The sequence below is a fragment of the Manis pentadactyla genome, chromosome 4 (assembly GCF_030020395.1).
Source record: "Manis pentadactyla isolate mManPen7 chromosome 4, mManPen7.hap1, whole genome shotgun sequence".
Lineage (NCBI taxonomy): Eukaryota > Metazoa > Chordata > Mammalia > Pholidota > Manidae > Manis > Manis pentadactyla.
The window spans coordinates 110,325,382-110,395,214 of NC_080022.1; the positions used below are offsets into that span (position 1 = coordinate 110,325,382).

The following is a 69,833-nucleotide window of genomic DNA, read 5'->3' on the forward strand; positions in this document are numbered from 1 at the left end:
GGTTGTTCCTCCCTTGAGGAATCTTACACGTCTCTGGCTAACCAGTCATCTTCTGGAGCCATACAGGGAAATGCAAACTTGGTAAGTGAGAGAGAAGCTATATTGTTTGAAAAGGTTAGCTTTTTATTTCTTTGCAGATTTATGCCCTGTGGGTTTTATGCCCAGCATTTGTCTTGAGGTATCTTTACTACTTGGAAGAATTATGATACTCAGTAAATTCAATATGGGGCACGAATTCTATTTAAGGGTTGTAATTAGGAAGGAAGAAGAGAAGCTATAGAAGTAGCAGATGGAAGAAAACATGGGAAGATTGGTTATTTCTTTGACATATCTCCTTGTAGAGTAAGTTAAGCATGTATAGGTTTTAAACTACTAATTAAATTGTGCACACACATTAACATAAGAGGAATACAGTTACATAACCAAAGCAGACCTACAATTACCAGCCATCTCCAGTGAAACCAAGAAAACCAGTTAGGCACCCTAAGCATTTGTGAAAACTTATCTATGATATGATGGATATTGTCTAACTGAATTTGAATAGTTTGAGAAAAATCAGACAATTTAAAACAACACATTCCTGGGAACTGTTCACATCCCATATGTTCTCTTAACTATCTACTGATAGTTCTGTAGTCTCAAGATTTTGGAGTGCTGCAACTTGCACTTCTCCTAATTCTTGGTTGAGTTCCGACAGTATAGATCCAGTCAAATTTGTTGTTTTACTGTATGCACAGGCCAGCTTAGATATCTCCCCCTTCATTCCAATGGCAATTCTAGGAACCAATGGGATGAATGCAGCTACAACTGCAACAGCGTCAGGATCTTTGTTGACATTTTTTGATGATCATCTTCTGGAATGACTCTTCCAGAGTATGTTGATGTTGGAACTTCTTCATATCGTATCTTATTTCATTTACTGGGTAGACAAATTGGGCTTTGATCCTCTGTATAAACACAAACAGACCCTTTGCCCACACTTTGATATGCCCTTTCTACCACTGTGAAGAACTTATTGGAGGTCACCACACAGGAAGTGCTGTTAGTCCATTCTTGGGATCCGTGATTCTGCTGCTGTTTTCTTCTTTCAGTTTTTCCTTGGTTCTTATACTGCACAGATGAGTGAAATCATTTGGTATTTCTCTTTCTCCGCTTGGCTTACTTCACTGAGCATAATACCCTCTAGCTCCAACCATGTTGCTGCAAATGGTAGGACTTGTTTCCTTCTTATGGCTGAGTAATATTCCATTGTGTGTACATACCACATCTTCTTTATCCATTCATCTACTGATGGACACTTAGGTTGCTTCCAATTCTTGGCTATTGTAAATAGTGCTGCAATAAACATAGGGGTGCATCTGTCATTTTCAAACTTGAGTGCTGCGTTCTTAGGGTAAATTCCTAGGAGTGGAATTCCTTGGTCAAATGGTAAGTTTATTTTGAGCATTTTGAGGAACCTCCATACTGCTTTCCACAATGGTTGAACTAACTTACATTCCCACCAGCAGTGTAGGAGGGTTCCCCTTTCTCCACAGCCTCGCCAACATTTGTTGTTGTTTGTCTTTTGGATGGCAGCCATCCTTACTGGTGTGAGGTGATAACTCATTGTAGTTTTAATTTGCATTTCTCTGATATTTAGTGATGTGGAACATCTTTTCATGTGTCTGTTGGCCATCTGTATTTCTTTTTTGGAGAACTGTCTGTTCAGTTCCTCTGCCCATTTTTTAAGTGGATTGTTTGTTTTTTGTTTGTTGAGGTGGGTGAGCTCTTTATATATTTTGGACATCAAGCCTTTATTGGATCTGTCATTTTCAAATATATTCTCCCATACTGTAGGGTTCCTTTTTGTTCTATTGATGGTGTCTTTTGCTGTACAGAAGCTTTTCAGCTTAATATAGTCCCACTTGTTCATTTTTGCTGTTGTTTTCCTTGCCCAGGGAGATATGTTCAAGAAGAGGTCACTCATGTTTATGTCTAAGAGATTTTTGCCTATGTGTTTTTCTAAGAGTTTTATAGTTTCATGACTTACATTCAGGTCTTTGATCCATTTCAAATTTACTTTTTTGTATGGAGTTAGACAATGGTCCAGTTTCATTCTCCTACATGTAGCTGTCCAGTTCTGCCAGCACCATCTGTTGAAGAGACTGTCATTTTGCCATTGTATGTCCATGGCTATTTTATCAAATATTAATTGACCATATATGTTTGGGTTAATGTCTGGGGTCTCTAGTCTGTTCCACTGGTCTGTGGCTCTGTTCTTGTGCCAATACCAAATTGTCTTGATTACCATGGCTTTGTAGTAGAGCTTGAAGTTGGGGAGTATGATCCCCCCTACTTTATTCTTCTTTCTCAGGATTGCTTTGGCTATTCGGGGTCTTAGGTGTTTCCATATGAATTTTTGAATTATTTGTTCCAGTTCGTTGAAGAATGTTGCTGGTAATTTGATAGGGATTGCATCAAATCTGTATATTGCTTTGGGCAGGATGGCCATTTTGGCGATATTAATTCTTCCTAGCCATGAGCATGGGATGAGTTTCCATTTGTTAGTGTCCCCTTTAATTTCTCTTAAGAGTGACTTGTAGTTTTCGGGGGTATAGGTCTTTCACTTTTTTGGTTAGATTTATTCCTAGGTATTTTATTCTTTTTGATGCAATTGTGAATGGAATTCTTTTCCTGATTTCTCTTTCTATTGGTTCATTGTTAGTGTATAGGAAAGCTGCAGATTTCTGTGTGTTAATTTTGTATCCTTCAACTTTGCTGTATTCCGATATCAGTTCTAGTAGTTTTGGAGTGGAGTCTTTAGGGTTTTTTATGTACAGTATCATGTCATCTGCAAATAGTGACAGTTTAACTTCTTCTTTACCAATCTGGATGCCTTTTATTTCTTTGCTTTGTCTGATTGCCGTGGCTAGGACCTCCAGTACTATGTTAAATAACAGTGGGGAGAGTGGGCATCCCTGTCTATTTCCCGATCTCAGAGGAAAAGCTTTCAGCTTCTCGCTGTTCAGTATAATGTTGGCTGTGGGTTTATCATATATGGCCTTTATTATGTTGAGGTACTTGCCCTCTATTCCCATTTTGTTGAGCGTTTTTATCATGAATGGATGTTGAATTTTATCAAATGCTTTTTCAGCATCTATGGAGATGATCATGTGGTTTTTATCTTTCTTTTTGTTGATGTGGTGGATGATGTTGATGGATTTTCGAATGTTGTACCATCCTTGCATCCCTGGGATGAATCCCACTTGGTCATGGTGTATGATCCTTTTGATGTACTGTTGAATTCGATTTGCTAATTTTTTTTGAGTGTTTTTGCATCTACTTTCATCAAGGATATTGGTCTGTAATTTTCTTTTTTGGTGGGGTCTTTGCCTGGTTTTGGTATTAGGGTGATGTTGCCTTCATAGAATAAGTTTGGGGGTATTCCCTCCTCTTCTATTTTTTGGAAACCTTTAAGGAGAATGGGTTTTATGTCTTCTCTGTGTGTCTGATAAAATTCCGAGGTAAATCCGTCCGGCCTGGGGGTTTTGTTCTTGGGTTGTTTTTTGATTACCGTTTTAATTTCTTTGCTCATAATTGGTTTGTTTAACTTTTGTGTTTCTTCCTTGGTCAGTCTTGGAAGGTTGTATTTTTCTAGGAAGTTGTCCATTTCTTCTAGGTTTTCCAGCTTGTTGGCATATAGGTTTTCATAGTAGTCTTTAATAATTCTTTGTATTTCTGTGGAGTCTGTCGTGATTTTTCTGTTCTCATTTCTGATTCTGTTGATTTGTGTTGATTCTCTTTTTCTCTTAATAAGTTTGGCTAGAGGCTTATCTATTTTGTTTATTTTCTCAAAGAACCAGCTCTTGGTTTCGTTGACTTTTGCTATTGTTTTATTCTTCACAATTTTGTTTATTTCTTCTCTGATCTTTATTATGTCCCTCCTTCTGCTGACTTTAGGCCTCATTTGTTCTTTTTCCAGTTTCAATCATTGTGATGTTAGACTATTCATTTGGGATTGTTCTTCCTTCTTCAAGTGTGCCTGGATCACTATATACTTTCCTCTTAAGACTGCTTTTGCTGCGTCCCACAGAAGTTGGGGCTTTGTGTTGTTGTTGTCATTTGTTTCCATATATTCCTTGATCTCTATTTTAATTTGTTCATTGATGCATTGATTATTTAGAAGCATGTTGTTAAGCCTCCATGTGTTTGTGAGCCTTTTTGATTTCTTTGTAGAATTTATTTCTAGTTTTTTTGTGGTCTGAAAAATTGGTTGGTAGAATTTCAATATTTTGGAATTTACTGAGGCTCTTTTTGTGGCCTAGTATGTGGTCTATTCTGGAGAATGTTCCATGTGCACTTGAGAAGAATGTATATCCTGTTGCTTTTCGATGTAGAGTTCTATATATGTCTATTAAGTTCAACTGTTCTACTGTGTTGTTCAGTGCCTCTGTGTCCTTACTTATTTTCTGCCCGGTGGATCTATCCTTTGGGGTGAGTGGCATGTTGAAGTCTTCTAAAATGAATGCATTGCAGTCTATTTCCCCCTTTAGTTCTGTTAGTATTTGTTTCACATATGCTGGTGCTCCTGTGTTGGGTGCATATATATTTAGAAAGGTTATATGCTCTTGTTGGACTGAGCCCTTTATCATTATGTAGTGTCCTTCTTTATCTCTTGTTACTTTCTTTGTTTTGAAGTCTATTTTGTCTGATATTAGTACGGCAACCCCTGCTTTCTTCTCGCTGTTGTTTGCCTGAAATATGTTTTTCCATCCCTTGACTTTTAGTCTGTGCATGTCTTTAGGTTTGAGGTGAGTTTCTTGCAGCAGCATATAGATGGGTCTTGCTTTTTTATCCATTCTATTACTCTGTGTGTTTTGATTGGTGCATTAAGTCCATTTACATTTAGGGTGACTATTGAGAGATATGTACTTACTGCCATTGCAGACTTTAAATTCGTGGTTACCAAAGGTTCAAGGTTAGCCTATTTCGTATCTTACTGCCTAACTTAGCTCACTTATTGCTGTTATATACACTGTCTGGAGATTCTTTTCTTCTCTCCCTTCTTATTCCTCCTCCTCCTTTCTTCATATTTTGGGTGTTTTGTTCTGTGCTCTTTTTATGAGTGCTCCCATCTAGAGCAGTCCCTGTAAGATGCCCTGTAGAGGTGGTTTGTGGGAAGCAAATTCCCTCTGCCTTTGCTTCTCTGGGAATTGTTTAATCCCGCCATCATATTTAAATGATAGTCCTGCTGGATACAGTATCCTTGGTTCAAGGCCCTTCTGTTTCATTGTATTAAATATATTATGCCATTCTCTTCTGGCCTGTAGGGTTTCTGTCGAGAAGTCTGATGATAGCCTGAATTGTTTTCCTTTATAGGTGACCTTTTTCTCTCTAGCTGTCTTTAAAACTCTTTCCTTGTCCTTGATTCTTGCCATTTTAATTATTATGTGTCTTTTTGTTGTCCTCCTTGGATATTTTCTGTTGGGGGTTCTGTGTAGTTCCATGGTCTGTTCGATTATTTCTTCCCCAGTTTGGGGACGTTTTCAGCAATTATTTCTTCAAAGACACTTTCTATTCCTTTTCCTCTCTCTTCTTCTTCTGGTACCCCTATAATACAGATATTGTTCCTTTTGGATTGGTCACACAGTTCTCTTAGTATTGTTTCATTCCTGGAGATCCTTTTATCTCTCTGTATGTCAGCTTCTTTGCGTTCCTGTTCTCTGGTATCTATTCCTTCAGTGGCCTCTTGCATCTTATCCATTCTGCTTATAAATCCTTCTATGGTTTGTTTCACTTCTGTAATCTCTTTCCTGGCATCTGTGATCTCCCTCCAGACTTCATCCCATTGCTCTTGCATTTTTCTCTGCATCTCCATCAGCATGTTCATGATTTTTGTTTTGAATTCTTTTTCAGGGAGACTGGTTAGATCTGTTTCCTTCTCAGGTGTTGACTCTGTGATCTTTGTCTGCCTGTAGTTTTGCCTTTTCATGGTGATAGAGATAGCTTGCAGAGCTGGTACGAGTGACTGCTGGAAGAGCTTTCCTTCTTGTTGGTTTGTGGCCTTCCTCTCCTGGGACAACAGTGACTTCTAGGAGCTTGTGCTGGGCAGCTGCAAGCAGACAGGGCTTCTGCTTCCTGCCTGGCTGCTATGGAGTTTATCTCCACTGTTGCTGTGGGCATGGCCTGGCTCAGGCGGCTGCTCCAAAATGGTGGAGCCCTGTTGGAGGGGGAGTGGCTGGGAAGCTATTTATCTCCATAAGGGTCCTCCGTGCTCCTTGCTGCCCAGGGGGTTTAGAGTGCCCAGAGATCCCCAGATTCCCTGCCTCTGGACTGTGTCCCACCCTGCCCCTTTAAGACTTTCAAAAAGCACTCCCCAAACCAAAACAACAACAGCAACAACAACAAAATTTTTAAAAAAATCCACACGATTTTCTTTGTCCTCAGGTGCTGGCCTCAGACACCCGCTCACCGGTCTTGCCGCCCTGTTTCCCTAGTATTGGGGTCCCTTTCCCTTTAAGACCTCCAAAAAGCACTTGCCAAAAAAAAAATGGCCACTCCCATTTCTTTGTTCTCCAGCATTAGCCTCAGTCACCCACTCACCAGTCCTGCTGCCCTATTTCCCTAGTATCCAGGACCCCACGCATGCACTGTGTCTGCGCTCTGGTGCGGATGGCTGGGGCTGGGTGTTCAGCAGTCCTGGGCTCCCTCTCCTTCCCGGCTCCGACTCCTCTCCTCCAGCTGGGAGTTGGGGGAGAGGTGCTCAGGTCCCGCAAGGCTGGGGCTTGTATCTTACCCCCTTTGCGAGGTGCTGGGTTCTCGCAGGTGTGGATGTGGTCTGAATGTTGTCCTGTGTCCTCTGGTCTCTATTTTAGGAAGAGTTGTCTTTGTTATATTTTCATATATCTATGTGGTTTTGGGAGATTTCCACTGCTCTACTCACACCGCCATCTTGGCTCCGCCTCTATTTTTAATATTTTTAATGGTTTCCATTATTATCACATTAATGTCCATCTCCAGCCTCCCTAATCAACTGATACATTCACCATCACACAGTCTCTTTGATTCTTTTGCACCTTTGTTATAGCTTTTCTTCTTTCCTTTCTATTCCTTACAAATCCTCCTTATCCATATCAGTAACTTCCTTTTCCATAATGCTTTCTTGGACCACTTCAGGCCATGCATTATCTATTTCCTTTGAAATCAAACAACCGATTATCCATAATTTATTAAGAATAACTATTTTCATTAATGTATCATATACTTATATTTTGCTCTCCCAACTATACTCTGTACTTAAACATGGGTTAACATGTTCCAAAGTATCTTAAAAAGTGCTGTACACTTAATAAATATATGTTGTATTAATTGATGTGTGTTTTCATTGTAACATACAGATTTATTTAACCTTTGCTTGTGGTCCTATAGCACAGGTTAGATCATAATATACAATGTTGAGGTTAAAGTTTATGACAAAGGTATTCCTACAGTTCCTATAACCTAAAACTGAATTAGAAACATTAAACTCGAGACAGGGATTTTCTGTCAACTGACTTTCAGCTAATGACACTGAAATAGTTGAATTTGGCAAGATTTTGAATTGGATAAAATGCTGCTTTCTGCTCTAATTCCATTACTCTTGTGACTTTTTTCTTCTTTGAGTTAGATTTTATGGGGGTACTAGGTTGCCAGGAGTCAGCATTAATAATAAAAACCACATATTTACTGAGATGAAGAAATATGCATTTAATCAGAAAGAGTGATTAGTATATTATATATAATGTCTCACTTAATACCAAACTAAAAAAGTAGTTATTATTTTCACTTTAAAGATGAGGAAACTGGGGATTTTTTCTTCTACTTTTGTTAATTTTTTATTAAGGTACCATTGACACACAATCTTATGAAGATTTCACATGAGCAACATTGTGGTTACTACATTCACCCATATTATCAAGTCTCCCCCCCCACCTCATTGCAGTCATTGCCCATCAGTGTAGCAAAATGCTGCAGAGTCATTACTTATCTTCTCCATGCAACACTGCCTTTTCCATGATACTCCCCACATTATGTGCATTAATCATAATGTCCTTTAATCCCCTTCTCACTAACTCCCCACCCCCTTCCCTTTGGTACTGCTAGTTTCTTCTTTGAGTCTGTGAGTCTGCTAAATATCCATTTATTGAGTTTATTTTGAAAATATAATCATTTCTTGACTCAAGAACAATCTTTAAAAACATCAAGAAAAAAGAGTGAGTTGGATTTGGCAAATTTGAAATTATAGGACAATAATAAATATCACCTCTTATTCTAGTGTGTTGTTCTTTGTACCTAAACCCTTTTAACACACATTGTTCCAGCTAAATATAGATTATGTGAGTGGATCTGAGCCACACTACTTTTGTTCCCAAGAGTTTCTATTCAAGGATGAAAGGAACAAACTGTGTATTTGCACATCTGTTCAATTTCTTGTGAAAGATCTTTAACGTCTTTTAATATAAACTCTCCATTCTGTTCATTTTTTCTAAGTATTGTTTTTATTAGAGCTTTTAAATGATTCCTCTAAAACCTTATAATTTTCTACAACAGATTATAATGTACATCTGATATATCTAGATTTCTTTCCTTTATATTTAGCCTTTTCACTTTCCTTTCTGCTTCCCACACTCACTCACTCACTCACTCCTCCTCTCACTCTCTTTCTTATTTTCTTTTTGAAGGGACTTGCAAGGACAAACAAAACAGAAGACGAATTGAAATTCAAAGTAGCCCTGAGTAAAGACCCTGAAATTTTTTCTAATCTCTTTCAAATTGGAAAAAGGAGTTTGCTTTGATATACCCGTAAGAGAAAAATGCAAATGTTCTAAAAACATTGGTTTAGTTTTTCTATTCTTTGCAAAAACTGTCTCACTTATCTCTTTATACCACAGAAAACGATTTTAGAGATTTGATTTATTAAACATAAGTATCATTTTGGAATCCTTTATTACATATTGGTCTAGCATCTAGGTGCACATTATTTGGAAGTTCAATAATATCAGTAATGATATTAATAATCATAACATTGAGATTACTTTGGAAAGGCACTGATCTAATATCCCAGTTATTCTCTGTGATCAGTCATATACTATGATGATATTTGTTGGTTCGGTTTGATTTGCTAGTGAAAGTCTCTCATAAATAATGATGATTTTTCAACACAGTTACTTTCCCTACCATGAGAAGAAACATAACTCAGTTCACAGGCAGAATTACTTCTATAAATTAAATGAAATGTCTAAAGGAATAAATTGTTAACAAGTTTTTACATATGAGAAAAATACTAGAAAGCACTAAGAACATAGTATAAGCAATTTCAAATTTATTATATCCAGACCAGTGTGGCATTATTTTCCATTTTAAGAATGCTTGGATGAAGGGTTCTGATTCAAGATGGTGGCCTGAGAGGTGAAACAGAGAACTCCTTGCCAAACCATAGATAGTGCAAAAATATAGTTAATACAACTAACCTTAAAACAGCAACAGGAAAGAAGGCTGCACCAGACTGCATACAGACCTCATGAACAGAGAGCAGACCTCACGAAACAGGGTAGCATACCAAAGCCTTGATCCAGCGGGACCCAAGCCCTCCCCCCACCCCAGCTCACCGGCGGAGGAAGAGAAACAGAGCAGGGAGGAGTTGGAAGCCAGGGACTGCTGAACACCTAGTCCTGGAGATCTGCTTTGTGAGCAGAAACCTACATTGTGAGGTACTCTGGAGGATGGGGAGCTGGGACAGGTGGAGTGCTTGAGAGACTTAGATTCAGGCCATTTGTGGAAGAGGGGATCCACACCCAGCTGCTCTGGGACAAGGGAAAGGCAGGCAGTCTGAGAAGATTCCTTGCAGTGAGAGGGCTACTGGAGGGGCGGGGTTTGCATGGAACTTGCTGTGCAGGAAAAGGGATAGGAGGACAAGGTTGTCTGAGTGTGTGCTGCCCAACAGATTGGGAACTTTGAGGAGCTTCAGCGGCCCCATCCCACTGGATGCTACACAGCTCTGAGGCCCCCCACTGTGATACACAGCCTGCCAAGCCTTCCTCCTGGCCTGATGGCACTGGCTTGCAAGCCGGCAGTCACTGCACTGGCATCAGGCCAGTCAGAGGAAGGCCTCACCTACAACAGCAGAGAAGCAAAGCACAGAGGCTTACAACTGTGTGATTGGCCCACTGGCTCTGATATGGGAGACAGGCATGGCAGATGGGAATCAGGAAACAGTTCTTTCCTTCCCCCAGGCACCAGATCCACTCCCCTATGACCCCCAACCTCACTCTAGGGGCTAAGCAGCTCCAGAGACTGGAGCTTCTGGGCACTAGAGGGCACCATACAGAAATATGAAACATCAAAAGAACATGGTTCAGACCAAAATCTCACAAACCCCAGAGAAAGGGCCAAATGAAACTGAACTCACCAATCTTCTTAAAAGAGAGTTGAAAATAAAAATCACAAACATGCTTATGGAGGTACAGAAAAATATTCAAGAACTCAGGAAAGAATTTAAGTCAGAGATTCAATCATTAAGAAATTCCATATCTGAAATGAAACATACAGGGAGGGACTCAAAAGCAGATTAGATGTAGTAGAAGAAATGGTATATGGAATAGAAATTAGAGAAGAGGAATACAAAGAAGCTGAGGCACAGAGAGAAAAAATAATCTCTAAGAATGAAACAGTATTGAGAGAATTGTGTGACCAATCCAAACCAAACAATATTCACATAATAGGGGTACCAGAAGAAGAAGAGAGAGAAAAAGGGATAGAAAGTGTCATTGAGGAGGTAGTTGCTGAAAACGTCCCCAATCTGGGGAAGGAGATAGTCTCGCAAGCCATGGAGATGCACAGTTCTCCCCACACAAGGGACCCAAGGAAGATAACATCAAGACATATAATAATTAAAATGGCAAAGATCACGGATTAAGACAGACTTTTAAAATCAGCTAGAGAGAGAGAAAAAAGATCACACAGAAAGGAAAACCCATTAGGCTATCATCAGATTTCTCAACAGAAACCTTACAGGCCAGAAGGGAATGGCATCATATTTAATGCAACGAAGTAGAAGGGCCTTGAACCAAGAATACTCTAACCAGGAAGGTTATCATTTAAATTTGAAGGAAGTATTAAACAACTTTCAGATAAGAAAAAGTTGAGAGAATTTGCCTCCCAAAAACTACCTCTATGGTGCATTTTGGAGGGACTCCTATAGATGGAAGTATTCCTACAGCTAAATATATGTCACCCAAGGGATAGACAAAGAGTACAGAATATCATTCATACCATACAGAGAATGGAGAAGGAAGAAAAAGGGGGAAAAAAAGAAGAATCTTTTGGTTGTGTTTGTAATAGCATATGAAGTGAGTTAAATTAGACTCTTAGGTAGTAAGGGAATGATCTTTGAACCTTTAGTAACCTCAAATCTAAAACCTCCAATGGTAATAATACACACCTATGGATAATCACCCCAAATGTAAATGGTCTGAATGCACCAATCAAAAGATGTAGAGTCACTGAATGGATAAAAAAACAAGACCCATCTATATGCTGCCTACAAGAGACTCACTTCAAACACAAAGACATGCACAAACTGAAAGTAAAGGGATGGAAAAAGATTTTTTTGTTTGCTTGTTTGTTTATTTTATTTTGTACAATTGATGAACAATTACTTGAACAACATTATGGTTACTAGACTACCCCTATTATCAAGTCCCCCCTACATACCACATTACAGTCACTGTCCATCAGCATAGTAAGATGCTATAGAATCATTACGTGTCTTCTCTGTATATACTGCCTTTCCCATGTCTCCCTGCTAACCCCACTACATTATGTGTGCTAATCATAATGCTCCTTTTTCCCCCTTTTCCCTCCCTTCCCGCCAATCCTCCCCAGTCCATTTCCCTTTGGTAACTGTTAGTCCACTCTTGGGTTCTGTGAGTCTGCTGCTGTTTTGTTCCTTCAGTTTTTCCTTTGTTCTTATAGTTCACAGATGAGTGAAATCATTTGATACTTGTCTTCCTTCCCTGGATTATTTCACTAAGCATAATACCCTCTAGCTCCATCCATGTTATTGCAAATGGTAGGATTTGTTTTCTTCTTATGGCTGAATAATATTCTATTGTGTATATGTACCACATCTTCTTTATCCATTCATCTACTGATGGAGACTTAGGTTGCTTCCATTTCTTGGCTATTGTAAATAGTGCTGCAACAAACAGAGGGGTGCATATGTCTTTTTCAAACAGGGCTCCTGCATTCTCAGGGTAAATTCCTAGGAGTGTAATTCCTGGATCAAATGGTATCTTTATCTTTAGTTTTCTGAGGAACCTCCATACTGCTTTCCACAATGGTTGAACTAATTTACATTCCCACCAGCAGTGTAGGAGGGTTCCCCTTTCTCCACATCCTCCCCAACATTTGCTGTTATTTCTCTTTTGGATGTTGGCCATCCTAACTGGTATGAGGTGATAGCTCATTGTGGTTTCATTTCGCATTTCTCTGATGATTAGCAATGTGGAGCATCTTTTCATGTGCCTGTAGGCCATCTGAATTTCTTCTTTGGAGAAGTGTCTGTTCAGCTCCTCTGCCCATTTTAATTGGATTATTTGCTTTTTATTTGTTGAGGTGTGTGAGCTCTTTATATAATTTGGATGTCAACCACTTATCGGATATGTGATTTATGAATATATTGTCCCATACTGTAGGATGCCTTTTTGTTCTACTGATGGTTTCCTTTGCTGTCAGAAGCTTTTTAGTTTGACATACTTCTACTTGTTCATTTCTGCTTTTGTTTCCCTTGCCCGGGAAGATATCTTCATGAAGAAGTTGCTCATGTTTATGTCCAAGAAATTTTTGCCAATGTATTTTTGTGTGTGTGTTAGTGTTTTATGTTTTCATAACTTACATTCAGGTCTATGGTCTGTTTTGAGTTTATGGAAAAGATATTTCATGCAACCAATAGAGAGGACAAAGCAGGTGTTGCAGTACTTGTGTCAGACAAAATAAACTTCAAAACAAAGACCATAATAAGAGACAAAGAAGGGCATTACATAATGATAAAAGGGTCAGTCCAACAAGAGGATATAACTCTTATAAATATCTATGCACCCAACACAGGATCACCTATATATGTGAAACAGATACTAACAGAATTAAAGGGGGAAATAGAATGCAATGCATTCATTTTGGGAGACATCAACACACCACTCATTCCAAAGGACAGATCAACCAGACAGAAAATAAATAAAGAGACAGACACTGAACAATGTATTAGAACAGATGGATCTAACAGACATATGTTGAACACTCCATCCAAAAGCAGCAGGATACACATGCTTCTCAAGTGTACATGGAACATTTTCAAGAATAGATCATATACAAGGCCACAAAAAGAACCTCAGTAGATTAAAAAAGATAGAAATTGTATCAACCAGCTTCTCAGATCACAAAGATATGAAACTAGAAACAAATTACTCAAAGAAAAGGAAAAAGCCCACAAACATATGTAGGCTTCATAACATTCTCCTAAATAATCAATGGATCAGTGACCAAATAAAAACAAGGATCAAGCAATATATGGAGACAAATGACAACAATAATTCAATACAGGAAAGTCTGTCAGATGCAGTGAAGACCATGCTAAGAGGGAAATATATTGCAATACTACCTCAGGAATGAAGAACAATCCCAAATGCACAGTCTAAACTCAAAATAAATGAAACTAGAAATGGAATAACAAATGATGCCCAAAGTCAGTAGAAGGACGGACATAATAAAGATTAGAACAGAAATAAATAGAGAAGAATAAAACAATAGAAAGAATCAATGAAAAGAGGAGCTGGTTCTTTGAGAAAATGAACAAAATAGAATAGCCCCTAGCCAGACTTATCAAGAAAAAAAGAGAGTCTACACATAAACAGAATCAGAAATGAGAAAGGAAAAATCACTATGTACACCACAGAAATAAAAAGAATTGTGAGAGAATACTATGAAAATTATATGGTAATAAACTGGATAACCTAGAAGAAATGTACAACTTTCCAAGGCTGACCAAGGAAGAAACAGAAAATCATAATAGACCAATTATCAGCAAGGAAATTGAATTGCTAATCAAAAAACTATCCAAGAACAAAACCCAGATGGTTTCACTGCTGAATTTTATCAAACATTTAGTGAATACCTAATACCCATCCACCTTAAAGTTTTCCAAAAAGTAGAAGAAGAGGGAATACTCCCAAACTCATTCTATGTGGCTAACATCACTCGAATAACAAAACTATGCAAATACACCACAATAAAAAAAGAAAATTACAGACCAATACCCCTGATGAACATAGATGCAAAAGTGCTCAACAAAATATTAGCAAACCGAATTAAAAAATACTTCAAAAAGGTCATCCATCATGATCAAGTGGGACTCATTCCAGGAATGCGAGGATGGTACAACATTTGAAAATCCATCATATCATCCACTATGTCAACAAAAAGGACAAAAACCCATGATCATCTTCATAGATGCTGAAAAATATTTGACAAAATTCAACATCCATTCATGATAAAAACTCTCAACAAAATGGACACAGAAGGAAAATACCTCAACATAAAAAAGGCCATATATGACAAACCCACAGCCAACATTATACTTAACAGCAAGAAGCTGAAAGCTTTTCCTTTATGATTGGGAAAAAGACAAGGATTCCCACTCTCCCCACTTGTATTCAACATAGTTCTAGAGGTTCTAGCCATGGCAATCAGAAAACACAAAGAAATAGAAGGCATCCAGATTGGTAAGGAAGAAGTCAAACTGTCCCTGTTTGCAGATGACATGATATTGTACCTAAAAAATCCCCAAAGAATCCACTCCAAAACCATTAGACTTAATATCTGAATTCAGTAAATTTGTGGGATACAAAATTAGTACAGAGAAATCTGTTGCATTCCTATATACTAACAATGAACTAGCAGAAAGAGAAATCAGGAAAACAATTCCTTTCACAATTGCATCCAAAAAATTAAAATACCTAGGAATAAAACAAACCTAGGAAGTGAAAGACCTATACTCTTAAAACTGCAAGACACTCATGAGAGAAATTAAAAAGATACCAAAAATTGAAACACATCCCACGTTCATAGATAGGAAGAATTAATATGGTCAAAATGGCCATCCTGCCTAAAGCAATGGATGGATGTAATGCAATCCCTATCAAAAACCCAACAGCATTCTTCAATAAACTAGAACAAATAGTTCTAAAATTCATATGGAACCAAAAAAGACCCCAAATAGCCAAAGCAATCCTGAGAAGGAAGAATAAAGCAGGGGTAATTATGCTCCCTGACTTCAAGCTCTACTACAAAGCCACAGTAATCAAGACAATCTGGTACTGGTACAAGAACAGACCCAAAGACCAATGGAACAGAATAGAGAGCCCTGATATAAACCCAAGTACATATGGTCAATTAATAAATGATAAAGGAGCCATGGATATACAATGGGGAAATGACAGCCTCTTCAATAGCTGGTGTTGGCAAAACTGGACAGCTACATGTAAGAGAATGAAACTGGATTATTGTCTAACCCCATTCACGAAAGTAAACTCAAAATGAATCAAAGACATGAATGCAAGTCATGAAACCATAAAACTCTTAGAAAAAAACCTAGGCAAAAATCTCTTGGACATAAACATGAGCAACTTCTTCATAAAGTTATCTCTCTGGGCAAGGAAAACAAAAGCAAAAATGAAAAAGTGGAAGTATGTCAAACTAAAAAGCTTCTGTACAGCAAAGGAAACAATCAGTAGAACAAAAAGACATCCTACAGTATGGGACAATATATTCATAAATCACATATCCGATAAGGGGCTGACATCCAAATTATATAAAGAGCTCACACACCTCAACAAATAAAAGGCAAATAATCCAATTAAAATGGGCAGAGGAGCTGAACAGACACTTCTCCAAAGAAGAAATTCAGATGGCCAACAGGCACATGAAAAGATGCTCCACATTGCTAATCATCAGAGAAATGCAAAATAAAACCACAATGAGATATCACCTCACACCAATTAGTATGACCACTGTCCAAAAGACAAACAACAACAAATGTTGGGGAGGATGTGGAGAAAGGGGAGCCCTCCTACACTGCTGGTGGGAATGTAAATTAGTTCAACCATTGTGGAAAGCAGTATGGAGATTCCTCAAAAAACTAAAAATAAGAATATCATTTGACCCAGGAATTCCACTCCTAGGCATTTACCCTAAGAATGCAGGAGCCCAGCTTGAAAAAGACATAAGTATCCCTCTGTTTATTGCAGCACTATTTACAATAACCAAGAAATGGAAGCAACCTAAGTCTCCATCAGTAGATGAATGGATAAAGAAGATGTGGTACATATACACAATAGAATATTATTCAGCCATAAGAAGAAAACAAATCCTACCATTTGCATCAACATTGATGGAACTAGAGGTTATTATGCTCAGTGAAATAAGCCAGGCAGAGAGAGACAAGAATCAAATGATTTCACTCATCTGTGGACTATAAGAACAAAGGAAAAACTGAAGGAACAAAACAGCAGCAGACTCACAGAATCCAAATTTGGACTAACAGTTACCAATGGGCAAGGGTCTGGGGAAGATGGGTGGGAAGGGAGGGTTATAGGGGAAAAATGGGTATTACGATTAGCACACATAATGTAGCACGGGGGGACACAGGGAAGGCAATATAACACAAAGAAGACAAGTAGTGATTCTAAAGCATCTTAGTACACTGATGGACAGTGACTATAATGGGGTATGTGGTTGAAACTTGATAATAGGAGGAGTCTAGTAACCATAATGTTGCTTATGTAATTGTACATTAATAATACCAAAAAAAATGCTTGATTGGCTCAGTGTCCATCATTTTATGAATGAATAAAGAAGAGGTGGTACATATACACAATGGAATATTATTCAGCCATAAAAAGAAAACAGATCCTACCATTTGCAACAACATGGATGGAACTTGAGGGTATTATGCTCAGTGAAATAAGCCAGGTGGAGAAAGACAACTACCAAATGATTTCACTCATTCATGGAGCATGACAACAAAGCAAAACCGAAGGAACAAAACAGCAGCGGACTCACAGCCTCCAAGAAGGGACTCATGATTACCAAGGGGCAGGGATTGAGGACGGTGGGAGGGGAGAGTGGTGCAAGAGGATTAAAGAGCATTATAATTAGCACACACAATATCGGTAGGTCACAGGGAATGCAGTATAGGTCGGAGAAAAGTAATGACTCTATAACATCTTACTATGCTGATGGACAGTGATTGCAATGGGTTGGGGTGGGGGGAATTGATAATATCGGTGAATGTTGAAACCACAATGTTGCTCATGTGAAACTTTCACAAGATTGTATATCAATGATACCTTAATAATAATAAAAAAAGAATGCTTGGTTGACATATTAGGACCATAGCTTACCCAAAAATTGCCCTTCTGGCTCAGAAAACCACAAAACATGATGGGGTTTTACTCAAGGACTTGACTTTCCCATGATTTTTTTCCAGTTTTATTGTGAAATAATTAACAAAGTTGTACATGTTTAAACCATACAACGTAATGATTTGATATACATATACTTGTGAAATAATTACCAAGATCAACTCAATTAACGTATCCATCACCTCACAGCATTAACTATTTTTTGGTAAAAACTATTAAGATTTACTCTCAGCAAATTTCAAGTGTATAATACTATATTATTAATAATCACCTTGCTGTATATTAGATCCTTGAAACTTATTCATTTTATAACTGAAAGTTTGTATCTTTGGCCTAGAAGTCTCCATTTACCTACTCACCCCCAACCCATGCCCTGACAACAATTTCAACTCTGTGTTTAAGTTCAATTTTTATGTTTTTAGATTCCATGTGTAAGTGTGTATAAAAAACACATTATTTATTTTTGTCTGGCTTGTTTCATTTAGCATAATGCCTTTCAGGTTCATACATGTTCTCATTAATTACAGCATTTCTTTCTTTTCATGGCTGACTAATATTCCATTGCATATACACTTATATATATGCAATGGAATGTATATATATATATATATATATATATATATATATATATATATATATATATATATATATATATCTCATATATCACAATGGAATATATTTATCAAATATTTTTATCCATTTATCTGTTGACATGCATTTAGGTTGCTTCCATATCTTGTCTATTATAACACTTCAATGAACATGAGAGTGCAGATATCAAGCAAAATACTTTTTTCACTTCCTTAAGATGTATACCTAGGAGTGGAATTGCTGGATCACATGGTATTTTGAAATTTTTGAGGAACAACCATGCTGCTTTCCATAATGGCTGCACCAATTCATGTTACCACCAACAGTGTACATGGGTTCCTTTCTCCACATCCTTGCCAACATTTGTGTCTCTTATATTTTAAATAATAGACATCCTAACAGGTATGAAATCATATCTCATTGTGGTTTTGACTCGCATTTCTCTGATGATGTTGGTTTTTATTGATGTTGAGCACAAAGGACCTGTTGGCCATTTGTATGTTTTCTTTGGGAAAATGTCTATTTAGGCCCTTTGCCCATTTTTAAATGGGTTATTTAGGGATTTTTTTTGTTACTGAGTTGTAGAGTTCCTTATGTATTTGGATATTAACTGCTTATCAGACATATGGTTTGTAAATATTTTCTCCATAAGTTGTTTTTTATCAGCTGTTTTCTTGCTATGCAGAAGCTTTTAGTTTGATAAAGTCCCACTTATTTATTTCTGCTGTTTTCCTGTGCTTTTGGTCTCATATCTATGAGATCATTGACAAGACCAATGTCATGAAGCTTTTTCCCTGTATTTTCTTCTAGGAGCTGTATAATTTCAGGTTCTATGTTTCAATTGCTGTTAATCCATTTTGAGTTAATTTTTGTGAATGCTGTAAAACAGGGATCCAGTCTCATTCCTTTGCATGCAAATATCTAGTTTTCACAGCACCATATTTTGAAGAGACTGTCCTTTCCCAGTTGTGTATTCTTGGCATTCTTGTTAAAGATTAATTGACTGTATATGCATAGATTTATTTCTGGGATCTCTATTGTGTTACATTGTTCTATGTGCCTGTTTTTGTTTACTACAGCTTTGTAATATAGTATGAAATCAGGAAGTGAGATGCCTCCAGCTTTTTCTCAAGATTGCTCTGGCTATTTAGGGTCTTTTTTGGTTCTATATGAATTTTAGGACTTTTGTTCTAGTTCTGTAAAAAAATGACATTGGAATTTTGATATTTAATTCAAATGCATTGAATCTGTAGATCATTTTGGGTAGTATGGAGAGTTTAAGAATATTAATTTTTCTAGTCTAAGAACTCAGGCTGTTTCCATTTATTTGTGTCTTCCATGTTTCTTTCATCAATGTCTTATAGATTTCAGAGTAGAGATTTTTCACCTCCTTAGTTAAATTTATTCCTAAGTATTTTATTGTTTTTCATGCTATTGTAAATGGGATTGCATTCTTAATTTCTCTTTGTGACAATTCATTATTAGGGCATAGAAACACAACTGCTTTTTATGTGTTGATTTTGTATCCACCAACTTACTGAATTTATTAGTTCTAAGAGTATTTTGCTGGAGTCCTGAGGAATTTGCATATGTAGGATCATGTCATCTGCAAACAGGAACAATGTTATCACTTCCTTTCTGACCTGGATGGATTTTACTTCTTTTTCTTGCTTAATTGCTCTGGTTAGAGTTTCTAATATTATGTTGAATAAGAGTGGTTAGAATGGGCATCATTGTCTTGTTCTTGATTTTAGAGGAAATGCTTTTGGAGCTTTCCAACTTTGAATCTGAAGCTTTCTGTGAGCTTGTCATATAGGTGGCTTTTATTACATTGAGGTATGTTCCTTCTATATCTCATTTGTTGAATTTTTATCATGAAGAATGTTGAATTTTGTCAAAATTTTTTTCTTCTTATATAGATCCCATAACATTTATGACCAGAGGAATCAGGGATAACCAGGAATTAATTAAATTTGGAAAGAACTGGAGAGGAAATGAGAGGTATATCTCTCTTCCAAGGCTGTATCATTACTAACAACTTTCTCCTCAAAAATTCATACATTTTTTCCTGTCCTCTTTGATTATTGCAATTTATTTTACAAATAATTATTAAGCTGTTATATCATATGTGCCAGACACTGTCCTGAGACCAAGGATTCAATAGAGAACAAAATGGACATTGTCCTATAGTACTATGGTTTGTGATAAGAAGGAAAGTACAGTTATGACATAATAGGTGGACTGGACCTAATCCTGGGTAAATGCCCATGAAGAAGTAGGCTGTGAACTAAGATTTGAATGTTGAATAGGAGTTAATTAGTGGGAGAGTTGAGAAAAGAACTTTTCAAGTAGAAGGAGAAAAATATTTCTTGAGAAAAAAGGAGTTTGCTGAGTTTGAGTCACTAAACAGTTAATATGGCTATAGAAAAAAAGTTAAAGAAGAGTTTGGTGAGGTGAAACCTCACATACAGACAGGTCTCATAGTCCTGTTAAAAAGTTTGGCCTTTTATCCTAAAGTAAGTTGCAGCCCATTGATAGCATTTTAGAAAGTTGGTGGTATGGTGCTAGTGGTGTTTGCTGATGGTGGTTTTCTGATTTGAAAAGACCACTCTGGCTGCATGGTAGAAGGTGCAATGACTGGAGAATGGGTTAAAGTGATGCTGACACTGAAGTGAGCCCCTCCAAAACCAATAGAATATAAAGTTCTGTTACTTTAAAAGTTAAAATTTCAAAAAATTAACATTCCTGGTGTTTTTTATTCTCCCGGGCAAGTTCTTTAACCTCTATATAAATATATTCCCTTGTACAAATACTATTATTCCACTATGAAAGCCCTTTCAAGTAACATTTCTGAAGTTTGCTAACTTATGTCCATAATGTTCATCTCTCCTTTCCCTGCTGGGAGTATGGATGTGTCTTCATCACTACCTGAATATAATGGACACCCTACTCCCCTGCTAACTACAAGGGAAGTCTTAAAGGGATATCCTGGGTACAATCTTATATAAAATAAAGCATGTAATTCTGATATGCTACAAAACTGGTACAAGGCTGTCCCAGCCACTGGCTTGTAATCACTCTCCCTGCTTCCATCCTGCAACACACCTGTTATCAACAATAAAGTCCAACTTCAACTATGAGCCTGTGGTCTGTTTCTCAGAACAATGGAAGTAAAATAAGAGATTTTAGTCATTTAAGGAAAAGATGACTAGATAGTGGCAGTTGAGGGAGATAATAACATAGTCAAGAAACATTTAGAAGGTAAAATAAAAATGTAGTGTTTGATTGGATCTGGAAGATGTAAGAGAAGGAGGTTTCAAAGTTAAGACCCAGATTTCTTGCTGGTAGAACTGAATGGTGATGCCAATCACTGCACTGGGGAACACTTATAAAGCACGGGAGATAGCCATTTGAAAAATTAGGTTGAGAGCATTCAAAAAATTTGGGGGTAAATATCTAATGAAGTCCCAAAGATGAAAAACAACATGGCACATTCAATAAAATGAAGAAAAGCCAGTATGGTTAAGAATATGGGACTGCTAAGGGAAAGAAGAAAACTGAGGTTGGAGAGCTAGCTAGGTTCATGTTAGATAATATGTGGTTTTGTAGGTTATCATGAGTAGTTGCAATTTTATTCTAAACACAATAAAAATTTAAGTGTAAAAGCTTGTCATTTGATTTACATTTTATCAATATTAGTTCGTGGTTTTTAGTAAAATAGATTGAGAGAGTATAACAGTACAATTAGGAGATCACTTGTTTTGGAATACAGGCAAGAGATAATGGTGACCTGGATGAAAGGCAGGGGATACAAAAGAAGTATAAAGAATCAAGAGGTGTTCTGAAGATATAATTAATTGGTCACCATCTTAAGGTTTATGGGAAGTGAGAGGGAAATTAGTTGAAAGAAGGGGAAAAATCAAGTAAGTACTCTAGATTTCTAATTAAATGGTGAGATAGGACAGCAGGGAGTAGCAAAAGTCTTGAAGAAGTTAAAGGTTGCATTTTGGATATGTTAAGGTATGAGATGTCTGTAAAACACTGAAATGGAGATGTCAAGTATCTGCTGGAAATGTGAGGTTGAAATCCAAGACAAGATCTTCATAGGAGATACAGGTTTCCATACAAAATATGTTTTAAATCCATGGAAATTATTGCAACCACTTAAAGGAGGAAGGACAGAGAAAGAAGAGAATTAGATCCAAATGAGTCTTTCAGTCAAACAGAAGATAAGCCAGTAAAAAAGAAATCTCAAAAAAAGCAACCAATGAAAGAAAAGGAAAACTAGAAGGTAAAATCACAGAGGCCAAAGGAAGAGAGGAAGAGCATGCCTCACCACACTGAATACTGTTGTGAAATAAAGGGAGATGAGGACAGAGAAGTATATTGAATTGGTATCATGTTTTTGATGATGTTGACAAGACATTTCAAGGAAGTAATGATGATAAAAACTGGACATTAAAGTGTTTTAAAATGACCAGTGTTGAGGATGTGAAGACTATGATGAAACAGAAGTTTTACTAGGAAGGGGAGCAAAGAATTGGGCTGTACCTAGAAAAATCCGAGAACCTTGGGTTTTTTAGTTGGAAGACTAATGTATGTTATCGGAGGGGACTTACCTAGCAGAAAGGGAAAAATCATTCAATCAGAAGAGAAAGGATGATCTAAGAAATAAAATCCTCAAAAAGATAAAAATGGAATGGACAATAAAGTGTTTTACAAATAAAGTGTTACAAAGTTAGTAATGGATATTACTAACACAAGTGGGGGAAATGGCCTTTGGTAGAATGAAGTACACTCTCTTCCCTATGACAAGAGGAAAGAAGAAAATGATAGGTACAAGTATAAATAGATTGTAGGTCAAAAAAAGAGTTTCCAAGTTATGACTTCTATTTTCTCATTCAAGCATAAGACAAAACAACGGAGAGTTATAAGAAGACCTAGATAAGAGCCTTAAGAAACTCCACATTTACAGTCAAAGTGAAAGGAGACTAGTTAGAGCATAAAGAAGAAAATGCAGACCATATAGTATCATGAAAGCCCTAAATAAACAGCCATCCATATTGGAAGTTAAAAGATGGAATGAAAAGGCATACAATAACATCAAGTTAAGGGCATTAGAAAGAGAAAGAAAGAGAGAAAATAACATAGAGAAAGTAGAAGATTTCTGTGAGCTCCATGTAATTAAGAATTCTAGACTGCATAATTTATTTTAGTTTTGAACTTATTAATTATAAGAGGGCTTTCATATTGTTAAGGTCATCCAAGTATCATAACTTTGTACAAGAATCATCATTAAATCACATCTCCCTGACTAATTGTTAGAAGCACTCTATGGGAGAAATACAGACATAATATTAGAGATACATTTCTGGGCAGATGGTGTTAATGGCAACAAACATATTTGTCAAAATGCCTCTTAGTTCTTAGAAATTCCTTTGACCAAAAAGTTAATGGGTGTCTTCTAAATATAACAAAATTTTGATTTTCAACTATCTTAGAATTATGTAATTATATGTGGTTTTATTGTTTTATTCCGTGCTTTTCAATTTGATTACTTATTGTAGATTTTTCCAAAAATAAATGAGTTATAAGAATGTGAATGAATACACACACACACACATACATACACACATATAAGAAAATAAATTATATATATATATATATATATATATATATATATATATATATGCACACACACATACAAGAAAAGAAATACACTGGGTTATTTCTCTGAATATAGGTATTTAATTCAAATTTTATAATTTAGATTCAGCATGAATTGCAATAAACGGATCTTCAGCAGAGTTACTAATAGAAAAATAAGCATTGCCATCTCTGGAAACATAGATTTTAATTCCAGTACAACTGTCATCAATTTTATCTCCAGAAATAACATCACAATATGTGCCAGCAGGAAGACCAGTTTGCAAAGTTAAAGATAATGGCCTGTAAAATAAAATTTAAGATTTAACTTGAATTCAACACAATTAAAAGAATGCAGACTATCTCTAAAACAAACAGTGAACTTAATGCTGCAGAACTCTAAGCAGTCAAGGTTTAAGTCAGAAGAAAATCCAAACATAAACACTTCTCCAGGTGAATAATTTTATCAGGACCAAAAGTAACCTTACAGAAGACTTGGCAATTCACCAGTCAGTAGTGAGAATAACAAAAAAACAAACAAGCAAAAAAAAGTTAAGGTTGAGGAATATCAGTGATTGAATGAATTGCTATCCATAGATAAAAGTACTTTCTGTGGTAAATTGCAGTATTTTAAATTTATCCTCATCTGAACTTAATACTGATTGCTTTCAAAAAATTTAATTTGATTGTTTTTTCAAAAATCTCTTTTTATCAAGAAATGAAAATGAATTTGGGCTGGAGATAAAAATAATCTAGCATTTCTGTGAAGTACATGGTTTAAAATATCAAACTGTCTCATACATTTATTCTGATTCTCCCATCCATAATAGACAGAAATTAAAGGACTAGCCATGGATTCATTTCGCATGAAAGAGATATATTTGGTTTCTTTTTTGCCAGTAAAATATAATTTAAGCTAGAATGAACTAAGCATGAATGGCAGTTGGATTTGAACTGAGACATTTCAACTGCTTGCAAAGAGGTCTTCTAAGCCATAGTTGTATATATACTAAAGGCAGAAGACATAAGTATCACAAATACAAACTAATAATAAGAAATCTCAGAGCTAAAACTCAAAAATCTTCTGAGAATTCTTGACCATTAGATACATATTCTTTATACACACAGTTTAAAAAACATATTATTTGTCCCAGAGAGACAAATGAAGAAGACCTAAGAAACATAAAAGAGTAGTTTGAGAAAAAAGTATTTCAGTACTGAGGCAGTATTTTTCCATTATTTAAAAAAAAGGGGACCTATAACACATGTTCTTCTAGTGATTTCATAACCTTTATATTAACTACATTTTGTATTTTGTATGAGGTGTATATGTGAGCATATACAGGTGCATAATGTCTGCACATGATATGCAAGGGTGCACAAAAAATAACTACTTAGGACAGAAAGACACTATAAAGAAAAGAGCAAAAGAATTAGCACAGTCATCACTTTTCTTCTGGCCCTTTTCTTATCTCTCTGTTTTCTTAATCCACTGACGAAAGGATTTTTCAGAGATGAAAAAAATAAATGAGCAGGAAGAGAAAATAATAAACCAAGAACATGTTAGTTTAAAATATTATTTCAAATTGATATCTACTTACCAGTCATCATTGTTAAAGACAATGAATCCTCTGTTTCCTCTTCCAAATGCTACTTGGTTGCTTCCATTATCCCACCAGTTTGTAAAAGGTTGGCCATCAACTACATTACGAAACATAACCATGTTCCTAAAAACAAAATATCACGTAAAATGTGGATGACTACTTCAACAGTTTCACATAAAATGTTATGTGAGGATATTGTTAAATAAGCATTCCCACCTTATTTGACGCCATCGATGTTCGCAGACCCAATCATTGCCACAAGTAGTGTCCGGATTAACAGTAACTTGTTTAATTACTCCATTGTTATTTGGTGGCCCAACCCAATCATTAATATCCTTAATTAGCAAAAAATAAAAAATAATTTTAAAAGATTAGATTTTTTAATGTACTCGTATTTGCCTCTTTCTTCTCCAGTATGCAAAACCCAATCTGTCCTTTTTGTCTCTACAGTGTCTTCATTTAGAATCCAACTTCTTCAGTATTTTTATAGCCCTTTCTCAAGTCCTCATCATTCTCCCAGACTTCTCATTCTCTAGTGCCATATTTTGAAGGTAAGATTTTTTTACCCTCTCAATTTCTTTCCAAGGTATTGCAATGGTTTCTTAATATCACTATACGTAGTGCAATGTCTCTGAAATGGCAAGACCTTAAGTGTCAGAAACATCAGGACTAAAACTATGATTCTATTACTACTAGTTAAGAACACTTAATCAATATACCCAACTTCTCTGTGCCTCATCTTCCTCTTCTATAAAATGGGGATATTGCTTCGTTGCTATAAAAATTAAATAACATATGTAAAAAAACCTGAATATGACAACTGCTAAATAAATACTAGTTTCTCTCGTTCTTCCTTTTGGATAAATGTACTCAACACATCACAATATTGTTTACTAAATCGACCAAATTTTTAAAACCGTGTTTTTCTAATTGGTACACTTAAGATAATCATAGAAAAGACCAGTTATGACTAGGAAGATTATCAGTGCCTATCTTAAAATCATGTCATGTGATAAGAGTGGACAAATCTAAGAGTTTTTAGTATGTAGAACTTTTGGAAAAGTGGAAATGTAATGGGAAAAAGGGAAATGAACATGGTCCATGACTCCTAACATCAGAAATAAGAACAATTAATGGAAATTATAAGAAGTTGGTTCAGTATAAAGGAACACCTTCTAAATATTAAGGCTGCCTAACAAATAGAATGAGTTGTTGTACAAAGTAGTGGGTTTCTCAAATAGAAAGTCTAAAAGAAACTAGATAAATATCAGTCTGGCTTTTAGTAAAGAAGATTTTCTATTTTAGTATGAAGTTGCTCTATTGATGCTGCATCTGAAATCTTCAATTTAAAAACATTCCACTAATTTTCTAAATACCTTCATAATTTTATTCTCAGCTCCTTTTAAAAATTGCTGCTCAGATTAATGTCTTTACCATACCTCAAATATTTTTCTCATCCTTATCTTTCCCAGAATAGTTTGCAAAATACACATATTTTCCTTCTCTTTATGTTACTTTCCCTACTTAACTTCAGTTCAACTGGATAATTCTTTTCACTCCACAAAGCTTTTAAGTATTTAACAAATACTTACATTGCCCGTAGTGTTAATCTGTAATCCTCATACCAACCCTATGAAGTAGGTACAGATGAAAAGTACATATTTTACTCACTGTACCTTTATTTTTAAGGCTTTTTTTGCAGTAAAGGGGGAGAATTGTCATATTTCTGAAATAGTTTGCATAGTCTTTGACAATGGAGATCATGAACTTTAATTCTTTAGTATCCACTTTATGGCTAAAATATCAAGTTTACACTTAAGTATTTGATAAGTAAATAGTGAATGTCATAACATCATATGAACTTAAAATTGCCTTTGTTTTCTTGAGAAAAGATATTTTGGGCAACACCAAAACTTACTCTTCCGTTCTCAAAATATCTTGGCCAACGGAAGCTTGACATTATTCGTGTAAATCCATAAGGATGAGCTAGCATAAATCCAACTCCCATTTTGTACAGTCTGAAAGTTACAAAATGATATCATTACAAAAGAAAATAATATTTTAATATCATTAAGAGGTTGGTAAAAAAATGGGTAACTTTGTTTCCTACCTAGGATCCCAGAATGTTAGAATAGATGCCCCTCCAGCTCCGTGTCCTCGCTGATTGTCATGGTTGTCAATGAAGACAAGTGCTCTGTCAGAAGGCATGAAACCCCAGCCTTCTCCCCAGTTCCTATATATAAAAAATATATATATATATACACATATATATACATACACATAAATATATAATTATACATATTTTATATATAATTATATAAACATGTATATGTATGCATGTGTGTTTTATGTATATACACACACACACACATATGTAGTCTTTTACAACAGCTTTAGAGTAACCTAAATGTGTCTTTCTTTCAGTATAGCATCCTCAAATGAAATTTTCTCTCTAATCAAATGTTTATTCTGTAGGGATACATATTTCTTTACATAAGCTATATAGATATAGATACATTATCTACAAATATATTCCATGTATCATATCCACATGAATTACTTGCATTACATTCATGTTACAGGTATAAGATTTTTATTATAGAAAATTTATTTTATAGGTTTTAGTAATATTATAATTTAGATGGACTTCAAAAGGATCAACATCTTTATTATATTATACAGAATGCAAACTGGGTTAAAATAAGTCTTTCATATTATATTGCTATTAATATAAACATTTTGATATTTGAAATTAATCGATATATGTAAATTCCATAGTACTGCCACATTGTGGGTACTTCATAAATGATAGAATCATTTAATAATAATTTGGCCCTCACAGTTTATATGCAAACATTAGTCAAATTAAGTATAGTCGTATAATGTAAAGATTAAAATCTCTAGATTAGATTTTGGGTTTCTACACATACTTCCTTGTGATTGACATTCTAAATAATAAAAATGATCAGTTGGTGTTTGGGGTACTATAACACTATGAGTATTGAATCCTTAAAAACTGTCTAAATAAGAAGTTTCTAAAAAGATACCTCATATTGGGGTAATATGATTAACAAACCTGTGAAACAATTCAAAGGACAAGTCATATTTGACTTACTTTAAGTAAGCCATCTTTTCTCCATCCCATTTGCGCAGAACTGTGCCTAGTTTTGCCCCATACTTGAATTCTGTCACACGGCCATTTCCAAAGTAGTCACAGCTTTTAACTGGTTCACCACCCAGATCAATTACCTCATAGAAATACAGAGGAAAATATCATTTTAAATAAAAACTTTAAAGAATTTTAACCAAGCAAATATTATACACAAAATGGCTTTAAACTATTTATGTCATTTAAAATGCCCCAAATGGTTTTCCTTATACCAGAATTTTTTTGCTAAAGCATATGTTACAATATTAAAAGTAACATGCTGACAGAGTGCCCTGCTGTCCTGGCCCATAAATGATGATAATAATAGCTCACTTGTATAGCACTTAGTATCTGGCTGACAACATTTCTAAGTGCTTGACAAATATAAACTCATTTAATTATTTGACAAAAACAGACATAACATTTATCATAATCCCTTTTCTTCATATGAAAGAAACTGTTGCATAGAAAGGTTAATCCATTATCTAAACAAACACAGCTAACAGTGCTATAGCCAAGATTTAAACTCAGATATGCTGGCCCAAAACAATAACAACTATATTATTAGTTTTCTTCTCTAATGGTCACTAGAGAGATGGTAAATGCCACAGAGATGTTTGCAGCCGAAATAAATTATCTAGCACTTCCATAAAACCTCTTATGATAAAGAGTTAGACATGCTGTCTATGAATAAAAGGAAGTTAACACTGTAAGAGACATATGATTCAGGCACTAACCAACAGAAAATGCACTTTTAACTATTTGGTAATGAATTAAGTGATATTATTTTATATTCCCATATATTTATTGACTTACCTCCTGGTAAATGAAAGGTTTACTTCCTCCAGGGAACCAGTCTGTGTTTAGATTATGCAGTTTATCCAAAATTGCCTTCATGTCTCCAGGCCACATGTGCTTAGAAGCATCAATTCTGAACCCTGCTACACCAATGTCAATGAGATGGTTCATATACTCAGCAATCCTGGAACGCACATAATCTTTCTCCAATGCAAGATCAAGAAGACCAACCAGACGACAATCTCTGACCTTTGAAGTAAAATTTTTTTGAATGATATATAAAACATCATGGTTACCTGAAATCCATTTTGGTAATTCATTCATTTACTATTAATAGATATGTCTATATTGCCTTCTTTGCACTGGGCTGTGGGGATATTGACATTCTATTACAGACATAACTTTGAAATACTTTCTAGTATAAAAAGGGGAATATAGGAATTAAGTGGATGAGCTTCTTAATTGGGAAAAAAGTTTTAAATACTGATTTGAGTTTCTTATTTTTTAAACAGCCAGACTTGGAATCCTGTTTTCCCAAGAACTGAAACAAGTACTTAAAATGGTGATCCATAGCTACATGTGGACAATTAAAGTCATAGATAGCTCTTCATTCAAATCACTGTTTTTTTCTTTAATTACCTGATAAGGATCATTATAGTTCTCAATATCTCCACTTCCAGTTCTACATTTACCATCATTAAAATCCCAACCAGAGAATGGGACTGCAGGAAAATCCCTATTTCCAGGGTTGAAGTAACTTCCACAAGTACTGCTCGTTCCTGCACTCACACCATTACCACACATATGATTAATTACAGCATCCACATAAATATGGACCTGAAAGGCAAAGTTTCTATTTCAGTTTGACTTACAGAGAGATATAAATCTTTATTACTGATAAAATATGTTAATAACACTCCAAAATATTCCCGAATATTGTTATTTAATAACTTACCTTTCTAGAAGACCAAAAGTCAAGTGTGAAAGGAAATCAATGTAAACTGAAGACCTACATGCATTTTAGCCACTTTGTCAGATATTTACGTACATGATAAATTGACAGAACCCAAAACCACCTAACTATGAAAAGATGCAAAGAGCCTTTTTTGTGGGGGGAGGTAAGAATCAGTTGAACCAGGAGAGATTATTAGTTTTTGAAATTTCCATGGACTATCTTAAGAAAGAAGTACCCAGCCTCTACTACCTCCTTTGTACCTGAAGAGAGGCATGTAAATAGTTGTGTCTCATTATGTACCTCATCAAAGAGAATATAACTACTTACCATAAAAAACACCTATGGGAAAGAAGACCAAGGAATTATGGGTGGAGACACAATTCATACAAAAGTGACAGCAAATATTATAACTGGAATCTCCAATTCCTAACTGGAAAATATTTCCCAGAAATGTGTATAGTTTTAAGTTACAAAGTTGATACTTGCTTTATAAATAAGTTTGGCTTTAAACTTTGACTTACACTTCCTTTAGTAGATAAACGGCATATATACAAAGATTTACAGAAGTTGAACATAAGGCAACAATTAAATTGCAGTTATAGCTAAAGTATAAATATAAATAAAAAATATGAAAACATTCTGCTCAAAAGGGGAGCAAGAGACAGGAGAGAAATTTTCCTATTTAATATTTTTAAAGAGAACTTTAATTCACTTACACCAACGTTGTTACATCTAGTCACCATGTCTTTGAATTCATCTTCACTTCCTGATCTTGTACATAACCTGTAACTAACTGGTTGGTATCTTTCCCACCAAGGTCTTGAAGGGTTATTAATTATAACATTTTCATTGGGTGGCGAGATCTACAAATAAAACAATCTTAGTAAATGAGATTACTTATTTACTTATTTTATATCATTGGATACTTTAGAAACTAATCAGTAATCTAATATTATTTCTCCATCTTTGGATAAGAATGTACATTTCTTTAAAACCATTTGAAAATATGAACAGCACATTGGAAATGTCTTGTTAAAGAAAGATTGTATCAGAAACAAAACATGAAGGTGCCATTGATACTAAACTTTTTTCTTCTTCAAAAACACTGTTTTACTTTAAGTACTTTTTGTGAAGTAAAATGTTATCCCAGCTTCAGAGATATAAATCATAGTACCATCTACCATAAGTACAGCAAACCCTGTAATTTATACTATGAACAATACTCACCTGAACCCCTCCAAATCCTTTGGGAGCTAAATATCGCTCACATTCAAGAGCAATATCATTCCAGCGCCACTCAAAGAGATGGACAATAGATGTTCGTCCAGGTTTGGTATGTGGGGCATACTGAGCCCAGCAGAACCCAATGGCTGAAAGCAATAGGAAGAACTTCATTTTGTTTGATGTTGTCAGTGTTTTTCAGCAACTATTTATATTCCTGTAAGAAACATATTTTACTAAGTAAATGATAACATGAATAAATACTTTGAGCACAAAGTGTTTATTCATAATCTGAAAAGTATTATCAATAATAATGTTAACAGGTGAAGACCATCCAGGAAAACAATCTAAATGACCTTTAAGAACTTACTGTTTTTCTTATTGAGGGAATATTAAACTTTTTAAACATCTGGCATTATATGTGTATATATACACACACATATATATACACACACATGTATAAATAGTCATTAATAATGTATTATTTAATCAGGATTAGATATCATTTCTGAAGACTTTCACTAATAGAAGGAAAATAATAATAGCCAAAGTAGCAGAGCCAGCTGAAATCATAGTCAAAATATTGCCAAAACTATCAATTTGCAAACACTTGTAATGTTTCAGTTTCAGAAAGAAACAGGTTATTAAATCAGTTCTGTTTTTCATCCCCATCCCAATGTTTTAGTGATTTAAATTTCTACATTATGATTTAATGCTATGAGTTGGGAAAACAGACCTTATTTTTCCCCTCCATCAACTCACATGCTTAATGCAATGGCTATAGCAGCAAGGTGGGGTTTTTTTCTCTTTAAAGTCAAATATCTCTTGTACCTGATAAGACACTAAATTAATGAATTTGCATTCCTTTTTCTTCTCAAAATAAGTGAAATCCTATGAAAGAGAATAATTGTACAGGTAGAAAAAACTTAATCCACTCATTCAACAAGTTTTAACAGTCTGCTTTTTGTTAAGCACAATGATGTAAAAGACAGACACAATTCTTTTTCTCCAGGAACTTATATTCAAATGGAAGGGAAAGAAAATACATGAATAAATAATAATAATAAAGACAATTTAAGATAACAATATGACTATAGTATGAAGTAAGAGGGTAATAAAATATAAAGTGACCTCATCATCAATCTATTTTAGACTGGATAATCAGGGAAGAAATCTCCATAGAAGTGATTTTCAGGTATAATTTGAAGGATTAGAAGTAGCTAGTCATTCGAAGATCAGAGAAAGAGCAATCTCAATAAAGGAAAGTACTATAGAGAAAGCCCAAGGAAGGAAAAAGCTTAGAATATTCAAATAACATTAAAAAAAGTCAAGGCAGAAAAATAATGTGTGATAAAAGTGAGGGTAAAATGAGATGAGGTCAGAGAGGTAGGCCAGATCCTGTAGAACCTTGTATAACATAATGAAAAAGAGAGCTATTGAGGCTGTAAGGGTACTTGAGAGACTCAGATACACTTTAAAGAGAATCACTCATGCTGCTGTAAAGAAATCAAATTATAGGCAGACAAGAGTAGAGGTAAGGAGAGTAGTTAGACATTTTTAGTGATCCAGGAAAGAGGTGATTGGCTTGAACCAAGGCACTGACAAGATTTACTTCAGAGGTAGACAATAGGCTTAGGGATAGATTAGAGCTGAAGAATGAGGGAAAGAGAAAAATTAAAGAAATAGGTATTTGAGGGTGATACCATTTATCAAGATGAGAAAAATGAGGAAGTGCCAACTCTGGGGAAGGGTTACCAAGAGTACTACGGGCCTTAATTATTCCTCTATCAACAGCAATGTTCTCCTGTGGCCCTTTCTCCAACCCACCATAGGAACACTGGGTGTCCTGTTTTCTTGTTCAGTTAAAGCTGTTAAAACAAGAATACCATATTCTTGGTGTCTTAAAGAACAAATATTTATTTCTCACAGTTCTGGAGGCAGGGAAGCCAAAATAAAAATGTTGGCAGATTTAGGGTCTGGTGAGTCCCCTACCAGGTTCACACATGGCATCCTGTGCCCTTATGTGGTGGAGAACTGAGAGCTTTAGTCTCTTTCTCTTCTTATAAGGACACTAATCCCATCATGGGAACTCCATTCTCATGACTTCATCTAAACCTAATTACCTCTCAAAGACCCCATCCTACTGTAGGTTAGGCCTTCAATATACGAACATGGGGGAGAGGGCACAAACATGCAGTCCCTAACACTGTCCACTGCAAAACTTAAAGCTCCTAGTTGTGAGTCCGGGGAAAGGAAATCCTGGGGACAAAGTACTTCTAAAAACCGAAATCAGCCAAAGGGAGAAATAAAGTTTAAAATCTGTTAATTGCTCACAGACTGCAGTCTGGGGCCACTTCTCTCTTTCCTGCTCCAACAGAAGCCCAAAACGGCACCCCCTCACCTCTCAGGTACTGATAAGCCCTCCTTGCCCAGGTAATTACCCATTGATATGGAGATAAACTTCTCTTCACCTCTGAGGAATGATGCAAATGCACTAAAGCCATACTTCTTTCCACCACTGAACACCTATTGATACGCAGATGTAGTAAAGCCAGGCGAGATATTCTGGAAATGTTACAATTTTACCCGTAGGCCACCCCTCCAGAAATATCGCCTTACAATTTACTCATTCCCCCTCTTCTGACCAATCTAATAACATAGATAGCAATGGAAATAAAATCTTGATAATCCTCAAGCCAGAGGATTCAGCCTATGCAGATTAAGTAAACATACTTACAGCACAATCTCTAAGCACAAAATATTTTTCTATACTTGTTTACTCATTCCTAACAACCATGCTATATTGCTCACAAAACTTTTACCAAACATTAGACAAAGTCAAGCATTTCTTTAAGCATTTTTTTCTTGACAACAGTAACACAATCATGATAAATCTCAAGCCAGAGGATTCAGCTAGGTTCAAAGTACCATGCAGATTAAGTCCAAAGCTTGTGCATTCCAGCCATCACATGTTAGCCATCTAGAAAGAGTATTCACTAGGGATCCAAAGAGAGATGGGGGAGCTGTATGCAGCACCAGGTTTCTCATTCCTATAGTGAACACCTCCTCATCAGGGCCCTGGGGGTCCATATTATAGATGATGTTTTTCAGACCCAATTTCCACAGTACCTGTTGGAGCTCTGCATATGGAAAATATGGTAAATCACCCTGATTAGGCCAAACTATCCTGATGGCAGTTGTCAGCCATTCTGGGAATGTCTGATTCCCTGTGGCATGACTGGCATTTTACAACCCTGCCAGAGGGAAGGGTGAGTCATCAGGGAAGCCATTCTACTCATTTCAGTACCTGACATAACAATGTTTTCCACCCCCATATCCCAGAGATGTAAAAGCCATGTAGGCAGAGATTCTGATGGCCTCTGCGTATACAAGACGCTCATGTATACAAACTCATCCTGGATATAGGGGTAGAGCATGGAGTGCTCCACAATCTGGGGAAGGGCTGCTCCTCCCCCTGAGGAGCCTGAGGTTGTTTTGTTTTAATTTTCTTAATTACAGCTGAGCAAGCCTTTAAAACAGGAGAAGATGGTACCTCCAGTGGTGGCCTGGGTAGCAGATCTGCCAATGGCCCACCTCCTCCTCTTCTCTCTCGGGCTCCTCGACCAAGGACTCCTTGTTCCCCATTTCCAGGGCTGAAGGCACTACTCTTTCCTCCCCCTCTCCCGTGTCCTCCTGTAATGCGGCTTTTCCTGCTGTATCCCCCCTCACCCCTGCTAAGGAATCTTCTAGGAACATGAGCTGCCTTTTTGGTAACTGTCTCTCTTCTTTAATAGCATCCCATAGGTTATTGCCCAGCTCCTCCAAGCTATGCTGAAGTGTGTCTCTCTCTTGCCTAAGACCCTCGATAATCCTCTCTTTCTCCTGTATAACATTTTCCACTATCTCCATGAAAAGAGACCCTACAATGCCAGCCACTACATGGCCCCCTAAGGTCTCCAAGCAGTCTTCCAAGTCATGGAGGGCTAATACTGCAGCTTCCGGTGTTTCCACCCTTCCCTAGTTCTGGAGATGGCCTCACCCATCTAGGATGTACTTTACCCTAGACTAATTCCCCACTAGGCATTCCCAAGTTGGAAGCCCCACAGCTGGGGGGATAATAACAGGTGAAGTTGGCATCCTCTGCCTTTGCATCCACTGAGGCCTCCCCACCAACCACAGGAGCAGCTCTCCCAAAGGTCACACCCATTATGACAGATTTTGGGTTCAGAAGCACCCTGCCAACTGCTGCCAGATATAAGTCCAGGGAAAGGAAAATCCCGGGGCAAAATATCTCTAAAAACCAAAATCGTCAGAGGGAGACATAAAGTTTAAAATCTATTTATTGCTCACAAACTGAAGTCTGGGGCAGTTTCTCTTTCCTGCTCCAGCAGAAGCCCAAATCAGCCCTCCCCCTCACCTCTCAGGTACAGATAAGCCCCTCTTGCCCAGGTAATTACCCATTGATATGGAGATGAACTTCTCTCCACCCCTGAGGAATGATGCAAATGCACTAAGTCCATACTTCTTTCCAACACTGAATGCCTACTGATGTGCGGATGTACTAAAGCCAGGCGAGATATTGTGGAAATGTTACAATTTTCCCCACAGGAGTATTTCACAATTTCATTCCTGCAAGACTTTCCAAGTGCTTTGCTTCTTTCATGATCCCCCTCCACCATCTTTGTGTACCTAGTAATTATTCTTCCTTTCAGATTCAGTTGAAGCACATCTTTGTGAAGCTTATTGTGATATTCCCAGGTATCATTAATAACTCTTCTGTATGATAGTTTTTTAATTTATATGACATTATTATGCTATACTTGGTTTATATTATAAATATATTATAAATGATTATTTATATGTCCATCATTCTGGACTAAGCTTCTTAAAGGTAGACTTCATATTTACTATTCCAAGAAGTACCAAAAAAAATAGCAAAATGACTTATGCAATCAATAAAATCAATAAAGGGTTGTAACATACAGACTCTAAGTTGTAGATACAGTGCCAGACATTGGCCTAACTTGGGTAAAGTCTTCAATTATTATTTATAGTAAATGAATACTACATCAAAAATTGTGTAATACAACCTACCCTAATCCCTGTGAAACCTTGTACACATGAAGGAACAAGGGCCCAGAAAAACTGAACAAACTGTCCAGGCTCATGTGGAATGTAATGAAGTCAGAAGTTGATAGTAGGCCTTACTAGTCAGTATTCTCTGTATCACACCAATGTTTCTTATAGAATTAAGAGTTGCTGTGAGTCTGGGGAGAGGAAATCCTGGGGCAAAATACCTCTAAAAACTGAATTCAGTCAAAGGGAGAAATGTTTAATATCCATTTATTGCTTACAAACTGCAGTCCAGGCCCTTCTCTCTTTCCTGTTCCAGCAGAAGAAAAACCGGCCCTCCCCTCACCTCTCAGGTACAGATAAATCCGCCTTGCCCAGGTAATTACCCACTGATATGTGTAAGGCTGGAGGCACCAAGGGAAGGGGTGAGCCCACTGGACAAGCTCAGGCCTCACCAAACAAGGCAAAGAGACCAACAGGTTCCGGTCTGACAACATTCCAGAGTCTGATAGGACAACATTCCAGGAGTTCCTAAATAGAGCCCTCCCCCAAGCTAGAAGAGTAGTGGTAACTTTCCAGTACCTGTCCAAAGGCCAATGAGAGACCCCATGAACCCTAGGCGAGCCAATCCTCGTGCCACTGTATACCTTTGCTCTCCCTCCCCCTGCCTTCTTTAAAAACTTGCTGCCTGCCCTGCTGGGTGCGACTTCCCCCAGCCTCCATTTATGTAGACTGGTGAACCTTGCCTGGGACTGTGCTCCAATAAACTGCCTGGCCCTTTGTTGCCTCTCTTCACCTGCTTATTTCAGTTGGAATTTGTCTTACATTTGGTGCTGAAACCCAGGAGGGAGCCTGAGTGTGGGGCCCCAACCAGCCACCAGCGGCCCTGCCCCCTCCCTCCCTGACCCAGGACCTCAGCCTGCTCTCCACTGCGTGGACTATTTTCCTGTGAGTCCCTCAGTTTGCCCCAGTCTGTTTCCCTTCCTAACTCCATTTCACCTGGTCCGTCTGAAATCATAGCTACATCCAGGTCGGGGCATCCAGCCCTTGGACATCTGGCCCACCCTCTGCAGGCATCCAGCCCACCCCTGGCCCTGCAGTGTGGGAGATGTCCCTCACCCAGGCTCCCAGCACCGTGGGATGCTGGGTGCTCCTCTCAGCGGGATTAGTTGGAAGTGGCACAGACATGGGGAACCAGCCCTCAAAAGCGGAGGCCCAGACCCTGTTGTGGTGTCTCATTTCTAATTTGACTACTCTATATTTGTCCCAGGAAGTTCACAAACAGAAGCTAGTTTTCCTTTGCTCTCAGACCTGGCCTCAGTAACCCTTGGACAATCCCCTTGAAGGAACTTTCGATTTTGGCCTCCTCACCAACTTAACAAATTATTGCCACCGGACCGGAAAGTGGGGTGAAATCCCATATGTGCAGGCTTTTTAAACTCTGTGCTCCGACCCAGATTTGTATGTTAAGTGTACTCCTTCCCAGGTTTTGTTAGCCCAGGCCTCTGCCAAGGACCGCCAATCTCTACCACTCCTATTACTGGGAGACTCTTCTCTGATGGACTCGGCAGAGGATCTCGGCTACCCTCCTTCCCACTCCTCCAGGCCCACCACAGGGGCCAGCTCCCTTCCTCAATGTTCATGTCCTCCATCTTGTTCCCCTTCTCTTCCGGTCTCTCCACCATCTTGTCCCCCTTCTTTTACGGTCTCTCCACCATATTGTTCCCCTTCTCTTCCAGTCTCTCCATCTTGTTCCCCTTCTCTTCCGGTCACTCTGCCATCTTGCTCCACAGGTGCTGACTCCACTTCAGAAAAAAATGGATAAAACTCTCCCATATCCCAGTCCCCTGCCTTCAAGTCCCGCATCGATTCCCAGGTTGTATCCCCTACTACCAAGGTCTCCTTCTCCATCCCCTCCTTCAAACCCACCGCTGTCTTACTCACCGCAGCTGGCGCCCAAATGGTCTACCCCTCCTGTAACCCACTCTAAATCACAGCGGTCTCAAGCTCATGTGATGGCTCCTCTGAGGGAGGTAGCGAGGGCTGAAGGGGTAGTGCAGGTTCATGTTCCCTTTTCCCTGGCAGACTTGTCCCAAGTAGAACAGTGATTGGGGTCCTCCTCCTCCAACCCTGTAATGTTTGCTAAACAGTTCAAATATCTCACTCAAGCTTACAAGGTCACCTGGCACAATGTACATGTAGTCCTCCAATCCACTCTAACCCCGGAAGAATATGACCGTGTCATGGCGGTGGCACAGCACTGTGCCAATGAGGCCCACGCCACAGATGAACAGGAACCTATGGGCAGAGAAGCTATTCCTCTACAAGAACCCCTGTGAGATTATAATTCTCCCGAGGGTGAAGCATGCTAAGATCGCATGGTTCGCTACTTATTGGCAGGTATGAACTCAACCGCCCAAAAGGCTATCATGATAAGCTTAGAGAACTTACCCAGAAGCCTGATGAAAACCCATCAGAATTCCTTAAGCCCCTGAAAGAAACTCTAAGAGCTTTTACTAAGATTGACACGGCCTCAGCATTAGGTTCCTCTCTCCTAGCCATGCATTTTATAACTCAGTCAGCTCCCAACATAAGGTACAAGATTAAAAAGGTTGAGGATGGTCCCCAGACCCCTCTAGGAGACCTGGTAGATATGGCATTTAAAGTTTTTCATGCCTGAGAGGACGAGAGCGAGAAGAGGTCAGCTGCCTGAATGGCAGAACAAACTTGTGCCATAACAGCTGCTCTGTGGCCGGCTCCTGGAGATCGTTGGAGTGTCCCTGAAGATCGACTTGAACCTCTGGGCCCTTGCTTTTGGTGCAGTGAAGAAGGGCACTGGGCATGGAAGTGCCCCAACCAACCATGCAGACTGACTAGACCGTGCCCCTGCTGCGGTAAGCTAGGTCATTGGAAAGTAGACTCTCCACTAACAGGTGGTCCTCCTCTGGCAGCAGAGCCCCACGGGGGGTGGATACCCTCGAAGGACTACCCTTCAGACCTGCTGGGCATCCTCAAAAATTGAAAACTCCTCAACTCAGACACCCCAATATCACCCTCGCTGAGCCCAGGGCCAAGCTGTGGGTAGCGGGTAAGCCCATCTCCTTCTTGGTGGACACGGGGGCTACCTACTCTGTTCTCCCCTCCTTTAAAGGGCCTTTATACCCTCCCAAAGTCTCCATAGTTGGGGTCATGGGAACCCCCTCCAAGCCTTTAGAGATGGGCCCAGTAGCCTGCACCCTTCAAAGCATCCCGTTTACCCATTCCTTTCTAGTCATGCCTTCCTGTCCTACCCCTCTGTTAGGACGGGTTCTGCTCTATAAGTTAGGAGCCTCTATTTCCCTCCCACCTTTTGAACACTTATGTTCCCTCTTTGCTTTAGTCGGTGAGGGAGGATTGGACAACAGCAACCTGAGCCTCCCAACTCCCTGGACTGCTGTCAATCCAGTCGTGTGAGACATCTCCACCCCTGTGGTGGCAACCCACCATGCCCCAGCTTTAATACACCTTAAAGACTCATCCCACTTCCCTTCTCAGTCTCAATTTCCTATTTTGCAGGCTCACCGAAGGGAACTACAGCTTATTGTTAATCATCTGCTCTCACAAGGGCTTTTAGTACCGACTAACTCTCCATGCAATACTCCCATCTTGCTGGTAAAAAATCCTTCTGGAGCGTATTGCCTCATTCAAGACCTCCAAATAATTAATGAGGCTGTTATTTCCTTACATCCAGTCGTGCCTAACCCATATACTCTTCTTTCTCAGGTCCCTTCTGGTACCTCTCATTTTACTGTACTAGACCTTAAAGATGCCTTTTTCACTATACCTCTCCACTCAGACTTGCAGCCACTATTTGCCTTCACATGAGAAGACCCTGACACTTGTCGATCTAGACAATTGACCTGGACAGTTCTACCTCAAGGTTTTAGAGATAGCCCTCATCTTTTTGGACAGGCCCTGGCAGAGGACCTCTCATGACATTTGACGGGCGAGAGTACCCTCCTCCAATACATAGATGACCTTTTACTCTGTAGCCCCTCAAAAGAAGGCTCGGTTCTGGCCACCACATCCCTTCTTAATTTCCTAGCAGACATGGGATACAGGGTATCCCCTGCCAAAGCACAACTGTCTCTACCCCAAGTTACATACCTTGGGCTAACTCTAACTCCCACCACTAAAGCTCTAACAGCGGACCGAGTGGCTGCAATTAAAGCTCTCTTGCCACCTACTTCAGGAGCTGAGATACTATCCTTTCTAAGATTAGTAGAGTTTTTCAGACATTAGGTGCCTAACTTTGCCCTTCTGGCCAGACCGCTCTATGCAGCTGCCACAGAGACTCCTACTGGGCTGCTAACTGCACCCACTGAAGTGGCTTCTGCTTTCAGTCAGTTGTGGGATGCGTTGCTCTCATCTCCCCCGCTGATGCTCCCTGACTTAACTAAGCCCTTTACCCTATATACAGCAGAGAGGGCAGGAGTGGCAACTGGAGTGCTGGTACAGCCAGTGGAGCCAGGGTGCCATCCCGTTGCCTTTCTCTCCAAACAGTTGGATACCACCGCTAAGGGGTGGCAGCCTTGCCTCCGAGCTCTGGCAGCTGCAAGAAGTCTAGCCCAAGAAGCCCTGAAATTAACTCTCCAACAGCCCATTACTGTGTACTCCCCACACCGGTTACAAGATCTTTTGAGTCATAAATCCCTGGCCTCCTTGAGTCCTTCAAGGGTACAGGAATTCCATCTTCTGTTCATTGAACATCCACAGGTAACCCTACAAGTCTCTCCACCCCTTAACCTAGCCTCCTTGCTTCCCGTCAGCGATCAGGTGGGTCAGCCCACTCATTCCTGTGTAGAAATTCTAGAAGCTCTTAGAAAACCTAGAGAGGGCCTACAAGATGTGCCTCTCAAAGACCCTGACTTGACTTTTTTCCTAGACAGAAGCTCAGTGAAGGTGAGTGATGGAGTGCGAAGAGCAGCCTATGCAGTGGTAACTCTGTCATGGGTGATAAAAGCAAACCTACTCCCATCTGAGACCACCACCCAGAAAGCCGAATTAGTGGCTCTTACCCAGGCATTACAGCTGGCAGCCAGGAAAAGGGCCACAATTTATATTGACTCTAAATATGCTTTCCTAATTACACACACTCATGCTGCAATTTAGAAGGAAAGGGGCTTCCTTACCACTAAAGGAACCCCAATCATCAATGGCAGGGCTATCATCTGTCTGCTACAGACCCTACAAGACCCCAAAAAAGTGGCCATCATGCATTGTAAAAGACATCAAAGTGGAGACAATCCAGTAACCAGGGGTAATGCGTTGGCAGACACCACAGCTCGACAGTTGACATCCAGGTATAGCCAATCCTCTGTGCTGTTTCTTTCCCCCTCTCTATTGCCCCAATACCCCAATGACAAATGGCAACTGCTTCTACATCAAGGGGGGATGTTAAAAGTTCAGGGATAGTTATATTTTGAGGGACGAATTGCCCTCCCCCAAGCCCAAGGCAGAAATATCATATCTAAAATTCATTAGTTCCTACACATTAGGCCGGAGGCCATGCACAGGTTTCTCTCCCCCATATTTGCCCCTCATGGTCTCCGCAAGGCAATAGATCAGGTGCACCAGACCTGCACTACTTGTCACTGCATCTCATCTCATGGTGCTCTGAAGACCCAGATGGCCCTCCACCAGATGAGGAGAACAATCCCCAGACAAGACTGGCAAGTCGATTTCACCCATATGCCTAGGCACAAAAAACTCCGGTATTTACTAATTCTAGTTAATACCTTTTCAAGGTAGATCGAGGCCTCCCCCACCTACCAAGAGACTACATCAGTAGTGGCGCAAGTGCTGGTAGAACACATCGTTCCTTGTTTCGGGCTTCCCACTTCACTCCAATCCAATAACACACCCGCCTTCATCTCCCGGGTCACTCAGCTAACAGCTGAGGCTCTCAATATCACCTGAAATCTCCACATACCCTATCACCCCCAATCGTCAAGTTAGGTCGAAAAGGCTAAAGGTCTCCTGAAAGACCAACTAACTAAGCTGTCTCTAGAGGTAAAGCTCTCATGGCCCAATCTTCTCCCTATTGCTCTCTCTTGGCTGCACGCTGCCCCCTGGAGACCGGCTGGACTAAGCGCATTTGAGCTGATATGTGGCAGGCCCTTCTTACTGAACACAGGCCTGCCCGCTACCTCTCCTCCTTTAGCCTCCTACCTTCCTTACTTTACACTGTTGAGACATCTTCTCAAGGAACACGCAGACCAGCTCCTACCCCAACCTACGTCATCCAACAACCCAAGAGACATAGCAATCCTTCAGCCAGGAGATGAAGTACTCCTAAGAGAACTCCAGCCAAAACCCTTCCAACCCCGCTAGACAGGGCCTTATACAGTAATCCTCACTATGCCCTCAGCAGTCAAACTACATGGGCATTCCTCCTGGTATCACCTTTCTAGGCTCAAACGGGTGCCCAGACACAATGATTGAGTATCTTGTGAAGTAGGTCATCTTAAGCTGCGGGTTAGTCGTGTCAAGTGCAACCAGCCAGATGAATAGCCCAGTGGTCTCCAGGAGAGTTACTCTGCATAGAAATTTAAGCTCCAACTAACTCTTCACAGAATCAAAGACTGAGAAGTAGGCACCCAAAGTTGCCCACATGTAGGTAGTCAGGCATCGATTTAAATACCGGTACACACAGACATCTTAAACACTTTCTCAAATCCTATGCTGTGCTTTCCGTATGACCAAATCTCTCATACATGTATTTTCCAGTCCAACATGTATGGGAGATGTCATCCTGAATTAGACACATGTAGAGTTCATGCAGTAGAAGATACAGCAAGAAGAGTCTCTAACAACATGTTCTTCAGACTACAAAAGAAGCAATACATTACCATTAGAGACCCATGAGATCAACGCTAAGAAAGTACAGGGCAAGCTATATGATAGTTACCAAGCCTCCCCACAGAGCACAGTATACATCAAGAGAAAATAAACCACTGTAAATCCCACTCTTGCAGAAGTTCTAAACACCTAAGCACAGGTATCAAGTAATATTCTACAAACAGAACAGGCACTAAAACAGAAAATTCAGTCAAACCCCTACCCCCGCTCCCTACGACCAACAAGAGCACCACTTTCCTGAGCCGAAATCATTGGAAAAACGGTACAGTTTCTTAATGTTTCACATATCCTCAGCAATGTGTCCGATTGTTTCCTCTGTGCCTCCCTCCAACGCCCCCCAGTGGCGGCAGTTCTCATTAGTTTTTTCCAGGCTCAATCAATAAAATCCTCTGAAAAAGACTGCAGCCTCCCTTTAAGCGAGGTACCGATGTAGAAAACGAGCCTTAAGCCCGAAGCTCGACATAAGTCCAGGGCCACCAGAAAATGGCGTGAAAAACCATCATCCCCACTGACCTGCTACCTGACCCAGCGTTCCACCATCTCAGAATTGTCAGTGAGAAGCCAGTGCTGACGACGGGTAACCATAGACACTCCAATCTCCCTTCAAGAGAGCAGGTTTTTCTAGTACAACACCCTTACTCAGTGTATCAGCAGCACCACGGTATAGCCCTGCTTCTCAGTGATGCTAGTTCCCCAATTGACGTTATGCAACAAACCTGAAGTAAAGCAGGCACTAGACTGATAGTCTATGTATCTGAGAGCTAGGCAAAAGAAAGCTGTCTTCTTACCTGTACTAGTAGGAGTAAGTCTGGTCACCACAATAGCTGCAGCCGCCACAGGGGCAAGAGCATTAGACCATAGCCTAGTCATCTCTCAAAGTCTCACAAGTCAAGTGGCAGCATTAGATGATAGAGTGACCCTGACCCTGAAAAAAACCTCAACCTCTCTTATTTCCCTCCAGCGACAGCTTACTTCCCTTGCTCAAGTCACCCTTCAAAATAGGCAGGCTTTAGATCTGCTTACCACAGAAAAAGGCAAAACCTGTATTTTCCTACAGGAAGAATGCTGTTACTATATCAAGAATCCGGAACCGTAGAACAAAGCATTAAAAAATTACAAGAACTACAGAAAGACCTCCACAAAACACGAGTACCTGAAGGCAGCCCTTATAAGTAGCTACAATCCCCCATAAATGGCCTGGCTAATGCCTCTGCTGAGCCCCTTAATAACAGTTTGTAGTTTACTCTTAATTGCCCCATGTGTTTTCAAGTTCCTTCAACAGTGCATTGCAGAAATTTCACACATAAAGATTAATCAACTGTTGCTGCACAAGTACTCGCCCCTGCCAACTGAGCCTCCTCTGGCCATCAACCAGCCTTAACCCTCCCGCACGATGCCCATTGTCAGCTGGAAGTAGCCCGATTGAGTCGTCGCCCATTATGACCAAAAGGCTGGAATGTAAGGCTGGAGGCACCAAGGGATGGGGTGAGCCTGCTGGACAAGCTCAGGCCTCACCAAACAAGTCAAAGAGACCAACAAGTTCCAGTCTAACAACATTCCAGAGTCTGATCAGACAACATTCCAAGAATTCCTAACTAGAGCCCTCCCCCAAGCTAAAAGAGTAGTAGTAACTTTTCAGTATCTGTCTAAAGACCAATGAGAGACCCCCACGTACCCTAGGTGAGGCAATCCTTGTGCCACTGTATACCTTTGCTCTGCTTCCCCCTACCTCCTTTAAAAACTTGCTGCCTGCTCTGCTGGGCATGACTTCCCCAGCCTCCATTTATGTAAACTAGTAAACCTCACCCGAAACTGTGCTCCAATTAACTACCTGGCCCTTTGTTGCCTCTCTTTACCTGCTTATTTCAGTTGAAATTTATCTTATAATATGGAGATGAACGTCTCTCCTCCCCTGAGGAATGATGCAAATGCACTAAAGCCATACTTCTTTCCACCACTGAATGCCTATTGATATGCAGATGTACTAAAGCCAGGGGAGATGTTCTGGAAATACTACAATTTTATGCACAGTTGCAATGTCTAATATGGTAACCACAAGCAATATTTGGCTATTGAGCAACTTTTAATATGATTAGTCTGAAGAGGGATGTGCTAAAAGTATAAAATATGCTCCAGATTTTGAAGAGCTAGTATGAAAAAAGTAAAAAATTAATAAATTTTATGTTGTTTACATGTTGAAATAATTATTTTGTGACACATTAGACTATATAAAATTTATGATTAGCATTAATTTTCCCAGTTTCCTTTTACCTCTTTTAATGCTGTGTGGGTAAAATTGTAACATTTCCAGAGTATCTCGCCTGGCTTTAGTGCATTTTCGTATCCTCAGGGATGAAGAGAAGTTCATCTCCATATCAATGGGCAACCAAGGGCATGTCTGATCCTGAGAGTATAAAGGGTGGGCTTGCTTGCTTGCTTCTTCAGGAGCAAAGGAGAGAGATGGCCATGGACTGCAGTTTGTAAGCAATAAACGGGTTGTTTAAAACTTTATTTCTCCCCTTGACTGAATTCGGTTTTTAGAGGTATTTTGCCCAGGGATTTCCTCTCCCCAGACTTACAACAGCTACTAAAATTTTTTATTTGCTTATGTTTTCATTATATTTCTATTGGATAACACCATTCTAGAGATCATGGTAAGTCAGAGAAAGGACACATCCATACACAAATACAAGTAACAATAATGTAATGAAGGATATGATTACTGTTTTAAGAGATATGAATAAAGTGCTTCAGAATTTTATTGATGGGGAAAATTGCTTTTGCCAGATGGTAATCAATTGATTCAAAGAATGGGTTTGACTTTAACTAAAGGAGTTAAGGTAAAATGCTTTTAAGTAAGACAAAAAGGAATCATCAAATACAGGAAATGGGCAAGGAGAAGGGCAATAAATAAATATGGCTCTGTAAACACTAAGTTAGGTGTTGGGGAGCCATAGAGTTTAATAGGAAAGTAATACTGAGCTCTCTGAGTCAGGGAGAAAAAAGTGAACTTTTTTCTGAAAGCTGTAAGAAGCTACAAGAGATTTTTATTCATTTGTTTATTTGTTTTAATCAAGAAAGTGATATGATTAGAGCTTTTGGAGTATATGAGATAGAGAACTGAGATAGAAACAACTGAAAACTTGTGAGGTAGTATAAAGAGTAATGAAGAAAATGTCAACTAGGATTATAGCAGTAATAATGAAAATTAGGAGAGTATAGTACATTGTTATATAAAGCACCACCCAATGAATGACACTTGCCAGTATCAATACCTTTGTGGAGACTCTTCCTATGCAGACTATGGAATTGGCTTACCACTTGTCCAGTGGGATGTCAGCAAACAAGACAAGGCAGAAGTTTAATTGACATTTGTATGATGGGTCTTGAAAATATAAGACCATTGTGCTATGAGGATAACTAGGACGAAAGATGACATGGAGACATCTAATGGTCTCTAGCCATTCCAACCATCTGAGTTGGAATAAGTTTGAGGTCTAAAAAAAAAAGTATTAGATATGAAAAAAGAACCAGAGATACTTGGGAGTTTTAAACAAAGCAATGATAGTTTCAGAAGTGACACAAAATATTTAACAACTAATTTAGCATAGATACTGCCCAGTCAGAGCAGATGCCACCCATAAGCAACAAGTATGTACAGACAACACACATTGGCTGAATTATCAGGCCAAGAGAATGGGGCCCTTGAGAGCTGATAAGGTACTGAGAGAGACTATATCAAAAGTTACAACTTTAGGTAAAACCCACCAGTCCATATGATGGAGCAGGTAGGGAGGAGCATAAAGAAGTTCCTTCAAAGTAGAGAGAGGAGTTTCATTGTTGGAGAAAGTTTTTCAAAAACAAATAAGAAAAATTTCAAGGAGGACAAGAAACTAACTGGATGTAGTTGAGCATTAGAAAGAAAATAGGAGAGAAGACTGCTGAGCTAGTGGCTGATACAGGGCTGATGGTGATGAAGAGTTGAGAATCAGAGAGGAGTTTCCTTTGAACTTCATACTTGACTCAAGGTTCCAAATGTTTAAAATGTAATGGTTAACAACCTGACCTTAGGAGTAGACAAACTATAGTTTAAATCCTGTCCTTGCCATTTATCTTCCTACTGTCATTCAACAGAGGGAAATAAATCAGTTGTGTGACCCTGGAAAGTAATCTGTCTAAATTTATCTCTGAACTAGAAAAAGTAATATGTACTTCATAGAGTTGTTATGATGATTAATTAATTATCAAAAAATAAAGCTGTTATCTCAGTGCATGGGTACAGAAAAAGTCCAATATATTTGGTTGCTGTAATGTTGTTATTACTGTATTGTTATTTTTACTGCTGGTACTATTCAAACTGCTATAAACTCATTTCTCTTTCCACTTTCACTTACTATCACTTGGACATTCTCTCTTTCCATTCCACTCTTCTAAAATTCTAATAATACTTTTTACTTCTCAGAAGTATTTTCATATCCCCCAGAGGAATAGACAGTGATAAGAAGGAACCAGCAATGTTTTCCACCTGTTATTTTTTCCACATTCTCTTTTATTTTTTTAACCTCTTTAAAGCTCTGGAAGACCATATGTTGGTTTTGAAATAACTTCTCATGACTGCACTATCAGTTAATATTGAACTGTTCTTTTAACAGCAAATAAGTGCTTTTCACAATGCATTTTAGGATGTTATTAAGAGCTAACTTGCAAGCATAATTTGAGGAATTTGATTAGCATTTTAGCATTTGTAGAGATATACAAACATATCATAAGCTTCTACCAAGGGTCAGGTCTTGTCATATGTTTTCTTGTTTAATCTTAACTTTTATCTCAGTCAATCTGAAGAGCTAAACATTCCAAAAAAGAGGTATTAAAATAACTGAAGTATATTTATATCTTGTAAAGTAAAACCTGCAAATAAATCCTTAACATCCTAGGCATCAATAGCAAAACAAAAAAATAGGAACTTGAAATAGCTGTTTTGTCTATTTTTCATTATAGTGTTCCTAAAATGGTTCTTTTCAGAGAAGTTATTCACAGGTATTAATACTAATATCAATCCTCTTTTGCCCACATATCCTATTTCCTGGATTGCCCTACAAAGAGGAAATTTCCTTTTATTTTAAAACTTTAATGGTCACTATAATGTGCCAAATGAGATGTCTTAGGAATTCCTTCAAAATATGAAATAGGACATTTGATAATATTTTAACAGCAAAGCAATACTCCTTAAGGAGTATGTCTAATTAAAGTGTCAATAAAACATATCCAATCTTAAGGAGAAAAAATTCTGTCAAGTAACACTCCTCTACAGGGTTGTCCTGATGTTCTCAAGTGCTTTTTATCCATCAGTATTATACAAGTGACATTTACTACTTTATTTGATGTCCACAGTATGAATGACATCATAGGGGAAAGTCTCTAGTATAAATTCAGAATTCCTCTTAATATGTCAAATTCCATAAATCTAGCCATCTAGCTTAACATTTAATTAGATTATACTAAAGCCAAGACATTAATAAAATGGAGCTCTATTAATATGCAAAGTGAAATTCAATAGTCAAAAATATTGTACCTATTTCTATAGTTTTTTTTATACCTATATAAATATTAGTTACCTATATAAGTATCAGTTATATTTAATGTTCTTTCTCCCTATCCAAAGCAGTCTCACACCTCAGGCAGATACTAGTACATTTTTTAACATATAAATGAATTAACATTAAGGAAGGAGCAACCAGTTATCTACTCTTGTCATTTGTAGTTAGTAGCCTAGATGCCTCAGAAATACCTTCAATTATTAACAAGTAATTTAATAAAACTATCATTGAAATTTTTAATGAAAATATCTTCAATGTTACGTCTATACTTGCTATTTTATCATGTTTATCTTCAAGCATTTTATTATTCTCTATTTTCCCAGTTTTCAATATTCTAGAGCTTTAACTAGTATTATTACTCAGTCCTTGATCAAATTTGTGGTTTCTCTTACTGAAAAAAGTCATAATTCCTCTCAATTTTACACTGAATGAGGTACAATTTTCTTAAAACACTATGCCGTCACACAAAAGCCCACTTCCCCACCAAAAAAAAGGAAAGTGACTTGAGCTCAGGATAAGGCACAATATAAAGATTAAAGAAAAGAAGGCAAATATAATTAAGTTTTCCTACCAGACTTCTGAAATGACAGGAACATTTTGAGCCAAGGTTCAAACACATGTCAAACAGTACATTTTGTGCTGCTGGGAATTGAAACTTAAGTTGTCAACAAACTTAAAATAGATTATGAAACTTTGAACTGTACCAAGTCATATGATAGAAATCACTTATTCCAAGACAAAAGGTGGGGAATTATATGACATTCAAATAAATGTAAATAACTTACCATATCAACTTCTTTACATCAGAAATCTCTTCCATCTACAGTTCAGTCTTTTTCAATTATAAAACAACAAAGATCACACAGTTCTGGTTCTACTTTCTTTTCAGTTAGAAAAAAACCCTGAATTTAGGACTTTATAGATCCTTTGTAATCCTCATCCTTCCAATAGGTACTTTCACAACCCTGTTCCAATCGTCGAAATCCAACTTGGACAAAAAAATCTAATCTGAGTTCCACAATGACACCCCCCCCAAGGTCGACCAGTATCACTCCTGTTTCCTGAGCAAACCACTATTGCCCCCTTGTGGTCTTCGGCTGCCCGGCTGCCTTTTCTAATTGCAGTGCCTTTTCAGTAGTTGGCTTTCTTCCTCTTGCTTTCTCTTTCTCAATATCCTCTCCCAGTTTCAACTAGTCTTTTTATTTTTCTGAACGATTTACATGTATCTACAGAAAAAAAAATTGCTGAAATTACCTTAAACACACAGATTAGAATGTGATTGTGGAAAATTAAATCAGTGTGACTAGAATGTGAACAAAGTCTCTAAACCAAAAATCTAATTTTGAATCTAAGCTTTGCCAACTATTATGTAAACATTAGAGAAAAGATTAAAGTCTATAGATTTCATTTAGGTTCTCTTTAGAAAATGGGGATAATAATATTGTTGATAAATATGATAAAAATACAAAAATAACAACTAGCAACATGCATTGAGTGTTACTATGTGCCATGTTTTACCACTTTGATTCCTCACACATATATAAATGCAAGATGGCATTATGATTATGGCCAGTTTTAAAAGGGAAATTGAGGCACTGAAAAATTAAGTAATGTAATTTGCCTACAGTCAAATTTTGAGACTAAAATTCAAAACCAAGTAGTCTAACTGTAGTGAGCTCTTAGCTGCTATTGTGTCACTGAGTCTTACCCATCTCTATCACTAGGTCATAAAAACTAAATAAAATATTGTACATTGAGATATTTTGGAATCTGGAAATTTCTGTTGGGCTAATATCATGTTTAGAAGTTCATACAAGTATAAAGGGTTATCTTCCTATTTCCTATTTTTCAAATTTTTACTCTAAGTGAAATTAATTTTCCTCTGTTACAGTTTTCATTCCTAATCTCATATTCACCCATATATGGAACATAATGTTGTTCATAAATATTTGGTGCCCTTCTCTGCAGATAAAATCTACACCTTAGTCCTGTTGAATTTGGGAGTGTCGATGTGATTTGCTTTGGCAATGAAAAATAAGCAAAGTAATATATTTTACTTTGGGGACTCTATGATTGTTAAAGCATGTATCAAAAGGAAGATTCTGTGACAAGTTGTTAAGTTTCTAAAGTGACTAATATGAAGAATAGCCTTTTCAACCTGAGATGAACATGCAAAATAAACTTGGTAATTGTGAGCCACTGAGAATTTTTCATTATTGTTACTACAGTATAATGTGTTCTATCCACCATTAAATTCCCTTAAACTCTTTCATTCATAAGACATTTTACATGACATTTCCTTTCTCTTGAGATGTGGAAACTCAAGTTAATAATAAATTATAGGATCACAGAATGTTCACACTGAAAGAGACTATTGGAATAGCTAGTTCAGTGGTTTTAGATTTTGAGTTCTAAGTAATCAGTAAAATTTCTTTAAATTGTGTAAAAAGCATATTTTAATGTCATTAAATTCAGCTTTATAGAAAATCTACCATTAGTACATTGTTCTTGTCTCTCTTTTTTGACACTGCTTTTCTAAATCTAATCCTCTTATTTCATTGATATAGTAAACAATATCTAGGAAGGAGACAAGAAATATTTACATTAAACAAATAACCACTCAAAAGTAAAACTGGCCATGAGGTCCCCATGGAAATAGTCATGGTTTACTTTTTTTCTCTCCTTTCATTTACAACTAATTAGACATCTATAACCAAAGTGCCTCTGCACATTACAACAGGACACCTGGGAGATTTCTGTCCACTTATGCATCCAAAAGTAAGTGGATAGAATCTCAAAGGAGGCTGCAGATCCAGGAGAGCTGGTGAGCTGGCCCACCCTCATTTGCTCCAGTCAGGAGAAGGGGAACCTGAAGAGTGTAGAACTGGGCAGGTGCTCATGGGAGATAGGAAATTTGTGGAGGTCCAGACAGCAGGAGACACTCCACATGCCTTTGGAGCAGTATGGAGATGAGTTTGGAGGCAGGAGAAAGGGAAGAATCTGCTGAGACACTACCCCCTCCTCAAGGCAACACTGCCATATGCTGGGCTTTTGACAGCAGAAGCACTACCTCTGGCAGAGGAGGTGAAACCAAAAGTGGTGACTGACTGTCCACTTGCATGTGGATTACAACTGGAGGGTCCCATTTCTCTCCAGCAGTACCAGGAATTCTCAGGAGGCACTTCATGATTTGGAGAGTGAGAGGAAAGGGAAAGAGACAGACAAGAGTATTAAAGGGCATTGAAATAACTTGTTTCCTGCTGTCAGCTTCAGGATTTCAGCACGAGTTTCACTCATGGATGTCTGGGAGTCCCCAATTGCAGGATGCCCTTACCAGGCCATGGGTACCCCCAAAGTCCCAGGTTCTAAGCTCATACCTCCTCCTACTATGCTGCTATCTCTTTTGGTGCATTCCTTAGTGGAGTCCCAACAGCCAGCTCCCAGTAGGAGAAACCAAAAACTTGAGCGATAGTGCCACCTTCTGAAAAATAAAAGTTTTCTAACTGCCAGCTTGTTGAACTGTAACAGCCAAAGCAAACATATCCTTAAGTGTCTGCTATTCAAATGCTAAAGCAGAGGTATATATTGTCAGTCACAAGGAAAAATCAAGGAATTGTGGTATCACTAAAGGAAAATGATAATTCTCTAGCAACTACACTCAAAGTACAAATACCAATATCAAACTGATGAAGAATTCAAAACAGCTATTATGAAGAAATTCAATAGTCTAGAAGAAAACACAGAAAGGCAATTCAATGAAATCAGGAATAAAATTACTGATAAGAAGGTGTTCTTTACCAAAGAGAATACATTTTTTAAAAGAACCAAGAAGAGATTCTGGAGCTAAAGAATTCAATAAATGAAATGAAGAATGAATTAGAGACCATAGGTAACAGGACATATCAGATGGAAAAAATAATAGGTGACTTGGAGGGTAGGAATTTAGAAGCAATTCAGTTAGAAGCAGAAAGAAGTAAGATTTTTAAGAAGTGAAGAAACTCTACTAGAGCTATCAGATTCTATTAGAAAAGCAAATATAAGAATAATTGGTGTACCAGAAGAAGAGAGAGGGGGCAGAGGGTTTATTTAAAGAAATAATAACTGACAACTTCCCAAACCTGGGGAAGGAATTGGACATAAAAGTTCACAAAGTTAATAGAACACCCTATTATTTCAATGCAAAAAGACCTTTTCAAAGACACATTTTTGAAACTGTAAACAATCCATAATAAAGAATCTTAATGATGGGAAAAAATTGACCTACAGGAGCTACCATTAAACTGTCAGTGGATTTCTCAGCTGAAACTTTACAGGCCAGCAGAAAGTAGAATGACATATTCAAAATACTGAAAGATAAAAATTGCCAGTCATGAATAATTATGTTATCCTTTATATATGAAGCAGAGATAAAGACTTTCCCAAACAAAAGCTGAACTGAGAGTTCACTGCCACTAGAATTGCCTTGCAAGAAATGCTGAAAGGAGTTCCTAAAGCTGTAATGAAATGATGCTAAATAATCTTTTGTACATTAGTAGTTGTTTTAACACAGACCCTTCTTCTAAGGAAGATAACATTTACAGGATCAAGGGCATAGGGCCTGCTATCTTTTAAAAAAGTATCTATTTATTTTATTACCTTGGGTTTGATATGGTGAGGCCAGCCTCAGATGAAGAGAAAAACCAGAAGAGTTGGGCAGTTTGTTTTGCTCAAAGTCCCCTGAAGAGAAACATAACACTGCTCAAGCACCAGGGCTGGTCTTGAGGCAGAGGGAGAGAAGGATATGGGCAAGTGCCTTATTTTATGGTTTCTACTAGATGGAATGGGTGATACAGAATAGGCAAATATAAGACATCTAGTTTTAAAAATTTCAGTGTGTGCTGGGGTATAAGGATGTTGCTGGTTGCCTGATACCTGGTCCTGGGGCAGTTAGGTTGTAGTGACCCAGGATATAGGAATCTAATGAGGGAAGTACTTTGTGGCATGGACTTACTTAATCAGTTGCCCAAGAAGGTCTGACTGACCTCTAGTGAGGACCTCAGATGTGGATCAGACAGCATTTGTAAAACTGTATTACAGCTGTATGTTCCTTTATATTGCTGGGTGGTATTCTATTATATGAATGTACCATCATTTGTTTATCTGACCACCTGTTAATGGACATTTGGGTTGTTTTTTATTTTTTGGCTATTTTGAATGCAGCAGCTATGAACAAGGATGAATCAGACTTTTTATAGACACGTTTTCATATCTCATGTGTCATATAGACATGTTTTCATATCTAGATGTCAAATTGTTTGGTCTAAGTGTATGTAAAGTTTATAAAGATTACAAAACTGTTTTCAAAGTCATTGTACCACTTCATACTCCCACGAGTAATCTAAGAATAACCCAGTAAAGTTCTTTTTTCAATTACAGATCTCAGTTTCAATGAATACACAGTATATAACCACTTCAGTCACAATATACAATATTTCCATGACACTACAAAATTCTCACATCCATTTATAATCAATTAATCCACCCATACCTAGTCTTTAGCAACCACTTATCAGGTCTCCACCCTACAGTTTTGTCTACCTAATTTATGAAAATGGAGTCATAAGGTTCATGAATTTCTGAGTTTTGCTTCTTTTACTGAATATCATGCATCTGAGATAAATTCATCCTGTCACACATATCAGTAATTAATATTTTGTATGGCTGTATAATAGTTGAAGAACATTTGGGTTGTCATTTTGTAACATGATGAATAAAGCCACCATAAATGTTCACATACAGGTTATCTTTTGTTCAGATTTTCATATTGAGGTAAATAAGAAAATTACCAGACTGTTTTTAGTGCACAGTTCAGTGATATTAAATATATTCATGTTCTGTAACCATCACCACTGTTGATCTACAGAGCTCCCTTCATCTTATAAAACTGAAACTCTGTACCCATTAAACAGAAACTTCCCATTCTTTCCCCCACCCCAGGGGCTGCAAATATCATTTTACTTTGTCTGTATGCCTTTACTACAAATACTTAATATAAATGGAATTGTATTTGTCTTTTTGTGATTGACTTATTTCATTTATCATAATGTCCTCAAGGTCTATCCCTGTTGTAGCATATTGCAGAATTTCATTTCTTTTTAAGGCTAAAAAATGCTACACTGTATGAATAGACTACATGTTGCTTATCCATTCATGTATTGATGGACACCTGTGTTGCTTCCATCTTTTGGCTTTTGTGAATAATGCTATTATGAATATGGGTGTACAAATATAATTTTGAGTTGTTGCTTTCAATTATTTTCAGTATATACCCAGAAGTGAAATTGCTGGATTGTACGCTCATTCTATTTTAAATATTTGTGGAACTGCCGCACTGTTTTCCACAGTGCACAGGATCAATTTTGCCACATCCTCACAAACACTTTTCTTTTCTTTTCTTTTTGGTAGTAGCTTCTTAATGAGTATGAGGTAGTATCTCATTGTAATTTTTATTTGCATTTCCTTAATGATTTCTGATGTTGAACATCTTTTCATGTACTTATTGGCCATTTTTATATCTTCTTTGGAGAAAGGTCTCTTCAAATTCTTTGCCCATTTTTATATACTGCATGGTACCCTTATATGTAGAATCTTGAAAGAAAAAAAAGACTAGAAAAGTGGATGCTAAGGATTGGGGGTGGGGGTAGGGGGGAGAGGGCAGAATACAGAAAGGTGGGTAAAAGGGTACAAATTTTCAGTTATAAAATGAATTAAGTTCTGAGGATCTAATGAATAACAACACAATGACTATAGTTGATAACACAGTATTGTATACTTGAAATTTTCTAAGAGAGTAGAAGTAAATATGTTAAAGGTAAATATGTTAGGTGACTGATGTGTTAATTAGCTTGATGTGGGAAGATTCCTTTCATAGTGCTTACATATGTCAAATCACCACATTGTGTACTTTAATAATTTTGTCAACTACACCTCAATAAAGCTGAAAAAAATGATCATATCATCTGTGAACAGAGATAATTTTACCTCTTCCTTTTCAGTTTGGATGCCTTTTACTTATTTTGTTCAATTGCTCTGGCTAGAACTTCCAGTATTATGTTCAAAAGGTGAAAGTAGGCATTCTTGACTTGTTCCTAATCTTAGAGGAAAATCTTTCACTCTTTCAGCATGGAGTATGATGTTCACTCCATGAATGGGTGTGTATGAGTAGGTTTTTCATATGTGGTTTTTATTATGTTGATGTAATTTTCTGTTGAATGTTTTTATCACGAAAGGGTATTGAATTTTGTCGAACACTTTTTATATATCAATTGAGAAGATCATGTGGTCTTTGTCCTTCATTTTTTTTTCATCACCTATGCTGTATTTTTTTTTATTAAGGTATCACCGATGCATTCACATGAAGTCCCCACAAGAAAAATAATGTGGCTACTACACTCACCTGCACCATCGAGTCCCCACCCCGCACCTCACCACAGCCACCGTCCACCAGCACAGCAAGATGTCACAGAGTCCCCACCTGTCCCCCGCGACCCCACACACACCACATGCACCAATCATGATGTCCTTCATTTTTATAATGTGGCATATTACATTGATAAATTTTCATATGTTGAACCATCCTAGCATTCCAGGAATTGAACCTACTTGCTCATCATGTATACTCCTTTTAATATGGGAATTCTGTTTGCTTGTATTTTGTTGCGGATTTTTTGCGTCAGTGCTCATAAAGGATATTTGTCTGCACTTTTATTTTCTTGTACTGTCTTTGTCTGGCCTTGATATCAGGGTAATGTTAGCCTCATAGCAGGAATCAGGAAGTGTCCCCAACTCTTCCACTTTTGGGAAAAGTTTGAAAGGATTGGTATTATTTCTTCCTTGTATATTTCCTAGAATTCAATAGTGAATCCATCAGGTCCAGAACTTTTCTTTGTCAGGAAATTTTTGATTACTGATTCAAACTCCTTACTAGTTATACGTCTATTCATTATTTCTATTTCTATGTAGTTTAGTCTTAGTAGGTTTTGTATTTCTAGGAATTTGTCCAATATGATGTAGTTATCCAATTTATTGTAGAATTATTCATAGTACTCTCTTATAATCCTTTTTACTTCTGTACAATCTGTAGAAATGTCCCTACTTTCATTTTTTAATTATTGTGAATCTTCTTCATTTAGTCTGTCTTGCTAAAGGTTTGTCAATTTTTTTGCTCTTTTTGAACTATCAACTTAGACTTCATTAATTTTCTCTTATTTTTCTATTCTATATTTCATTTATCTTTGTTATTTTCTTCTTTTTCTAGTTTCTTACATCGTAAAATTTAGCCTGTCAATTTGAGATTTCTTGGGTATTTTTTGTTTTTTAATGGGATTATAGCTAAAATCCTTTCCTTAGCACTTTTGCTGCATCCCATAGCTTTGGTATATTGTGTTTTTGTTTTAATTTCTTTCTAGGTATTTTCTAAATTCCTTGTGGTTTCTTCTCTGATCCATTGGTTGTTCCAAGATGTATTATTTAATTTCAGTGGTAATGTGAATTTTGCAGCTTTTCTTCTGTTACTGATTTCTTACAGAAGATACTTTGTATCAATCTCCTTTAAAAATCTATTTAAACTTACTTTGTGGCCTGACATATGGCCTATCTTGGAAATATCCCATGTGCACTTGAGAAGAATGTGTATGATGTTGTTGGTAGAGTGTCTGTTTATGTCTGTTAGATCTAATTGGTATATTGTGTTAAAGTCCTCTATTTTCTTACTTATCTTCTATCTTGGTCTACCCATTATGGTTAGTGGAGTACTGGTGTTTCTATTATTGTAGAATTGTCTATTTCTCCCTTCAATTCTGTCAATTTTTGCTTCATATATTTTGATGGTCAGTCATTAGGTACATAAATGCTTGTAACTGTTATATCCTTTTGCTCTACTGAACTTTTTATTAATGTATATTACATATAATATCCTTCTTTGTGTCTTGCTATCTTTTTTATTTGAAATCTATTATGTCTCATGTTAGTATAGCCATTCCTGCTCTCTTTTGGTTATTATTTGCATGCAGTCTGTTTCCATGTTGTCACGTTAAAACTATTTGTATCTTTGGATCTAAAGTGAATCTCTTGTGGATTCTCATATAGATTATGTGTTTTAATACACGATCCATTCTCCATGTTTTGATTAATTCATTTAATTACTAGGAAGAATAGATTTACTTGTCATTTTGCTTATTTTCCTAATACCTTATAGCTTTTGTCTTTCATTTACTGCTTTGTTGTCTTGTATTTATATTTTGTAGTGAAATACTTATATTACTTTCTTATTTCCCTTTATGTAAATTCTGCAGTTTTTTCTTTGGGGTTGCCATGGAGTTTACGTTTAACATCCTAAAGTTATAACATTCTATGTCAGCTTAATTTCAATGACATAAAGAAACTGACTTTAAAGTTCTGTCCCCATTCCTTTTTATTGCTGAAGTCTCCAAAATTACATGTGTATACATTGTGTGCCCAAAAACTTTAACTAAAACCTTTAAATGCATTACTCTGTTAAATGATGCAGAAAATAACATGCAGAGTTATAAAACAGTTACAAAAATATTGGCTTATGGACTAGTAATTGTTTTTTAAAGTGTAGTACTCTTGAATCATGTAGAAAACAACTGTAGTTATAAACCACTATTACATCAATACCAGCATTTATAATTGTTCATGTATTTCCTTACTGAGATCTGTATTTTTTCATATGGCTTTAAGTTACTGTCTAGTGTTTTTTCATTTCCCCCTGCAGGACAAGTATAGATAAAACATTCAGTTTTATTTGGGAATGTCTTAATTTCTCCCTCACTTTCAAAGAATGGTTTTGCTAGATACAGAATTCCTGTTTGACAGCTTTTTCATTTTAGCACTTTGTATGTATCAGCCCGCTGTATTCTGGTTTTCCAAAGTTAGTGATAATAAATCTGATGAGAATCTATTGAGGACCCCTTGTATATGACAATTCACTTTTCTCTTGCTGCTTTCAAGATTCTGTTTTTTGAAAGTTTGATTTTAATATGCCTCAGTGTGTCTCTCTCTGAGTGTATTTTGTTGGAATTCATAAGCTTCTTGGATGTTTATATTCATTACTTTCATCAGTTTTGGGAAGTTTTTAGCCATTATTTCTTCAGTAGTCTCACTATCCTTTCCTCGATTTCTCCTCTGGAACTCCCACAGTGTATGTTAGTCTGCTTATGGTGTCCCACATATCTCTTAGGCTGTCTTCACTTTTCTTCAATCCTTTTTCTTTCTTTTTCTCAGACTTAATAATTTCCATTGTTCTATTTCCAAGTTCACTGATTCTTTCTTCTGCCTTGGAATCCCTCTGAAGACCTTTTCATTTGTTACTGCACTTTTCAGCTCCAGAATTTCTTTTTAGGTTTTCTATCTTTACTGATATTTCCATTTTGTTCACACATCTTTTTTGATTATTATTTTTACTTCCTCCATATCTCCAGTTAATCTTTTGAGGATCTTTGCATGTTGTTTTAAAGTCCTTATCTAGTATATCTGCCATCAGGTCTTCAGAGTCATTCTCCTTATTCATTTGTTTTCCTTTGTATGAGCCATACTTTCCTGTTTCTTTGTGCCTTATGTTTTCTTTGTTGAAAACTGGATGTTTGAACTTAGCAAGATGGTAATAAATAAAATTCTCTCCCTTCTCCAGGGGTTGAGTTTTTTTGTGATTGTTTTTACTATTTGAAAGTTGTATGCTCTGTGCCAAATAAGGCCTTCTCAAATCTCTTTTGAACCTTTCCCTGGGCACTCTTGCTCAATTTCTAATTTTCCCCATATATGCAGTTGTTTTTGAATGTCCTGGACTTTAGGGAAGAAAGAAAAAGCAATGGGGGGTGGGGAGGGGTTAGCCCTTTTATCCCCTGGAAGTCACTTCACTGTGTGTGTGTGGTGTGGGGAGGTGAGGCAGAACTCACAACAATGGGAGGAGGTACAACCATGGCTACCCACCTCTTCGTGCTTCTGTGATGAAAAGCAATACCAGCTATTAGGGCACAGATCCATGATATTTGGAGGTCAAGTTCCATTTTGCGCACCCTAAGCCCCACTAGCTTTGTGCAAGCTACTCCCGGAACACACACATAGCTGCCTGCCACAGGGCTAGGACAGGTGGATTAAGTAGCTGCCACTATGCTAAGACCTAAAACTCAATTAAATTAACTGCAGTTTACTGCCCAAGCCTACCTCTTTTGCAAGCCTTCAGTACTTTGAAAATACAGCAGATTCTACCAGTGCAACTGTTGTCTAGTTGGGTTGGGATTCCTGGTGCTTCCTACTCCATGGTCCCAGTACCCTCACACACGTTTTCTTGTGAACATACTTTTTTTGTTCCTCTTGGATAAATACTTGGAAATGTGATGACTAAGCCCCATGGAAATATGCACTTATCTTTATAATAAACTTGCCTAAACTGTGTGCAAAGCAACCGTACCATTTTGTACTTCTACCAACAGTATATGAGAGCTGTAGTTGCTCCATTCCTGATAACTCTTAATACATTAAGAATTTATTTTAAGCCATTGTATTATGTGTGCAATGCTTCCTCATCATGGTTGTAGTTTGCATATTTGTTTAATGGCCAATGATGCTGTGCATCTCCTCATTTGCCATCTGTAATCTTTGGTGAAGTGCCAAATTTATTGTCCATTTTTTTGGGGGGCGTTTTATGTTTTGAGTTTCGAAAGTTCTTTGTAGATACTGGATACAGCCCTTTGCCTAAAATACGCTTTGCAAAGATTTTTCCACCTGTGGCTTGCCTTTTCTTCTTGGTAGTGTCTTCTGAAAGGCAGATTTTTATTTTAGTTCAATTTATGTATTTTTTAATGTATTAAACTTTTGATGTTGTATATAAGAACTCCTTGTCTAAGTCAGGTCATGCAGATTTTATCCTGATGTTTTCCATAAATTTATAGTTTTAGATTTTACATTTAGGTCTATGATCCAGTTTCAAGTAAATTTTTGTGTAAAAAAGATACTGAGTTTTTATTCTGTAGACAGTTAGCCAATTGTTTCAGCAACATGTTGAAATGACTGTCTTTTCTCCACTGAATTGGCTTCTCAGCTTTGGCAAAAATTGATTTACCATATTATGTGTGGGTCTATTTCTGAACTTCTCTGTTCCAATAATCTGTGTGTCTATCCTTTCATCAATACCACACTGATTATTCTAACTTCAAAAAGCAGAAATACCACTATATTTAAAGTCTGAGAATTAGATATTTAAGTCATCCTGTTTTGTTTTTTGACTTTAAAATTGTGCTTAGTTTGTTTTCAAACAAATTTCTAATTAGCTTGGCAATGTCAACAAAAATATACTGCTAGGAATTCTGAATGAGAATGGATCAATTTGGGAAGAGTTGACATGTTGACAATCTTGAATCTTTCAACCCATGCACACAGTATTCTCTTCATTTGTTTAGGTCTCCTTCATATTTTATTATTAATACTGGTGGAGGGTTTTCAGCATATAGGTTTAGTACAATTTTTTGGTAAATTTACATCTAATTATTTGAATTTTGGTACATTTGCAAATGGTACTTTTAGAAAAAAATCTCGGTATTGAGTTGCTCGTTGCTAGTATATAGAAGTACAATTAGTTTCTGCATATTTACTTCTAATCTCTCAACTTTCTGTTGTAGAAGCCTTTTAATTCTTTGGATTTTTCTACTTAAACAATCATATCATCTCTGAATAGGGATAAAACAAGAATTTTATTTCTTCATTTCCAAATTTATGTAGCTTTTTCTTGTTTTATGCAATGGCTGTCAGTGGGATGTTGAATAGAAGTGGTGAGTGTGCATTTCCTTGCCTGTTCTCAGTCTCGGGGGAAAACATTTACCCTTTAACCATTAAGATAACTATGGGTTTTATAGACACTTCTTACCAGATCAAGAAAGCTCTTCTAAGTTTACTGAGTTTTTACTATGAATAGATGTTTCATTTCATCAAATGCTTTCCCTTCATTTATTCAAATGATCATATGCTTTTTCTTTTCTAGTCTACTGATATGATTGCTGATCTTCAAAGGTTGAACTAGCCTGCATTTCCCAAGATAAACTTCACTTGTCTATGACTTATAATCCTTTTTATGACTTATAATATTTTTTTAGCATTTTTCATCTATACTCATGAGAGTGATACATAGGTTTCTTATGTTTTTGTCTTGTTTTAGTATCAGGATAATGCAGGGCTCATAAAATGAATTCGGAAGTGTTATCTTGTAAAGAACTGCTGGTTTCTTCATTTAATGTTCAGCAGAATTCACCAGTGAAGCTATCTAATAGGACTTAAGTTTTCTCTGTGGGAAGATTTTTTACTACAAAGTAAATTTGTTTAAAAAATGTAGGATTGTTCAGGTTAACTGCTTCTTGAATAAACTTTGGTGGTTTGTCACTTGCAAGAAATTGGCCTATTTCATCTAAGTTGTCAAATTCGTGGATATACATTTGTTCAAAATATTTCAATATTATTTTCTTACAATTTCTTTTTCTCTGCAATCTGGTTAGAACTTCAATTTTAATGATCATTCCTGCTTGCACACTTATGCTTATTTTACAGTTTCCATTCTCTGCTTGCTCTGGGTTTGCTTTTTTATTATTTCTTTAAGGTAGAAGGTTAAATCATCAATCTGTGATTTTTCTTCTTTTCCAATATATTACCTTTAAACAAGTCTTCAGCTGTATCCCACAAATTTTGATGTCATATTTTCATTTTCATTCAATTCAAATACTTTCTAATTTCCCTTAAGAATTCTGTCTTGGTCCATGTTGTTTAGAAATGTGTTACTTAGTATACCAGAATTTGAAGATTTCTCAAAATTTCCTTTTACTGTTATCTAATTCAGCTAAGGTCAGATAATGTACTTTGTATGATTTGTTAAAGGTTTTCAACTTATTAATGGTTTGTGCTACAAAATCATGTGTCTTCCATGATTCACTATTGTTTATTTTAGCTCTCAGGATATGGGATGAAAAAAGACCTTATTTTTTTATTCATGACAGATAGACATACAGTTCAAAAACATACAGTGTAGTATGGTATTAAAATTTCATGTGGGTTGATGAGGGGAAAAAATGCTCCTTTGTGGGGGCAATAATAAAAAAACAGCTGAGAAACACTGGATTAGAGGTATTTCACTGTTTTATTCTAAGTTGTGGCATGTATGTCACACAGAGAGATGTAAAACTAAAAAAAACAACAGATCTCATATCCCAAGTCCCAGATTTAACAGATGTTACTAGCATTTTGTCAAAATATTCCTCAAATACCTTTTTAAGAGAAATATACATACAGAGGTACACATTCAAACCTCTCTTCTCTTCCACTCTTTTCTTCCATAGCAAGATGTTCAAGATCTGTATATAAAATATATAATGGCATTTTGTGTATCTTATCTTTTTCTAAGTTCTGAAAAGTTTCATGCAATAAATTAAAATCTGTTGCTCAGATTTTCTTCTTGAATTTTAAATTTTCACAGATCCTGGTATATATAGGTACTAGGTAAGTGGTATATCGGTGCTATGTCAGAATTTTAAAAACTAAAATTTCTTCCATCATCAAATATCCTTTTTCTCATTTCTGATAAACATATTTTTAATATGTAATCCCTTTTAGATATTTTTATATTAACCACAGATGTTCTAAAGTTTTGTTGGATTCCTTGCATTCCTACATGACATTAAAGTTTATGCTTGTTGGTACATGGTCTTTCTTTTCTGGCGCTTTTTCATTGCTCGGTGAGTCCTGATTGCTTATTTTAGATTCCTAAATGGCATTTACATGAATACTATAGCTCTACTACAGTTTGCTTTCAGACAAAGTCAAAAGTAGAATATTTGGTAACTTAAGTTGTTGCAATAGGAACTCTTTGTCTCCTGAGAATCATCAGTTCCCTCTCTAATGTGCTTTACGTGGTCAGCGCTCATCTCTCCTGAACAGTCCTACTGAGGTCACTTTTTTTTTACTTTATATGCATTAGTAAAGGAAATTAAATGTAACAAAATACCGTTAATTTACAGTTGAAGTTCATTTAAAAACTTCTCCATTATTTACAAAGGTAAGTGTTCTCTTCTTACAGGGTAGCACAAAGACCAAATTACTATACCTAAGCACTCAATACAGTGCCTTTTGAATTTTAGGTGCTTAACAAATATTCTTTTCCCTTAACTTTCTTTGAAAGTCTTAATATCTCGATATTGCTTTTGAGGGTGTCTCATTTACATAGCAAATACTTTCCAAATAATCTAAAATAGCAACTTGGATGTTACTGCTTTTTGTTTGATGACTTACCTAACGAGGATTACGCTGATTCTGCTCACGTTACTAAAAGTAAGAGGCAGAGCCATGACAAGATTTAAGGTGAGGGGCACTTGAATTATTCTGACAGTGCCTCCAATTTTATACCCTAGGTGCCTCACTCACCTTACACCAGTCCCAGCTTCTGTAGCAGGCATAAATGGAAAATCATCACATGGAAATAAGAGTATTATATATTGCACATTGTTGTAAAAATTATTTTTGGCTGCCTAGTTCCTAATTCGTCTCTTGATTTCACAGTATACTATGCTTGTCCTTTGGAGAACAAGCCTTTTCTCGACTGTCAATTAATTTAGTCTATATGAAACTTCACTCCTTACTTCAAGGATAACATATTTGACCCACACTCAGCCAGTTAAGAGTGCCAAATCCCTCCAGTAAAAGAAAAAGGTACTTATTATTTAAGTAACTAAAAAACTCAATGACAGATTAGCTGTCAGGGCATTTGCCATAGACTCATACTATTAGTACTTCATCTCCATGATGATCTTTTAACTCATGGATAATGACAGTTTTCTATCATAATTATTAGGGTAACAGCTGCTCCAGACACAGCTCAATCAAGTTAGAAAAAAAGTTTCTCTATAAGCCCCAGAAATCCTTCTAACTGGACCTACTTGTGTCACATGCTCAATTTATTAAGCAGGAATGAGATTGGAATTGTGGTACATTAGTCATAAAGTAATTCCTAGACACCAAAGTTTTTAAACTTGTCAAACAGTCTCATGCTCCAAGTATGGGAAGGAAGCAATAGAAGTGCTGGGCATCCCAGTGATAATCAAGATGGAAAGATTACAGAATTTTTGTCTAAGACCTCAGAATTTTTACATCATCCTGGGGTTGCAGTAACTTGAGTACCACCACAATCACCACCTGAGAGCTAATGTTTATTGAGAGAACTTGACTGGATATAAACCAGACTCTAAGTGTTTCTTATTCATCAAATAATCTTTACAACCCCAAGGTGGTGTTATCCTCATAGAAACCAATAAAGAAGGTAAAGAACTTGCCTAAGACTATAAAGCAATTAAGTTATAGAAACAAGATTTGATTTAGAACCTATGCCTATTAAACCACTATACTACGCCATTTTTCTCAGTAAACTAGTTAGGCTGAATTTTGTCACTGTGGCAGGATAGTGGCTCAACATTTTATTTAAGCTGTTTTGTTTTAAATATTGCTTTTCATATATGTGGCACAATTACATGTTCTAAGGAATAATTTTACTTAGCTCTTTACTCACTACTCACTAGTCCTGTCCTAATTCTTGATAATTCAAAATCCACTTACACATTTCAATACCCAAATTTGTTTCTTGAATTCTTCTCTTCCCATGACCCTACCATGTTCATATCCTAGAACTTATAGTCACTAATTACTGTATTCTAATATTGTTAGTTTCAGTCACCTTACTCTTATTTCAAACTCCCTCATTTCTACTGCCTACTTCTAGTATATAACTTCAACATATTTCAGACTGTACTGCAATCTACAATTGATCATAATACCATTTCTCCACCTTCTTCATTTTCTCACTGAGCTCATTATCCAGATTACATGTCTCTTTTTTATAATCATTCCCTTGAATATATTAAAACCTTTTCCCTTCTCCCACTTTGTTTTACCCACCTAGCAAAATTCCAACTTTGGTTGGAATTGTAATTCAACTCTATTTACTTGGTGATAGTACCAAGGCTAAACATAACTGGGAAAAACTACAGAATCATGTTGACTGGTCTCATTTAAATGAATAACCATGAACTTCAATGTGGGTCCATTTTAAATACTGTCCAGCAATCATTCTAAGAGTCTGTTCATTTTTCTACTTTCCTAAACTTTTTTTTATACCTTTTCTTTCTTCAACTCATTTTCCCTCTGGCTTCCCACTTCACTAACATAACAAAACTTTTAAATGCTCCCACTATCTACCAAACTGCAAATATAGACCTACATGATGTCTTTACACCTATTACTTTAACAAGCTTTTTGCATGCACATCTTTAAAATGACCCCTCTATTTGAACACTGTATGTATGGCTCGAGCAATATCCCTCTCCTTTCGGAATCATTTTTTTCCCTCTACTGGATTATTCCTATTTGCATATAGAGCTGCTATATTCCTTTTTTTTTTTTTTGTATCATCAATGTACAATTACATAAGCAACATTATGGTTACTAGACTCTACCCATTATCAAGTCCCCACCACATACCCCATTACACTCACTGTCCATCATTGTAGTAAAATGCTATGGAATCACTACTTGTCTTTTCTATGTTGTACTGCCTTGTCCATGCTTCCACCCCTACATTATGTGTGCTAATTATTATGCCCCATTTTCCCCTTATCACTCCCTTCCCACCCATCTTCCCTAGTCCCTTTCCCATTGGTAACTTTTAGTCCATTCTTGGGCTCTGTGAGTCCGCTGCTGTTTTGTTCCTTCAGTTTTTGCTTTGTTAGTACACTCCACAGATGAGTGAAATTATTTGATACTTGTCTTTCTCTGCCTGGCTTATTACACTGAGCATAATACCCTCTAGCTCCATCCATGTTGTTGTAAATGGTAGGACTTGTTTTCTTCTTATGGCTGAATAATACTCCATGGGGTATCTGTACCACATCTTCTTTATCCATTTGTCTACTGATGGACATTTAAGTTGCTTCCACTTCTTGGCTATTGTGAATAGTGCTGCAATAAACAGGGGTGCATCTGTTTTTTTCAAATGGGCTCCTGCATTCTTGGGGTAAATTCCTAGGAGTGGAACTCCTGGGTCAAATGGTATTTCTATTTTGAGTTTTATGAGGAACCTCCATTCTGCTTTCCACAATGGTTGAACTAATTTACATTCCCACCAGCAGTGTAGTAGAGTTCCCCTTTCTCTACATCCTCACCAACATTTGCTGCTGTTTGTCTCTTGGATGATGGCCATGCTAACTGGTGTGAGGTGATATCTCATTGTGGTTTCAATTAGCATTTCTCTGACGATTAGTGATGTGGAGCATCTTTTCATGTGCCTGTTGGCCACCTGAGTTTCTTCTTTGGAGAAGTGTCTGTTCATATACTCTGCCCACTTTTTAATTGGATTGTTTGCTTTTTATTTGTTCAGGTGTATGAGCTCTCTATATATTTTGGATGTCAACCCTTTTATTTACGAATATGTTCTCCCATACTTTTTGTTCTATTGGATGCCTTTTTGTTCTATTGGTGGTGTCCTTTGCTATACAGAAGCTTTTCAACTTGATATAATCCTACTTGTTAACTTTTGCTTTTGTTTCCGTTGCCTGGGGAGATATGTTCATGAAGAAGTTGCTCATGTTTATGTCGAAGAGATTTTTGAGTATTTTTTTTCTAAGAGATTTATGGTTTCATGACTTACATTCAGATCTTCATTTCAAACTTACTTTTGTGTATGGAGTTACACAATGATCCAGTTCCATTCTCTTACATGTAGCTGTCCAGTTTTGCCAATAGTAGCTGTTGAAGAGGCAGTCATTTCCCCATTGTATATCCATGGCTCCTTTCTCGTATCTTAATTGACTATGTATGTTTGGGTTAATATCTGGACTCTATTCTGTTCCACTGGTCTGTGGGTCTGTTCTTGTGCCAGTACCAAATTGTCTTGAGTACTGTGACTTTGTAGTAGAGTTTGAAGTTGGGAAGCAAGATACCCCCTGCTTTATTCTTCCTTCTCAGGATTGCTTTAGCTATTCGGGGTCTTTTTTGGTCCCATATGAATTTTAGAACTATTTGTTCCTGTTCGTTGAGGAATGCTGTTGGTATTTTGATAGGGATTGCACTGAATCCATAGATTGCTTTAGGTAGGATGGCCATTTTGACAATATTAATTCTTCCTAGCCAAGAGCATGGGATGAATTTCTATTTGTTAGTGTCCTCTTTAATTTATCTTGAGTGTCTTGTACTTTTCAGGGTATAGGTCTTTCACTTCCTTGGTTTGGTTTATTCCTAGGCATTTCATTCTTTTTGATGCAATTGTGAATGGAATTGTTTTCCTGATTTCTCTTTTGGTTAATTCATCATTAGTGTGTAGGAAAGCAACAGATTTCTGTGTATTAATTTTGTATCCTCATATATTAGTTCCAGTAGTTTTGGAGTGCATTCTTTAGGGTTTTTTATGTACACTATCATGTCATCTGCAAATAGTGACAGTTTGACTTCTTCACCAATCTGGATGCCTTGTATTTCTTTGTTTTGTCTGATTGCCGTGGCTATGACCTCCAGTACTATGTTGAATAAAAGTTGGGAGAGTGGGCATTTCTGTCTTGTTCCCGATCTTAGGTGTAAAGCTTTCAGCTTCTCGCTGTTAAGTATGATGTTTGCTGTGGGTTGTCATATATGACCTTTATTATGTTGAGGTACTTGCCCTGTATACCCATTTTGTTGAGAGTTTTTATCATGAATGGATGTTGAATTTTGTCGAATGTTTTTTCAGCATCTATGGAGATGGCCATGTGGTTTTTGTCGTTCTTTTTGTTGATGTGGTGGATGATGTTGATGCATTTTCGAATGTTGAACATCCTTGCATCCCTGAGATGAATCCCATTTGATCATGTTGTATGATCCTTGTGATTTATTTTTATTTATTTATTTATTTTTTTTATTATTGAAGGGTAGTTGACAACAGTATTGCATTACATTAGTTTCAGGTGTACAACACAGTGATTCAACATTTATATACATGATAATTCTAGGTACCAGGTATCACCATACCAGGTTGTTACAATATTTTGACTATATTCCTTATGCTATACATTACATCCCGGTTACTTATTTATTTTACAATTGGAAGTGTGTTTATATATATATATATGTATATATATATTTTGTGAGGGCTTCTCTCATATTTATTGATCAAATAGTTGTTAACCACAATAAATTTCTGTATAGGGGGGTCAATACTCAATGCACAATCATTAATCCACCCCAAGCCTAATTTTCGTCAGTCTCCAATCTTCTGATGCATAACAAACAAATTCTTACATGGAGTACAAATTCTTACATAGTGAATAAGTTACATGGTGAACAGTGCAAGGGCAGTCATCACAGAAGCTTTTGGTTTTGTTCATGCATTATGAACTATACACAGTCAGTTCAAATATGAATACTCATTTGATTTTTAAACTTGATTTATATGTGGATACCACATTTCTCTATTATTATTATTTTTAATAAAATGCTGAAGTAGGTAGATACGAGATAAAGGTAGAAAACAGAGTTTAGTGTTGTAAGAGAGCAAATGTAGATGATCAGGTGTGTGCCTGTAGACTATGTGTTAATCCGAGCTAGACGGGGGCAATAAACATCCATGTATGCAGAAGATTTCTCTCAGAACATGAGGGGGGAGGTTCTAAGCCTCACCTCTGCTGCTCCCCATTTTCTCACCACATGGCCCCCTGTGACTGTGCCTGTCTCAGGTTGTTCCTCCCTTGAGGA

General features: G+C 37.2%; 1 protein-coding gene across 6 annotated transcripts; it reads right to left on the reverse strand.

Moving 5' to 3' along the window:
* Positions 1-23,811: 23,811 nt before the first annotated feature.
* On the reverse strand, positions 23,812-50,085 carry LOC118920049 (pancreatic alpha-amylase). Of its 6 annotated transcripts, none has more exons than XM_036900480.2 (12): positions 49,814-50,085; positions 32,221-32,289; positions 31,465-31,675; positions 30,954-31,100; positions 29,922-30,119; positions 29,301-29,531; positions 28,452-28,585; positions 27,447-27,569; positions 27,255-27,354; positions 25,553-25,671; positions 25,334-25,459; positions 23,812-24,035 (listed from the first exon to the last, which is right to left on the reverse strand). In XM_036900480.2, the coding sequence occupies exons 3-12, from the start codon at positions 31,630-31,632 to the stop codon at positions 23,846-23,848; spliced, it is 1,536 nt and encodes a 511-aa protein (XP_036756375.2). In that variant the 5' UTR covers positions 31,633-31,675; positions 32,221-32,289; positions 49,814-50,085; the 3' UTR covers positions 23,812-23,845. The 6 variants fall into 6 exon arrangements, with proteins under 6 accessions (XP_036756375.2, XP_036756373.2, XP_036756374.2 ...); XM_036900478.2 differs by having other exon boundaries at positions 32,221-32,349; XM_036900479.2 differs by lacking the exon at positions 49,814-50,085 and adding an exon at positions 49,600-49,689 and having other exon boundaries at positions 32,221-32,349.
* Positions 50,086-69,833: the final 19,748 nt, after the last annotated feature.

Excerpts from the sequence above, each read along its gene's own strand:
- LOC118920049 (XM_057500663.1), bottom strand. The coding sequence starts at position 31,632 with ATGAAGTTCTTCCTATTGCTTTCAGCCATTGGGTTCTGCTGGGCTCAG. Across the intron at positions 30,120-30,953 it reads CTAGATGTAACAACGTTGGT|GTCCATATTTATGTGGATGC; the intron begins GTAAGTGAATTA and ends TTTGCCTTTCAG. Across the intron at positions 28,586-29,300 it reads AACCTTTCATTTACCAGGAG|GTAATTGATCTGGGTGGTGA; the intron begins GTAAGTCAATAA and ends TATTTCTATGAG.